Source organism: Pholis gunnellus (genome assembly GCF_910591455.1).
Source record: "Pholis gunnellus genome assembly, chromosome: 4".
NCBI lineage: Eukaryota > Metazoa > Chordata > Actinopteri > Perciformes > Pholidae > Pholis > Pholis gunnellus.
The window spans coordinates 15,719,987-15,771,522 of record NC_136530.1 but is presented as its reverse complement, the minus strand read 5'-3'; the positions used below and the strand labels follow the sequence as shown (position 1 = coordinate 15,771,522).

Genomic DNA, 51,536 nt, shown 5'->3' with positions numbered 1-51,536 from the left:
TTTTTGTAATTGATTTGTTCCCTCATCGGGCTGTTATTGCACTACAGCTGTCAGAGGGGGGCTGATCTCTCTTTGAATTATCTCTCCAACGGTCTCTCGTGTGCTGAGGCTTTGTGGAGTTTTTCCTTGTCTTGTTAGAGAACTTGCACTTGATAGGGAACCACTTTTGATATGGGCCTGTAAAGCCCATCGAAAACGCTTCACAACCTCTCCTGTTTGCTCCACTGGTTTATTATAATGCAAGTTTACCCTCTAGTGGAAGAGTTTGGATTTGTATGCAAAAGCGTTCTGAAACAAAAAATGTGCTTATCATGTTTGTCTGGTTTCCCAATGTAGTATTGTGTGACTAGCTGGATAATGAGGAATCACAGTCAATGTTTACTTTTGTTGAATTGTTTGCAGAGTATCTGCATATCTCCTTTAGGTGTCAACATGTTCTGTTAACAGCTCATTATACAGCTGCATGTTTTTCTGTTTCGATTAGGTTAAACTCTATAGTCATTGCATGCAAGTACTGAGACAACAAAATGCATTTTAGCATCTAACCAGAATTGTAAAAAGCAGTAAAGTGCAGGTTAATACTTGGCCTATGTATAGTGGTAATGAATAGAAAAAATAAGGGGTAGTTACAAATATGTTAAGATATATGTTTATATAATATTTACATAACAGTGTGAAGAATATGAACAGCTGCAGCAGTTATTTGAAATAACTCATTTTTATGAATTATATCAAAGGTCATTTATAGTAGTAAAATGAAGTTTCATTGAGTTTCCTTGTGTGCTGCCTCAGTCACACCGATCCTGACGGTTCACATTCTTCAGTTGCCTACAGCTGAGGGGGCTAACTGAAACATTCTTCAAAACGAGACTTCAAAACCATTTTTAAATAACTCAAGACATGAATAATATCATCCTGTCAGAATAAACTCCAAGGAATGTCAGTTGGTGCTTCTGTTAAAGAGCCAAATAAAAAAAAAACGGACAAATAGCAAGACCGAGTTATGTAATCTCCTTTTTGAAAAAGAAAAACAAATAGAGATGATGATTGAGATTTGTTTATTGTTGGATTAGAGTCAAAAGGGGCAGTTGAAGTGTGAAGAAAAAAAGATGTTGTATGCATGTCTATTTCCCCATACACTAGCTATTCCACCCCCTAGTCACTCCCAAGCCTAACCCGTTCAACCTGTCTGTACCGGGGTGTCAAGAGTTGTTGGCTGAATTCTGTCGCAGTACGTTCAACTGTAGGCTGAGGAGGACGAGGTAGTTTCTTGTACAGGATTTTGGGTCAAAATACTCGAAATCAGTGTTTTTATTGTATCTCGTGTCTTTTTTAAATAGCAGATAGAGAAGGAGGAGAGCAGGAGGCCATGGGGGCAGACAGTACAGTGGACATCGAGTCTCTCATGGAGGACATGGACTACATACCCGGCCACTTTCACCTGCACCTCAACCTCAACTGTGAACCTGTTGGGCCTGTGAAGCTAAGATTCAGAGACACTTACCTAAAACAAGAGAGCCTGCGAGGCGAGCTTGAGGCTGAAGTGGGATATCTACAGTACGCTGTCCGAAATCTGCTGGGTTTGCTGGCTTTTCACCTGGAACACTTGGACACAGCTGAGGAAATATTCAGGTGATGACTGAAATCCTTTTTTAAGGCAGAGTACTCCAAATATTCACTAAGCAAGAGGCCTTGTTTTGAGACATTGTTGATGATTTCACAAAAACTCTCGACTAGTAATGTGTTTTTTACAACAGAAACACCACTTAGGTTAAAGTGTGTCTTAGTAGCTATACTTAAATTCTGTGAGCTAACCACAAACCAGCACACTGGACTGAATGTCTTCACAGCACTAGAAAAGGCAGCACAAAAGCACAACTGACCTTTCAACAGCTACAGTCAAACATCAACCAACGTCAAGGCCACCCTGTAATGAATTCACTGTACTGTTATGCACTACTTGACAGAATAAGAATGGCTAGGCCACAAACACGCATGCTGCACGGGATGCTGCATAACAAACGTAATGTTAACATGACCGCACACAAATGTGGCTTGTTTGTCTTAGACAAGTAAAATTAACAAGCATCAACAAAAGTATGAGTGGCTCCAATAAGATTAACACATTAATGTCCTCATTTCATGTTGCTACTCTGCAGATATAAGACTTAACGTACTACCCACTTACACTCATAATAAAGTACAATGTTGCAGTAATTACTGTAATGTAATTGCTATCTAATTTACCATTACACTTTCTGATTAACTGTTTGTAGCTGGTGTATATAGTATTTATTATATATAGATGCTCATAAAGTCTGTGTGATACTATTTCAGTTGTATCTTCATTATTTCATCTAAACTTTGCATCTTATGTTCTCCTCTTAGCTACCGTGACACAGTTTAATTTTATTACACCAATACTGCTCTAAGATACCACATAACAAGAGTCTTCAGCCACGCTAGCAGCTCTGTGAGGCTGTACTTAGGCACAGCAGTGCTTTTAGTAAAATGCTATTACACGGCTTTGTGGAATACTAAATACTGATTCCCTTTTCAAAATGTCACGTCAAGCCAATCTTATTTTTGCCAAATAAGAATAAAATATCATGGAATATTTTAAATTGTCTTCCAGTGTTTAAGACTGGAGGGATCTTTTTCAAACTGTACTCTCTCTATGTATCTTGACCTTTCAGAAGCATTTGTAAAGAAGACCCATGTAACCTTAATGCTTGGGCCAACCTTGGCTATGTGTACGACAAGCTGGGGAGAGAGCTGGATGCAGGGGAGTGTGTGGACAAAGTGTCCGACCTTATGGGGTTAGACGCTGGAGAGGCCTTTCAGGATGAGGCCAGGCTTCTGGCTGCTCGCTGCCTGGTTGAGCAAGCTTACGTTCATCCTTACGACGTGGAGCTGGCCAATGAGGAGGTCCTCAGAGACAGACTGACGGCCACATTGACACTTTACAACCGAGCCCTGGACTATGGGGGTCAGCTGGTGAGATGCACAAACAGTGATACTAAAGCTGTACATGTCTGTTAAACAGTTTAGCATTGGAAATAGAAAAAACATAACAATTCACCTACTATAGAAAAACTTAAATATGCGAAGGAATACAATCACCAACAGGTGATTATTCACAACTGCCGTACACAAAGACAGACTTAGGCGACCATTACAAAGTGTTGCACCTCATTGCAACCCTTGGTGTGCGTTACTTTTCTAGTATTATATAACAGTTTAGGATTAACATGTATAGTGAGAATGTAAAGAGGAGCACTGACACACAACAATGACTGGTTATGCCATGAGACCACATGCATCATTCTGTGATACAGCATTTCATTGGTGGGTTTTTCAACCATGCAGTGGTGGTCATTCTTGATATCTTTGAATTAATTGTTCTTCTATATCTAATTTCACCAACAAATGTTTACTGAAGTTAGAGTATATGGTGGTACTCAGAAGAGTTATAAATATGAAACTAAGCTCATAGTGACATAGATATACAACTAATATTCCCCCAAAATCAAGTCAAGCCAATTTTATCCTTCAAATCTTAAATCTGGCACAGCACAGACACCTTTTTTTATTCAAGACGAGTGCAAAGCTGTGTTTATTTTGGAGGAATAGCAACTCAACAATGGCTGCAGGGCATGCACCTGAAGACATGTATATTAATTCCTGCACAATAAATGTCATTTTATGCATACTAAAGACCACTCGTAAAGCATATTGTTGTTTTTCAGATACCAATAGAGGAAAAACGAAGCTGGTATTTTAAAATGGCGACCATCTATATAAGGTACAGCACTAAATCATCAAAAGATAACCACTACACCACTTACTGTGTCATTTCTATTAAGTAATGTTCTCTCTGCAGACTGGACGACATAGTAAAGACCAAAGCAGACTCTGAATACTCCAGACTTTCTCACTACAATAAGGGGCTGAAGCTTCTCAAAGAAGCACTAGAATTGGAGAAAACACAACAAAAATGTAAACATGGTACAGTATATTTCTCAATGAATACATCGGCTCTGTTGTACATTTAGAGTTATTATGTTGAATGTGAAGTGCAACTCTGCTGGTGATATTTGGATTAAGTGCTGTAGCCTTTTGGGCGTTCTGTAGTTCATACCGTTCATTGCACCATTGACCATTGTAGAGAACTTTGTTTTAGTAATAACATCGGCAATTTGATTTAATCAAGAGGGAGACAAACAACAAATGCTTTAAGTAGAACATCTCTCCCCTCAGCTCTTACCTGGTGTTACATCGGTATCATGTTGGAGAGGAAGGAAGAGTTCACCACCGTGCCCATGTCTATACATGACTGTGGCTACTCGGCTACTGATCCTCTATCCTGCTATGGAACTGTAAGTCAACACATTAAGATCTTTTACCAAATATTAGGCAAGAAAAAAGTGAGGAAGAAGTTGTAAAATCAGATAATGTCAGTGTTCTGCTACCGGCAGTTCATTCTTAATTAGGTTGCTAGTAGCAAACTCTGCTGACACAGTTACATTGCAGTTTAACTAACGTCCACATTCTGACAAAAGATTGACCATTTTGTCAGATCTGTGACTAAATATCAACAAACGCCTTTCACTGCAATCTCTGCAACCCCTACCAACCAAGCTAGCCATTATACTAGCTGTTAGCTGTCTTAAATGTGTTGCTAATATAACATTCTAGCTTGGTAACTGTTCGGCTAATTACTGTTGTGCTAGCTAGCAGTTCTTAGTTTTTCTAGATTAATTAATGTGTTGTTCCTCTTAATGCTGTTCTTCCACAGGTGATAACTTCTTCCTATTGATAACTGGCTCACCTATACCTTTGTAAATCTGGCTCTATTGTAATGTTAATTACTTTCTTCTTCTGATTTGTAGTCACTATTCAAGTTGGGAGATTGTTTCTATTTTCATATCGCGCAATCATGGTTACTTGATCAAAGCACGCCAGTGAAATGTCGGCATGGACGTCTTGGTGTCAAGGAGTAACGTACCTTCTCCTATTGAGGGATGTTATGGGTTTTTACCTCGATGCCAAACGTGAGCCCAAGGATATTAAACAACCCGTCTGCAAGCGTTGTAAAAGACGTGTGCCAGTGAAGGACATGCAGAACACGGAAGTGTGGGTTCACTCTTCTATAACAGTGGCTCCTTTTTAAAAGTGTGTGTGTCTGTGCAATATCACGGCATCATGTTCCATTTAACATTATCATCTTACCTTTTAATGTCACAATCCAAATCATATCCATAAGATGAACTGCTCTTATGGAGTGCAGTGCAAAGTTTTGTTGAGCAGGCATATGGAGAACAGAGATGTGGGGTCTTGCTTGTTGCTGTTTTGGGTTTATACATTGTAGAAGTTAGGTATTTGTTATGAACATAATATCGTGTCATCAATTCTTGTGCAGATGCAGGCATTTGGCACAAAGTTGTTGTAAAAGACATTTCCTACAATCTTGCCAAAAACTAAATTTAATTCACCAAGCTGTTTGCCTGCGTAGCTGCCTGCTGAGTGGCAGCAATGTAACATTACTCAGCAGTGTGTGTACTGTTAGTTCTGTTAGCTGTTAGCCAAATACACCATCAAAAACAATAAAAGTGCACAAACTGTTTTCCTCTCTCGTCTCTGGACCCAGAGTAGCGGCTGGGGGTCGGCGATGCACTCAGCTGTGGTTAAGAATAGTGAGCGAGGAATCAGGAGGCAATCAATGGCACTATAAAACAGGCAATAAAAAGTGTTTTTAGAAATTGTGAGTCACCACAACAACAAGAGGTCCTTGAGCATGCAGCCATAACTGGGCACCTTTAACTATTTATATTTAACACACAATATCCTTGTCTGTTCCTCAGGCCATAAACTTGGCCAGTGATGATGCATTCACCCTGAACCTTTTGGCAAAGGTCTTCTTTCTGTTGGGCAAACATGAGATGGCAACAGGGATGTGCAACATGGCCCTAAACGTGCTCCCAGACCCAGAGCTCAACTGGCAGGCCTACTGCACCCGTGCCAAGGTACTGCAGCCGATCAAGCCAATGCAAAAGCCAAGGTGGCAAAACTCAGACAATTACTATGTGAAATCTTGCATTAATTGACAAAATTCAGATATACGTACAAATGAATCAAATAGTAGAGCTGGTGTGAACCATGCGTAAATGGTTATTTGTACACTCTGTATATCAAGTTTATGTTATACTCCAAACACCTACATAATGTGATGATTTACATACATTTAATAAAATAAGATGTTAATAAAAAGATGCATAGTACAACTATTTATATGTTTTTCCTTTTAGATCAATATGATGCTCTACGTCAGGGATTTGGAGAAGGTAAAACATGGGCAAGGTGGAATTCCAGACCGACAGAAACTAACTGAGGCCAGAAAAGACTTGGACAAGGTGCTGACTGTACGCCAATGTCTGCGGACTCACCTGGAGATGGCACAGGTAAAGAGACAAACTACTAATGAGCAATGTAAATGGATTTTTTGACAGCAACGGGATATTCAGATTCAGTCTTTCCCTTTAGGTGTACTACTACATGGGCGTAGATGCACTCCAGGAGAGTCTTTTGGTGGACGAGGGGGCAGTGAACAGTGCATTGGTGAGTCTGTCCCATGCCCTACAGTTTGAGCTGGGTGACAGCCTGCCGGACCTCCACGTGCTTAGAGGACGCTGCCTCCTGCTGAAGGGTGAGGAGCAGAACGCTGCAGACTGCTTCAAACAGGCAGTGGAGTTGGAGAGACCAAGGAGCACAGACACCACAGCGCTGCACTGCCTCCTACAGGCCCTCTTGACGTTGTTCATGCAGGAAGGCCCTGACCCAAGCCTCGCAATCACCCAACTGGAGCTGTGGATGCAAAAGGCAGAGGAGAGGTACCCTGAGGACATTGTGAAGTCCGTGCTGAGGTGCCTTTACAGGACTCGCACAGCAGAGGTCACAGAGTTATCCAGGGCTCTGATCAGGACAGGCAGACTGGACCTAGTGAGGAGGCTACTGGATACAGTGGTGCCTAAACAACTGGTGAAGAACAGACCAATGGCTAGGTCTTTCTCTTTTGCATGAAGCAAATATGTGACTTTAATATACTTTCAGGCACATGACCTGACCAGATTAGACATGCAGTAATTAATAAACTTCTTAACAGCATTTCACAGATACGGCAGATACGACAGCAGCGGTGCACTGTAATTAAACTGTCTTTACTATAAGTGTGTATGTTTTTAAGCTGATTCTTCTATTATTAAGTTTCGGAACGGTTGGATCGGCAGAGTAACCAACAGTTACAGTGTTAAAGCACAGGGGGTATTCCTTTTAAGCTTGCTTTACAATGGAAAAGATGTTAAAACCTTTGAGTTTTCTTACAAAATGCCCCGTTTTCCCTTCCACAGTGACTGTATTAATGACAAATGAGTTGTTTCCAACACAAGTAGTCCTAATGCTGCTTAATATGTAAATCACGTCACACTACCTCTTATTGAGTGGGATATTTCAATGCTCTATCACTAATGACCAGCAGATGGAAGTGTAATCCATTAAGATGTTGCCTGGTTAATAAAAGGTTCTGTTTGTGACTATGAATAAAAGTGTTTGAACATTTCATTATGTAATCTATGGTCTTGATCTACAAACAAATGACAAATTAGATTATATACTGAAACTATTAAATACTGGGCACTCGGGCTCACTAAATGGTATGAGTATGGATATGTTTTGGCACTCGCAGTCGCCAGATCTCAGCCACGACTGCAGAGGTAACAACAAGGCTTCAAGCTTAATGATGCTTTATGACGCTTTAATGATGAGTTACCTGGGCTCTCTATTTATTCGCTATAGACTCACAATTTATAGTAAAGAAAGATAGCCGCAAGATGAAAGTAAACTCATTGTATCAAAGTCACATTCTGGCCAATTTTCCTCAAACCATCTTAAAATGATGTTAGGTGATTAGTGCAGAGATTTTCTTGTGGAAGAACCAACATTGTTAAAGACTGTATTGTCAGCTAGTTAGTGGTCTACATTGTTTATGATACATTTTTGCCATTGTTTAAGTTCTGATTCAGGTAATTATAGGTGTCTTCAGTTAATTATACTATATGCCAAATGTCTTCACTCTTTTTCAGCGTATTAGAGTTAAAATCTTAATATTTTGTTTTGGAAAACCGCACCAATGGAGAAAAACTGTAATGTCAAACGGGTGGAAAGGAAACTGCTGCGGATGTTTGGTTCAATTAAAAAAAAAAACTCCCTTGTAAAGGGATGTATTGTTATACAACCAGAAGCTAATGTCTGACTGGTTTGCCACACCTGTTACAAGTGACCTGTAATAACATGAATAACAATGAACACACTAGTCTTAATGTGCACTGCTGTTTTCTTTGAGACTATTTACACGGAGGTTCAGGTTAAGCAGCATTGTTGGAGTTCCACTGCTCATACGCATCAGGTGCCACTCCTCATACAGAGTATTCTTTCACAGATTTCCGTGGTGAGAACAAGGCTCTCAGTCTTATCAGGTAAGATTTTTAAATTGCTGATGAGAGATATCTTTATTTTAAACCAAAAATGTAAACTTAATCTTACATGTTGAATGCTCACAAGAACAGAAAAGTGGTAGTAGTTGGTTTTCATTTTGTTGTCTAACATGGCGACACTTTTTTACAAAGCTAGGCATTTGGTTATTTCTGAAGACGATCACTTGCTGTTGGATTAGTTGGCATCATATACTGTGTGAATTCACAGCCACCTAATGGTAATAAGTAGCTGTATATTTCGTTCACTACTGAAATATAAAATCAAAGAAAGGTGTCTGCTTGTATTATATAACAAAAATGTTAAAGAAATCTGTGTTTTTATCATGGCGGCTCCTTCTGTGTCTATTGCTGTGAAAAAAGGGTAAAGTGGGGTCACTTACTCACTAGGTAGCAATTGGTGTACAGCCGCTCTGCTCTGAGACACAAGTTCACACAGGAGCATTGTGCACACCAGCGGAGCTGAAGCAACTGTAGCAAGTGAAGAGAGTTCACTAACTGCAGCGTCCTCTGTTGCCAATGTTTACATTGTGATTGACTATGGATATAGATTATGTTCTCCATATGCAATACTATTTGCAACAATTAACATATTCAAATAACGCATTGATTGTACTGCTTTGGTTCTGATATTTATGCACATTTCTTACTGGTGAAAGAAAGCTTGTTTGCACAGGGAACAAAAGATGTGTGGAGGCACTCTCATAAAGTCACTCTGATTTATACATGAACAGAAAAGTAGCAATTCATTTGAAACAACTGTCAAACTAATTCTCTTTACATTGTACATGAAGTTATAGGAAGTCTAATAAGATTATCAACTCTTCAGTATGAAATATGTGTTGTAAAAAATTACATTTCTGTTCAGTGTAACTCAAAATTACTTTACCCAGGATTTCTTGATTTCTGTGTGTTCGCAGGTTAATTGTTCTCCACCTAAGGTAAAATTCAAGAGGCAATGGCATATCCCTTGACAGACTGGAACTCGGGCCTCTTTGACTGTTTCGAGGACTCAAGTTCTTGTAAGAATCAACACCACAACTTTCAATCATATTTATTCACAATTCTGTCATATATTTGTGGATAACTTGTAAAAAACATCCATGTGTCCTTCAATCATATAAAGCCTTTAAGACTATACTATACATGTATATATGTTTTTTAGGTTGTTATGGTTTCTTTTGCTGCCCATGCCTTGCCTGCACGGTTTCAGGAACATTTGGAGAGAATCGTTGTCTCCCGCTATGTGACATGTGCAGCCCGGCCATAACGTCAGCCGTTGGAATACCTCTGTGTGTGCCTCCTGCTGCCTTGGCTCTACGGGTTGGCATTCGACACAAATATGGTATCAAGGTACAAAACGTATAAAACTGATGATGTTTGAATGAAAGCCTCATATAAATCTACATAAATTAAGCAATCTTACAAAAATACATTTTAATTTAGAGCTTTAGACACTTGAATTCAAAGAATGTACTTTGACAGACATTCACATGTTTGTCATTTTCTCTGTGGACTTATTAAAACTAAACACCATTGGACTTAATACTGAGGAATACATTAAAAATATCATAATCCATATGTTTGATCTCCGCAGGGCTCTCTCTGTAACGACATAGCGAGTTCCTGTTTCTGTGAGTGGTGCTCCTATTGTCAGATGCACCGGGAGTTAAAATATCGCAAGAAAAACAAGGCCGTCATCGTCACCATGCAGCCATGATGATGGCTCCTGCTCCAGTTATGGTTAATTCATACTGAACCTTGTGGCTTCTAATTGGTGTCTCTGTCTTTGACAAGACAATTTGATTTAGCTCAGATCTATAATCTATGGTGTGATGATGTTGTGGACGTTCATTGTAAAAGCTGATTATTTTTGCTTAGGTGTGGGAGACAGGGATAGACACAATTGTAATCATTTTGAATTGTGTCTCCATGGAATCTGAGCTTGCTGGGTAAATGTCTACATTGTAGACATAATGCTACAATATTGATAATCAAGAGATTCTATGGTGGGTAGATTTGATAAGTGAATCACTCTTTTTAAAGACCAAGGACTTATCTTACTTAATAAAAGTGAACTACTGTTGTAAAGGTCTCAAGATGAGGGATCAGGAATAAGCTTTTAAACATGAAAGAGCCTGAGAGCAGAGGTCTGCATCTGTTACCACATTACCAAAAGACTAACATGTCTGTTGCTGCTTCAGGTTCACGTGTGAATACATTCTGTATAATTCAAACATACAGCATAGTGGGATGTTGTGTACCCGAACGGCTTTCTGGAGGATTTTAAAACCCAAGAAAATGTGGGAATTTTAATTGGAAGCAATAATTTTATCTGCAGCAATAATCACGGATTCATCCCTATATAAATTATTTGATTTTGAAAACAACATACATTTTGTGGAATCTTCATGTTATTATGGGAGTTATTCTGATGGGATATGTTTCTGTTTGTATAAAAATGAGACAATCTCAGTGAAGTAGGTGTCTTCATCAGTCAACATATATTAATGTGTTGACTGAGTGTCTGGTAATGATTGATAGCAGGCCATTTTGTTCATGTGTTTTGTGTAACCTCTGCTGCACTCGCGCTCCTCCCCTGAGAAAAACTGGTTGTTGAATGTGTGTTGATGTCAGTGAAATCACAATCAAATGAAACATGTAGAAAAAAATGTAAAAACAATCTTTTTTTTAAATGAGTCAGTAACACAGTACTTTGCCAAACACAAGAGTCACTCTTTCATCAGTGACGAGTAACGAGAGGTCCTAAGATATTCATGTAGAGGCTCATGTTACTGTGGCTTGGCAGCAGAAATGTTTTGTGTTTACAAGGCATCAAATGTCAGAAACCGGATCAAAACCTCCCTTGCTTAACCTGTTGATGTCTTCGGTTAGGTTCTTGTCATCAATAGAAAACATCCTTCAGCCACTTCTGACCTGCCGGTTCAGCATCGTTTCCTATAAATTTGGATTTTTGACCACAATCTTAGTAATAAGTATTGACTACTATTAGTAACACATTGACAATGAATAAGATTAATATGTACAAAAGAAAGGATTCATAGAAATAAACCTTGACAAAACAAAGTATAAACATGTTATGAAAACAACTTGCAGCACCAGCATATAAATCAAAACAACATACATTGCTTTGTGCGTACCTGCAGTGTACCGTGTCTTCACTGATGCTATCAGTAGAAAGAGCCGAATATCAGCTTTAAGAAATGTAACTTTGGATGACCTGTGTATTGTAATAAAACATGAATAACCTGATTGTTCTGCTCACATCTTCTGATTTTTGTCAGTCATATCTACTTTAAAGTACAAGACTTCAATGATGCTTCAGATTAAAATAATTAATATAATAAAAATGATTCTGCTTTGTCAATTTCTCTTCTTTAACTGAGCATTGGAGGAACAATTATTATCATATCTGCATGTATGTTTCTGTGTTTCAATGTCAATGGTTGTCTGTCTATGTCAGCCCTGCGATAGTCTGGCGACCTGTGCAGGGTGTGCCCTGACTTCGTCCAATGTCAGCTGGGACACGTCAATGTCAGCTCCAGACACCCGACAACCCTGAACAGGAAAAGCAGTTAAAGATAATGGATGAGTCCATCCTTAATGGAACAGGGAGGTACTTTATGTCCCATACTATATATACTTAATCTACAAATGAAGTACATATTATGATTTCTAATTTTACTAAAACATTTTACTTCTAGTTTTACTATCTCACTCCAAACTTAATTGAAAAGGCAAGGCCAATAGGCTTGTAGTTGTGCTACTTACTTTATCATCCATAAGGCTTGTAAGTACGTTCAGTACCGGATCCGAACCAGCTTCACTTTTGATCATGTTTGAAGCGTGAAATTAACTGGGTTAATTTTTGAAGTTGAGGAAGCTAGCGCCTGCAGGGGTTGTGAACAGGATTGTGTTTGTAAGGCCTTAACTGTCATCAAATGTCCAGAATTGGTATACACACAAAACCCTCCTAGCTTGATGGATGTTTTTATCCTGTTGACTTTTTAGTCAGGTTCTTGTCATCAGCACTTAAATCCTGGGAAAAAAACCCTGCAGTGTCTTTCTTGCTACTATCTGTTGGGAGAGCCAAAGCCAGAAGTCTTTATATTTCCCACATATCATCTTTAAATCTTCTCTATATTCAGATCCTTGATTTGCCAGATGGTTCAGCCATCGCCATGTTGAGAGCCGCAAAACATGCGCTCTTAATTTTTGATTTTAGCACTTTTAAGTAATCAAACCTTGGGTGACCTTAAGTCTGCCATCAACAAAAGTTGATTATTATTATTATTGTGCTGCTTTAGTCTGGGAGGCTAGGCTAACTAGCTTAACAGAAAAACAACAGCAGTAACACGCATTCTGCTACACACTCAAGGGCCATTCAGATATTAAATGTAAAAAAACTAACCAAATGCTGATCACATCCTCCTTTCTTTGTTGACAAAGAGTTTAATCCCACAGTTAAATCCCAACTCACAAATCCTTTTCTCTTCCAATTTCAACCATTGAGTGTTAAAAAACACCAAGCAAAATGCAAAAAAATCATAATTTCTTCCATATGTTTCAATTTGAACTCTTACTACTCCGACTAAGCCTCTGCTGTAAGTTTCGTTTCACAATAGTCACGTGCTCAGAAGTACAAGTCTTCTGGGGCGCCGAGGTAGCTCGAGGTATGCGACATACACCAAGGCTGAGCTTCGAATCAGACCCGGGGCCATTTGTTGCATGTCATTCCATCTCTCGCTCCCCTTTCCAGTCCATGTAACCTGTCAGACTAATAAAGTCAAAATGGCCAAAAAATATTCTCAAAAAAAGTACAAGACTTCTAAAATGCTTTCCATTCAAAAATAAAGACTATGAAATTGAAAAAACAAAAAGTATTTTTCCTACTGACCAGTAGAATAACAAATTAAATGATATTAACTGTCCTGTTGTCAAACAAACAAAACCGTTTTGGGACGTCTCCACAACATAGCCTCTTTTTCTTTGTTTAAATGGAACAACTTAACAGGTGTAATAGATGGTAATCAAAATAAGATGGACAGCCTGTTCTTAGAATGTGGTTTCGTTTTCATTTGTTCATAGATTCCAGTTTTGCAGCTTTGTTAGTGCTCCAACATCCACAAGAAGCCACTCCTAACCCACGACATATTCTTTCAGTCATTCACAGCTTCACAGTCGACAAGAAGGTGTCTAGCTCCATCAGGTAAAACATGTTACATCTGTTTATATCTAGCGGTTAAATGAAAGCTTAGTGACATACTGTAAAAGTCATTTTACTAGATGAAGAGAAGTGTGATGTCTGCATCACAAAATTATTGATTTTTCAAAACAAGTGCATCCTAAGTCATTCTAAATGTCATACTGGAGCATACGTGTGACATCAGTATGATATACTGTTGGATTATAAAAGATACCTGTATGGGAATATAATGGTGATCGATTGATGAAAAAACATTGTTAGTGAATGTAGTTATTAAAATATGATGGGCATACTCTTCTCAGCATGTACTGTGGTTTTCTTCTTAGATTCAGGTTTCACAGGATTGTTCATGTTTAGCTATCCGACACACGTAACATGCCACTGCTAATCCAGACATATCCTTTCAGTCATTCACAGCTTCAGATTCGTCAAATAAGGTGTCCAGTTCCATCAGGTAAGAACTTTAAAGTTTGCAAATAAGACATGTACATCATTATCCTAACAGTTAAGATAAAGTTTAGTCTGACATTCTTTGAAATAGGTTATATATACATATATATATATATATATATATGATATTAATTTATCATCTCAATTACATTTTTCAACATACTGTACAAAGACCTTTTCATGTCTTGATTAGACAATACTATAATCCTTTTCATGACAAATGTTGAACACACTTAAGTATGATAATTTTCTGACTTTTATTACATACTATACTATGACTCTTTTTCCTTTTTCTGACAAACTATACAATTACTTTTTTTTCGATATTCTACACTATGATTTTCTGACGTACTATACTATGACTTTTCCCGTTTTCTGACATACTATACAACTACTTACTATGACTTTTCTCACTTTTTACGTCAAACTATGACTTTTTTCTCACTTTGTTTTCGACACACTATGACTTTTTTCAAAAACTATACTATGTTTAACATACTATAATATTACTTTTTCATGACTCCTTTTAGAATACTATACTGTCACTTTTTTGACAGACTATACTTTGACTTTTCTCTGACTTGTTTACGTCATGCTATACCATAACTTTTTCTACACACTATAGTATGACTTTTTTCAAAATACTATACTATTACTTTTTCTGACTTTTTATACATACTATACTATGACTATTGTCTCACCACTCTTTTTGAAATATTATACTGACTTTTCTCTGACTTTTTTATGCTTTTTACATACTATACTAAGACTTTTGTCTCACTATTTTTACATACTATACTTTGACTTTTCCAGAACTTTTTTTGACAATCTACTGTATTGTGTGACTTTTTTCTGCATACTATACTATGACTTTTCTCTGACTTTTTTTAAATACTATGACTTTTTTTAAATACTATGACTTTTTTTGCCATACAAAAGTCATAGTGTATTATGTCAAGAAAATGTCATGACAAAGTAATGTTATAGTAGGCTATGAAACTGGCTTTAGAAAGTCATAGTTACTATAGTAAGCCATTAAAAAAGGCATTACAAAATTCATAATAAAGTACACCAGGAAAAGTTATTTGAAAAGTATAATATTATCGTATGCCATATATAATGTCATAAAACGTCATAGAGTAGAATGTCATAAAAAATAAAACCAGTTCATCCAAGAATATAAAAGTGGTGCAAGCATGACATTTTCAGATATGTGCTCCAATTACAATTAAGATATACAATATAAGGTGTCAGCGATTTGTAATTTTTGGGGTTAGGTTTTTTGCTGAGCTCTTATTTCTTTGCGTTAACAGGTTCATTGTTTACTGTCACTAAAGTTTTCCAACAACAAATGGCAGCACGACCCGTGGCCCACTGGAAAAGTGGGCTCTTTGATTGCTTTGAGGAAGCAAGTACTTGTAAGACTCAATACCCCAACTTTGACACATTTGTATTGTGTTTGTATTGAAGGCCTTATGTCTCATGTGTTGGGCCTTCTTTAGCAAGTCACTTTAGAGTTTCTACCACTTGGTGTATCTTGTGTTTTTTTAGGTTGCTATGGTTTCTGGTGCTGTCCATGCCTTGCCTGCACGGTTTCAGGAAGATTTGGAGAGAGTCGTTTTCTCCCATTATGTGACGTATGCGGGCCGGCCATAACGGCATTCCTTGGCATACCTCTGTGTGTGCCTCCTGCAGTCCTGTCTCTAAGGGCTTCCATGCGAAACAGATATGGTATCAAGGTATGATGCATGTAAAGTTAATGTGCATGGGATTTTACACGGCAAGTTTAATATAAGTGAAGCAATGTTGATTTACAACTTTACACATTTTTTTCTTGGTTCTCTGCAGGGTTCTATCTGTAAGGACATTGCCGTTTCCTGTTGCTGCTCCTGGTGCTCCTGGTGTCAGATGCATCGTGAGTTAAAACATCGCGAAGAAACTCCTACCGTCATCAATGTGCAGCATCAAAACGTAATACAAATGCAGCCTGCTCCAGTAATGATGGCTCCTGTATACCCAGCCCAAACTGCTTTTGTGAGCTATCCAGAAGTGATGACCATGTCAAAGTGAGCTTTGTGGCGTCTCATTGGTCTGTTGTGTCTTGTGAAGGACATATCATTCAGCTCAGATCATGCTGCCGTTTGTTTTGTTAAACCAAAATCCTAAATTGTTTACCAGTGAAGATTAAAGATAATTTAGAATTGTGTCCCTTTTGGTATCTCAATGACATACATAACATATTGCACAATCACTTTGACGGGAACCTTTTATTTTCCCGCAGAAAACCTCTGCCCACACTTAGCAGGAGAGGGGCAAAACATACAAAATGGTTGCTTGGGAGTTCTACCAACATTACACTCTGCAGATACATACAACACAGCAGCTTACTGTAGGACAACATGAGCAACAGAAACAAAAGGATGACAGCCCCGGAGGCTCTGGAGCACATCCTTGATCACAACAGTGAAATAGAGGAGGATGTGTCTGAACATGAAGACCATCTTGAGGTCAATTCAGATTATAATGGTGCTGATTATGAGCCTTCAGATGAGGAAACTGATATACCTGTTCCTCTGTGGAGAATTTAAGAATTAAAAGCATTATTTGGTAGAATTTATAGCACCCCTAGTGGTGAATAAAATTGTCACAATGATGAGAATGTAAATTATGTTAAGAGTCACAATATATTTACTTATGGAATGTAATATAGGTTTACAGGATGTTTACTTATAGAAGATATATGTTTGCAATAAGTTTACTTGTAGGAGTCTTTTAACATAATCATTGGAAGTGTTGAACCGAAGTACAGTCACAAAGTTAGGGAATTCAAGGCAAGGCTTTTCAGAGACATCAAAGGGGACACAGAGGTGCTGGACAAATGGCCAAGGAAGGAGGAGGAGAACCGGAGACAACTGATGAGGAAGCAGACGGCCATAAAATAACAGAGAGGACTCCTGGGTAAACACCATGCGGCCGCAGGACAGAGGGCAGGTCAGAGGTGATGTCAGAGGTGATGTCACAAGGGGTCCAGCCATTGAGATGAGCAGTGGATCGATGAAGGAGGCGTCAGAGCGATTGGAAGCCAATCACTGACCCCAGAAGACGGCCTTTGTGTTTTACGACAGATTTCGGACACTTTACGACCATCAAAGGACATAAAAGGACTGTTTGCGAGGACGTGCGCCAGGCCATGGTAGTTCGCTTTGCAGGATCCGACTTGGTCGGGCCTGTGAGGGGAGTTGCACGTGGTCTCTGCTCTCGAGATGCATACTATCGATAGTGTATTATAGATTATAATTGTCATCATCAGTTTACAGTCGTCATTGTTTAATTAAATACTGTTTTGAATTTGGACCGGTTCGAGTTACTTTATGATGCGCCTGCGCAGAAAGAAGTAAACACAGCAGCGGCCTTGCGCTTCCTCCACCAGTTTCAGCCTCAACACCTCCAAGCGAGACATTCATGTCAAAAAATTGTGAAATACAGTGTTCATCCTCACCCAATACAGGTCAGCCAAGACTGTCTGCCGAAAATATTATAAAGATAGTGGCAAAATGTATTTGCACAAAGCACGCCGTGACGACATGTCACTCGTGTGCTGTGTGGAGACAGATACACAGACAAACGCATACAAACACACACACACACACACACACACACACACACACCTCGTTCATTGTGCTCATCTCTTGTTAATTTTTGTAAATGTTTCTTAACACTATAAATAAACATAAGTAAAGTTTACTCATTTAGCTTGATTTTGAGTGAGCGGGTCAATATGACCGTGAACAGCAGAGGTGTCTCATCTCCATTTAGCTACATCACCCCATGAAAAAAAGAAAGTTTCAAAATGTAAAAAGAAATTTGAAAAAAATACATGTTATGGTAGACTAATGCAATTTATATCTAGCTTTTTCCAATGTACCTAAAAAATAGTTTGAACATGTATTTTTCATGAAAACGAGTGAGTTACCCTCATTGAACTATGATCTATGGAGGGGGGAATTACTCCATTCCACTAAATACTGATTGAATTGTTAGTAAAGGTGTTGGTGATGAGGTACAAACTATATTTATTAGGATTTTTTGGTTTCTGACAACTTTTGTACGATTAAACATGCACCGGTTTTACACTGACCCGGGAACATCATTGCTGTACCTAAGAAACGAACATAACAGGAGGGTTAATTCAAGATGAATTAGTTAAATGAATCATAAACAAACAAAAGTATCAAACAATTGAACAAAACACTGATTTGATTTGTGATATTGGACAATACAAATATATTGAACTAAATCGAACAGGTAATGTAAATGCTTGTAAGTAAGTAAGAATGTTGCTGCAAGTCTCAATGCGAGTCAACAACAAAAGCAATATAATCTCAAATTCTATTTTATTATCCACTAAGGAAATTCATTTGGACGTCATTAGAAAACGTTCTCATTCTTCAAAGAAGTATATAAAGTCTAAGTGAGAAGTGAAAGCCAAAGACGTGAACAAGTTTGTGACATTTTGCCAAGTTAGGTGTTCAATGCAGCTGTCGGTGTGAATGAACCAGCTTTTCTTCATTTACCAAGCGTCTCTGCTACAGTGCATTACAGACAACTCGGGGTGAGTGACAGTCACATCCTCTTGACCGCCTCATATTTGACTGCATTGCTTTATAAAGACGGTTTTTAGCATCTAACGGCATGTCCCAGACCATCCACTCTACTGTTATACTTGTATCATAATTCTAGGTGCGTATGACAAATTTGTGAATAAAACTTTGGGGCTTTCGTTCTATCTGTGAAAAAGATTTGAGGCGTTGGGGCTTTAAACACAGCAAAAACAGTGACACCTGGTGGCATGCAAAACTTATAGCAGCCCTTTCAAGACAGACCAAAGCACTAAAATTAATGTAGATGATATTGTAAACGTCACATAGGATGCCATTTAAAGGTCTAAGTATAGTATGCCATAACAAATATCATAAAAGGTGAGAGAATAGTATGCCATTAAAATGTCCATACTTAAAACCTCTTAAACTCGAGCCCTATTTTTAGGCCTCTGCTCGAAAATGTCATACCCATACAAAAGAGAGTGTCTAACTACAAGGGGTCTTTTTGAATAATTTTGATGTTCTAATAACATAAACACTTGTGAGATTTGATCAGATGTGTAAATATCAGTGTATATGTTACTGGTTAATACTAAATGAAGATGGCACACAGCTCAAATTGAAAATGTTCAGGTTCGCCTGAAAAAAAAGCACTTTTATTGATATACTTATTTTAAATAATGCAGCTGAAAGCCTAACACTCCCAAATCATAGCACAACATGTCAGTAGTCTCACAAAAAAGATTTGGCTTTGATAAAGTGAAGCAAGCCAACGATATAGAGGTTTTAAGTACGGAGAGGTCAAGCCAAATTCTCATTTTGGAACCAGCTGTTGAAGCTGTTCTATTCTAATTTATACACTATATAACTATATATTTCACTTGTTTTATCACTAATAGTGTTCAATCTAACCTAACACAGCAGTTTGGCATCAATTTGAGAGCCAGAATCCTCTCTAAGGCTGTAAACCATGGATGATTCTCGTCTGAGCTCCAGTCTTCATGTGTGTGTTGGAAGCTCAGGAAGCCTTATGATTGGTCAATTTTGGAAAATGACACCATTTTAGAGAGACAGCGAGATCCTCCTTGTGGCACTGGCACCCCAGTGGCAGGTCTGTGGCAGGTGTCGGGACTGTGGGACCTCAGTGACTACTCAGTGGCACTTCAGCGGCAAGTGTCAGTCAGGTGCCACAACTGTGGCAGGCGAGCGACACTGTTAGGCACCTGAGCGGCACTAGTTCGGCAGCTGCTGAGCTGAGCGGGCGGAGTGGGCAGAGCCACAATTCCTGAGAACACCCATTGTTGTTACGACAGGTCAGCTGCCATAAATCAGCTGTGGCACTCTGCAGGACCCTCCACCCTGCGGGACCCTCCGACACCCCTCTGACTGCTGGCGGGACTCCTCTGACAACTATTGGCACTGGCAGCTTGCTACCTACTGACACCTACATATAAGCAGAGGAAGAGCGAAGATATTTTCAGACATGTATTTTTGGATTGGAGATTTTATGGGTTTTAATTTTAAAACGTTTTTATACTTTTAAATGATAATAAAACGGATGATTTATTTTCATTATTTTAGCCGATTGTTGTAAATGACTATAAAAGTAATGATTTGGAAAGAGTGTATTATGTTCCCTTTTGTTGCAAAACCAGCAAAATCATACTTAAATAAAATGAATGAGAAACAAAAAAGTACAACTAAAATCATAAAACTGATTTATGGCAGCTGACCTGTCGTAACAACAATGGGTATTCTCAGGAAATGTGGCTCCGCCCACTCCGCCCGTTCAGCTCAGCAGCTGCCGAACGAGTGCCTCTCAGGTGCCGAACAGTGCCTGCCTGCCACAGTTGTGGTACCTGACTGCCACAGTTCCGACACCTGCCACAGACTTGCCACTGGGGTGCCAGTGCCACAAGGAGGATCTCGGCCGCCACAAGGAGGATCTCGGCCCTATTGCCATTTTAGACACGTCAGAGTCATACGAATGCGGTAGTAGAAGCCTGGGTATGCACCTATTCAAGTTGATTGCGATCAATGCCAATCAAATTTAAAGAAGAAGAAGAAGAAGAAGTAGAAGCCTGGTGTTGATTGACAGAGTCTTTAGCCAGTAAAAATCCCAAAACAGCCGCTCACCCCCAAGCCTAAAATTCCATTCGCCAAAAGTCTGACCCCTTCCCCCCGGGTCCCACAGGTTAGGTTGACCCCCCTTTCACCAGGAAACAGAGGGGAGAGACACACAGGACATACGTAGCAGCAGTGTTCAGCCAGAAACGGGGAATTATGCCGGTCTTTTCGTGATTCTTCATACAGGTAAGGTGCTTGGATTTTTTTGGGGATAAGTGGTTTATTGTTCTGGCGTTTGTTTTCTCACAGCGTTGTACTGGTTTCACGGAGAGACATTTTGAAGATATCTCTGGCTTCTGTGTTGAATTCTCATGTTATGCGATGCTGCAGAGCTAACGACCGTTAGCTCTGTAATGTATTGCTCGGCCGTGTAGCCGTTAGCTCTGTGATGTATTGCTCGGCCGTGTAGCCGTTAGCTTCGTGATGGAAAATGGAAGTGGAGTGCATCGCTCGCCGACAAAATACGTGATATTGTGGTACATCGTCTCGTTGCTTGTAATAGTTGTGTATAGTTGTGTTTGGAGTGTGTAAAAAGTGACTTACATGATAGTTTTGCTCAGATGTTGCTGTTTCATTTGATATATAACATGTATTTTTTTTAGCTCTCGATATGTACATTTTTTCGACGGTATATGCGACCCCCTCTGAGCCAGAGAGCTCCCAAATTCGGGGGCGTCGTGTGCAGGAGGTTCATATAGCATAGAATTCATGAATAGATTAAATGTCATAACAAAGCCATAGTATAGTAGTAGTAGTAGTAGTAGTATTAGAAAGTCATAGTATAGTAAGCCATTAAAAAAATGTATATGTAGTACACCAGGAAAAGTTATTTAAAAATGTAATTTTCATAATATTATAGTATGCCATATATAATGTCTAAGAACGTCAAAGTATAGGATGCCATTTAAAGGTCTAAGTATAGTATGCCATTACAAATGTCATAAAAAGTGAAAGAATAGTGTCAATAAAATGACCATACTTCAATTATAGCTTAGAATTCATGAATTAATTAAATGTTGTAAAAAAGCCATAGTATAGTAATAGTAGTAGTATTATTATTGTATGCCATTAAAATGTCATAAAACGTCATAGTGTAGAACAGGGGTCACCAATAGGCGGACCGCGGTCCGGATCCGGACCCAGACGCTGTCCTATCCGGACCAGGACGAATAACTGATGGGTAATTGAGAATTATACATTTTGGCGGAGCGCTTCTATTTTAACCTGCACAGCTTTTCCAGCCTTTACGGTACTCCTTCAGCAGTCCTGGAAATACACCGACCAATCACATACGTTGTAAATCATCTCACGTGACGCTACTCAGCCAATCGAATATCTGTATTCGGAAACGCATCGTGAGCCGAGTTAGATTTGCGCACAGACACGGGAGACGGAGAGAAGGCAAGAAGTAAGTCGGATAATTTTACATGACGTGCTCTAAAAAGATATGTGGACCACGAAAACAGAGCTTTTAACAAAGAATGGACGAACTCTTATTTGTTCATTCTTCCTGCTGGCGCTACTAAACGACTCGTATGTTCAGATACTGTGGAGAATTACAGTATTAAGAAGTATTAGTAGTAGAATTTATAGCACCCCTAGTGGTGAATAAAATTGTCACAATGATAAGAATGTAAATTATGTTAAGAGTCACAATATATTTACTTATGGAATGTAATATAGGTTTACAGGATGTTTACTTATAGAAGATATTATATGTTTGCAATAAGTTTACTTGTAGGAGTCTTAATCATAATCATTGGAAGTATTGAACCAAAGTACAGTCACATAGGTTAGGGGGTTCTGAGCCATGAGGCAGAGAGATCAGGGGAGATAGGGTCAGTGAGGAATGCAGAGGACAGGCTCTTCACGACCATATAAGGGAATAAGTCGAGGACCAGAGACATCAAAGGGGACATCAAAGGAGACACAGAGGAGCTGGACAGATGACCAACAGAGGGGGAGGAGAACCGGAGACAACTGATGAGGAGCAGACTGCCATAAAACAACAGAGAGGACTCCTGGGTAGGACCATGTGGCCCCAGGTCAGAGGTGATGTCAGAGGTGATGTCACAAGGAGCCCAGCCACTGAGATGAGCAGCGGATCAATGAAGGTGGGGTCAGAGCGATTGGAAGCCAATCACTGACCCCAGAAGACGGCCTTTGTGTTTTACGACAGATTTCGGACACTTTACGACCATCAAAGGACATAAAAGGAATGTTTGCGAGGGCGTGCGGGAGGCCATGGCACTTCGTTTTTCAGAACCCGACTAGGTCGGACCTGTGAGTGGAGTTGCACGTGGTCTCTGCTCTCGAGATGCATACTATCGATAGTGTATTTTAGATTGTAATTGTCATCATCAGTTTACAGTTTTCATCGTTTAATTAAATACCGTTTTGAATTTGGACCGGATCGAGTTACTTTATGATGCGCCTGCGCAGAAAGAAGTAAACACAGCAGCGGCCTTGCGAATCCTCCAGTAGCTTCAGCCTCAACAATACCGTGGGCATTATTAAATGCGCCGATGTGAAACGCCACTACGAGACCAAACACACATCTTTAGACCAAACACTCCAGTCTGAACTGAGGGCAAGATGTTGAAATGTGTAGAGATTGTTTATTATAAAGTTCACTGAGACAGTTATGACGTGAAATGGATTTAACAAAAGAGAAAAAAGTTCACTCCAGCCACACTTTCCTTTTTTCCTTTTCATACATTTTTCTAAAATCAAGCAATTTCTGATGCAAGCTTTTCAAAGATTCATTTTTGTGTATTTTATTTTTAGATGGAGCCCTTATTTTACTTGAAATGAGAGAACAACATTTATTTATGTATTTCTATGTATTATTTATAATCCATCCAGTTAAATTTGAAAACGGAATTACATATTAGATTTTAAAATGTAATTGATGTGTACTTTCTTTATTTGATTTGACAGTTGTTGACTACACAGATACTTTGTTACAACTACTAGGTTTCTTGAATATATATATGACACTAAATAGCGCAAGTTTGATATTATTGTAATGTTCCGGACCTTTGCATGAGGAGATCAATCTGGACCTTTTGGAATTTTAATTGAATACCGCTGGTGTAGAATGTCATACAAAATTAAACCAGATCATCCAAGAATATAAAAGTGTTGCAAGAATGACATTTTCAGATATGTGCTCCAATTACAAGTAGTGGTTAAACATTAAGATAGATAATATAAGGTGTCAGAGATTTGTAATTTTTGGGGTTACGTTTTTTGCTGAGCTCTTATTTATTTGCGTTAACAGGTTCATTGTTTACTGTCACTAAAGTTTTCCAACAACAAATGGCAGCACGACCCGTGGCCCACTGGAAAAGTGGGCTCTTGGATTGCTTTGAGGACGCAAGTACTTGTAAGACTCAATACCCCAACTTTGACACATTTGTATTGTGTTTGGATTGAAGGCCTTATGTCTCATGTGTTGGGCCTTCTTTAGCAAGTCACTTTAGAGTTTCTACCACTTGGTGTATCTTGTGTTTTTTTTAGGTTGCTATGGTTTCTGGTGCTGCCCATGCCTTGCCGGCACGGTTTCAGGAAGACTTGGAGAGAGTCGTTGGCTCCCATTATGTGACGTATGCAGCACGGCCATATCAGCAATCTATCGCATACCTCTGTGTGTGCCTCCTGCAGTCCTGTCTCTAAGGGCTGCCATGCGAAACAGATATGGTATCAAGGTATGATGCATGTAAAGTTAATGTGCATGGGATTTTACACGATAAGTTTAATAGAACTGAAGCAATGTTGATTTACAACTTTACGTATTTTTTTCTTGGTTCTCTGCAGGGTTCTATCTGTAAGGACATTGCCGTTTCCTGTTGCTGCTGCTGGTGCTCCTGGTGTCAGATGCATCGTGAGTTAAAACATCGCGCAGAACCTCCCACCGTCTTCACTGTGCAGCATCAAAACGTAATACAAATGCAGCCTGCTCCAGTAGTGATGGCTCCTGTATACCCAGCCCAAACTGCTTTTGTGAGCTATCCAGGAGTGATGGCTATTTCATAGTGAGCTTTGTGGCCTCTCATTGCTCTGTTGTGTCTTGTGAAGGACATATCATTCAGCTCAGATCATGCTGCCGTTTGTTTTGTGAAACCAAAATCCTAAATTGTTTACCAGTGAAGATTAAAGATAATTTTGAATTGTGTCCTTTTGGTATTTCAATGACATACATAACATATTGCACAATATCATCTACATTAATTTTAGTGCTTTGGTCTGTCTTGAAGGGCTGCTATAAGTTTTGCATGCCACCAGGTGTCACTGTTTTTGCTGTGTTTGAAGCCCCAACGCCTCCAATCTTTTTCACAGATAGAACGAAAGCTCCAAAGTTTTATTCACAAACTTGTCATACGCACCTAGAATTATGATACAAGGCTGCTGTCTGTATAACAGTAGAGTGGATGGTCTGGGACATGCCGTTAGATGCTACAAGCTGTCTTTATACAGCAATGCAGTCAAATATGAGGCGGTCAAGAGGATGTGACTGTCACTCACCCCGAGTTGTCTGTAATGCACTGTAGCAGAGACGCTTGGTAAATGAAGAAAAGCTGGTTCATTCACACCGACAGCTGCATTGAACACCTAACTTGGCAAAATGTCACAAACTTGTTCACATCCTTTGCTTTCACTTCTCACTTAGACTTTATATACTTCTTTGAAGAATGAGAACATTTCCTAATGACGTCCAAATGAATTTCCTTAGTGGATAATAAAATAGAATTTGAGATTATATTGCTTTTGTTGTTGACTCGCACTGAGACTTGCAGCAACATTTTTTTCATGTTTACTTACAAGCATTTACATTACCTGTTCAAATTAGTTCAATATATTTGTATTGTCCAATATCACAAATCAAAATAAAATCAAAAATTTGCTTCAGGTGGCTTTATGATCCGTGTTCTGATCAATTGTTTGATAATTGTGTTTGTTTGTGTTTCATTTATCTAATTAATCTTGAATTGATTGATTTTGGCTGTCAATCTACAGTTTATCATTTTACAGACAGAAGCTCAAAGAATCCACATGGATTAGTTTTGGAGATTTCATTTGTTTTATAATCATTTATTACTGATATTTGATGTCAAACAATGTGTCCTACTCTTGCACATGCATATCTTCCATTGTCTGCTTCGAGGGCAAACTTAGTCCGCTGGAGTTGAATAGCTTCAAGTCTCAAGATTTGAAGACCAATGTTTTTACAATCCTCGTATTTTCTTTCCTGTTAAAAACTGCTTCCAGAGTGATGAGCTCCGAACCAGAACGATGAAGCTGGGACTGCCGGACTTGACAAAAAACCTGTTAAGAGAACATAGAAGAAAGGGAGTCAGGAAATGAGTGTGAACGGTTAATGTCAAGGAAGTTACTCTGAAGAATCCATGGTACAAATACATTCCTCAACAGATAATATCGTCCAAGATGAACATTCCTCAGTATTGGTTTACAGAAGCAAAGGATCTCATGTGAGTCATGTGTAATAATGACTCGCATGAGATCCTTTGCTTAAGGAAGAAACACCAACGAGTTGACAGCAGGATTGTTTTCGAGCAACTTGTGTGGTTCATTTAGTCAAATGAGATGGAGAAAGGTTGACATATGGAGAATCCCACAGAAATGCACCACATCAAGATATATTAAGGACTAGACAAAAAAGGACAAGAGGAGCTTACCAGTTTTTCTCGGAGAAAGCCGAGATGAAATCAGTCTGCTGGTGTTCAGGGTAGAGGAAGAGAACAGGCCAGTGCAGAGAGCGCTGCTCGTCCAGGAACACCTGAGCCCCCGTGGCCTCCTGAGAGCTGAGGCAGTCCAGGTTCAGCTGTGACATCGCTGCTGAGGAGCCTTCATCCTCATCCTCTCTGTCTGAACCGCTCTGACGAGGCTTCACAGAATGGAGGAGCTTGATGCCTCGATCCTGCACAAAGCACACAAAATAATGTCTGATAATCATTTTCAAAACAGGTTTTTATTGAATATAGAATTACTGTCAGATTTGATTGTTTGACAATATTCTGAAAAATATTATAAATTTCATTCCCACAGGTTTGACGCATAGCTAAGAGCACGTTGGGAGATTAATTTCAGTTTTAAACAGCATGTTTACCTTTATAGCAGCCAGAAGAGCTTCTTTCTCAGCATGCAGCTTTTTTTCTTTGATCTTGGCCTTCCTGGCATCTCTCTCTGTTGCTCTCTGGCACAAAAAAAAATGAACAGGGCTTTGTGTTTAACTGGAATTACTTTCAGAATAATACAGACAAAATATCACAAATGCAATCCAGTCTTCCTTTAAAACCTCCCCCACAAAATCCCTTCAACTCATTTATTATTAACTCTGTCAGCACTGTTGCCGTTCTTTGCACTGTTGGCACAGTTAGCTCTTAGTTGCTGCCATGTTGAGAGCCGCGTAGAGGCAAAACATACACTCTTATTTGCATTTAGCACTTTTAAGGAATCAAACCTTGGGTGACCTCAAGTCTGCCATCAACAAAAGTCGAATAACTTTATTGTGCTGCTTTAATCTGAAGGCTACTTTTTGACAGTCACATGTTTGTCAAAGTACAAGTCTTCTGGTGCGCCGAGGTAGCTCTCCTGACAGAGCAGACCCCCATACACCAAGGCTGAGTTTCGAATCATTCCATCTCTCTCTACCCTTTCCAGTCGATGTAACCTGTCAGTCTAATTAAGTCAAAATGGCCAAAAGATATTTAAAAACAGTACAAGACTTCTAAAATGCTTTCCGTTAAGAAATAATGACAGTAAAGATAATTCTGGTTGGCACCTATGAAATTTAAAAAACAAAACACCTCTTTCCTCTGTGACTTATGCTTCATCAATATCTCTTATTTAACTGACCAGTAGAAAAACAAATGACATTATATTAACTGTCCTGTAGTAAAAAACAAACAAAACCTTTTTGGGACATCTCCACAATATAACCTCTTTTTGATTCCTCTTGGAACAACTTAACAGGTGTAATAGATGGTAATCAAAATAAGATGGACATCCTGTTCTTAGCATCCTATTTGTTCATAGATTCCGGTTTTGCAGCTTTGTTAGTGTATAAACATGCACAAGAAGCCACTCCTAACCCATGACATATTCTTTCAGTCATTCACAGCTTCACAGTCGTCAAGAAGGTGTCTAGCTCCATCAGGTAAAACATGTTACATCTGTTTACATCTAGCGATTAAATGAAAGCTTAATGACATACTGTAAAAGTAATTTTATTAGATGAAGAGAAGTGTGGTGTCTGCATAACAAAATTATTGATTTTTCAAAACAACTGCATCCTAAGTCATTCTAAATGTCATACTGGAGCATACGTGTGACATCATAGTATGATATACTGTGGGATTATAGAAGATACTTGTATGGGAATATAATGGTGATCAAGTGATTGATGAAAAAACATTGTTAGTGAATATAGTTATTAAAATATGATGGGCATACTCTTCTCAGCATGTAGTTTGGTTTTCCTCATAGATTCAGGTTTCACAGCATTGTTCATGTTTAGCTGTGGAGAACCATATCTGCAAATTTGGAGCAATGCATTATTTAGTTTGTCATGTCAATCCTTGCATAATAATTCTCATGACTTTTACATTCTTAAGTCACTAAAATTAAAAAAATATATATAATAAGCCATTAATAAAATAAATAGCACAGTACACCATGAAAAGGAATTAAAAAAGTATAATATTCTAGTATGTCATATAAAATGTCTTAAAACGTCACATAGGATGACATTTAAAGGTCTATAAGGGGTCGGCAACCGGCGGCTCCGGAGCCACATACGGGCTCTTCAGCCCCTCTGTTGCGGCTCCCTGATAACGTCGCTGGACACGCCGCCAAAAATAAAAAATGTTTTAATAGTTTGTCAAATAAAATGTGCGCCACATCCTATTACGTCGCTGTCAAGCGCCTTTCCCTGCAGGTGGCCAATCATATATGATTTGCAGACCTCCGCCCTCGGTAAACTATTGTAAGCTATTATGTTGAGCACGTTAAGAGCTCTCTGGGAAGCAGTGTTCCTGTGTATGTGTTTGGGGCTTTTATTGTGGAGGATGAGACGGAAAAAGAAAAATAGGTACTGGTGAAGTGTGGGAGAAGTGAATAGAATTGCTGCCGTCTTGGCGCAGATTACGGAGCCCCGTGTTTATTATTTTACTATTATCATAAAGTATTGGTGCAACATTAACCCTCGGCTACAATATCAATAGATAAATCCAAAACAGGTAGCAATAAAATGTCAAGAATTGTCTTTATTCTTGTTCTATAATTTCACAAATACAACAAACTATAGTTTTTGTATATATAATATAACTATATACAAAACTTTATGAGCCGTGATATCAAATAGCTTCTGCGGCTCCAGACACATTTTATTTGGTGCAAAATGGCTCTTTGGATGGTAAAGGTTACCGACCCCTGGTCTAAGTGTAGTATGCCTTAACAAATGTCATAAAAGGTGAGAGAATAGTAAACCATTAAAATGACCACACTTAACATATAGCATAGAATTCATGAATAGATTAAATGTCATAACAAATCCATAGTATAGTAGTAGTAGTAGTATTATCGTATGCCATATATAATGTCATAAAACGTCATAGTGTAGAATGTCATAAAAAATGAAACCAGATCATCCAAGAATATAAAAGTGGTGCAAGAATGACATTTTCAGATATGTGCTCCAATTACAATTAAGATATACAATATAAGGTGTCAGCGATTTGTGATTTTTGGGGTTACGTTTTTTGCTGAGCTCTTATTTCTGTGCGTTAACAGGTTCATTGTTTACTGTCACTAAAGTTTTCCAACAACAAATGGCAGCACGACCCGTGGCCCACTGGAAAAGTGGGCTCTGTGATTGCTTTGAGGACGCAAGTACTTGTAAGACTCAATACCCCAACTTTGACACATTTGTATTGTGTTTGTATTGAAGGCCTTATGTCTCATGTGTTGGGCCTTCTTTAGCAAGTCACTTTAGAGTTTCTACCACTTGGTGTATCTTGTGCTTTTTTAGGTTGCTATGGTTTCTGGTGCTGTCCATGCCTTGCTGGCACGGTTTCAGGAAGATTTGGAGAGAGTCGTTTGCTCCCATTATATGACATATGCAGCCCGGCCATAACAGGAATCATTGGCATACCTCTGTGTGTGCCTCCTGCAGTCCTGTCTCTAAGGGCTGCCATGCGAAACAGATATGGTATCAAGGTATGATGCATGTAAAGTTAATGTGCATGGGATTTCACACGATAAGTTTAATAGAAGTGAAGCAATGTTGATTTACTTACAAATACTTTTTTCTTGGTTCTCTGCAGGGTTCTATCTGTAAGGACATTGCCGTTTCCTGTTTCTGCTCCTGGTGCTCCTGGTGTCAGATGCATCGTGAGTTAAAACATCGCGCAGAACCTCCCGCCGTCGTCACTGTGCTGCATCAAAACGTAATGCAAATGCAGCCTGCTCCAGTAGTGATGGCTCCTGTATACCCAGCCCAAACTGCTTTTGTGAACTATCCAGGAGTGATGGCTATTTCATAGTGAGCTTTGTAGCCTCTCATTAGTCTGTTGTGTCTTGTGAAGTCATGGTAATGCAAGTTTATTTGTATAGCACATTTCAACAACAAGGTAATTCAAAGTGCTTCACATAAAACCATTAAAAGCATCAAAACATAAGGCCAAAGAAAAGGAGATTTAAAAACAATTAAGAACTGGGACTTTGTTCCAGATATGTGGAGCAGAAAGACTGAACGCTGCTTCTCCATGTTTAGTTCTGACTCTCGCAACAGAAAGTAGACCGGTCCCAGTGGACACGTTTTTCCAAATCCTGTTGAGGCATAAGTCCTCTAATCCTTGATATATTCTTCAGGTGATAGTAGGCTGATTTAGTAATTGTCTTGATATGGCTGTTCAGGTTGAGGTCTGAAGCCATAACTACACCTAGATTTCTGGCTTGGTTTGTGGTTTTTAACATCAGTGATTGAAGCTGAGCGCTGACTTTCAATCGTTCATCCTTGGTACCAAAAACAATTACTTCTGTTTTATCTTTGTTTAATTGAAGACAGTTCTGGCACATCCAGTTGTTGATTTGTTCAATGCATTCACCCAGCCTTTGTATGGGATTATAGTCTCCTGGTGATATAGTTACGTAGATTTGTGTGTCGTCTGCACAATTATGATAACACACTTTGTTGTTTTCCATAATCTGAGCTAGTGGAAGCATGTAGATGTTGAACAGAAGAGGCCCCAGTATTGAACCTTGGGGAACACCACATGTCATTTTAGTCAGCTCTGATGTGTAATTAGCTACAGACACAAAGTATTCTCTGTCCTTCAAGTAGGATTCAAACCAGTTAAGTGCTGGGCCAGAGAGTCCCACCCAAATGTTTTTGTCTTTCTAGTAGTATGTCAAGGACATATCATTCAGCTCAGATCATGCTGCTGTTTGTTTTGTTAAACCAAAATCCTAAATTGATTTACCAGTGAAGATTAAAGATTATTTTGAATTGTGTCCCTTTGGTATCTCAAACATATTGCACAATATCATCTACATTAATTTTAGTGCTTTGGTCTGTCTTGAAGGGCTGCTATAAGTTTTGCATGCCACCAGGTGTCGCGGTTTTTGCTGTTTAAAGCCCCAACGCCTCAAATCTTTTTCACAAACGGAACGAAAGCCCCAAAGTTTTTAATTGTCCATCACTAAAAGTACTTGTCGTACGCAACTATAATTATGATACAAGGCTGCTGTCTGTATAACAGTAGAGTGGATGGTCTGGGACATGCCGTTAGATGCTACAAACTGTCTTTATACAGCAATGCAGTCAAATATGAGGCGGTCAAGAGGATGTGACTGTCACTCACCCCGAGTTGTCTGTAATGCACTGTAGCAGAGACGCTTGGTAAATGAAGAAAAGCTGGTTCATTCACACCGGCAGCTGCATTGAACACCTAACTTGGCAAAATGTCACAAACTTGTTCACATCCTTTGCTTTCACTTCTCACTTAGACTTTATATACTTCTTTGAAGAATGAGAACGTTTTCTAATGACGTCCAAATGAATTTCCTTAGTGGATAATAAAATACAATTTGAGATTATATTGCTTTTGTTGTTGACTCGCACTGAGACTTGCAGCAACATTTTTTCATGTTTACTTACAAGCATTTACATTACCTGTTCAAATTAGTTCAATATATTTGTATTGTCCAATATCACAAATCAAAATAAAATCAAAAATTTGCTACAGATGGCTTCATGATCCGTGTTCTGATCAATTGTTTGATAATTGTGTTTGTTTGTGTTTCATTTATCTAATTAATCTTGAATTGATTGATTTTGGCTGTCAATCTACAGTTCATCATTTTACAGACAGAAGCTCAAAGAATCCACTTGGATTAGTTTTGGAGATTTCATTTGTTTTATAATCATTTATTACTGATATTTGATGTCAAACAATGTGTCCTACTCTTGCACATGCATATCTTCCATTGTCTGCTTCGAGGGCAAACTTAGTCCGCTGGAGTTGAATAGCTTCAAGTCTCAAGATTTGAAGACCAATGTTTTTACAATCCTCGTATTTTCTTTCCTGTTAAAAACTGCTTCCAGAATGATGAGCTCCGAACCAGAACGATGAAGCTGGGACTGCCGGACTTGACAAAAAACCTGTTAAGAGAACATAGAAGAAAGGGAGTCAGGAAATGAGTGTGAACGGTAAATGTCAAGGAAGTTACTCTGAAGAATCCATGGTACAAATACATTCCTCAACCGATAATATCTTTAAGATGAACATTCAAGTACAGGTTGAAATATAAATTACAAGAAAGTCATAAACACCCGGCAGTTAATCAAAATGGAAAACTCTTGGTGGTATAAATCAAAATGAAATCACACTTAAAAACACTTTATCTCGGTGGATGTACCTTTTATGCTGCAAGACTTTTAAAAGTGACGTCTCTGGGTTTACTTGGTAGAGTGTCTCCTTCTCCTCATCTTCAAAGTACAGCTGGAAAGTGAAGAGGGATCAAATGTAATCGGGATCAACAATTGATTATTGTCATTTCTGTTGATATAACCACACTATTTTTGGTAATGAAATGTAACTCTTGTTTGACAGTTGTACTCTGGACTACTGATCAGAAGACGGGTATTCTTAAATACATATTATAAAATATCACTGTAGCAATATAGCAATATGGCCAAAATCTTTTATCTATTCAATTTTAATTCATTAAATAACTAACTAAAACACTAAATTAAACACTTGACAAATGATAATGTATTTAAGGACTTACGTGCAAAATGAACAAAGCTATACACTGACTATGTTTACATGCTTGCACACAAACAGAGTAATCCCATTAGGGAAATACTTTGACTTCATTGAGTTTGATCAGACCTTGTGAAAACTGTACGTTAGTATGTGCCTGTTATTATCAATTTAGACAAGTTAATTGTGTATCGTCTATATACAGTATATATCTCGATGTATGATTTCATCACAATAAGATTCCAGTGACAGAGGATACATGATCATATTGAATTATCGCCCAGCTTTATGTAACAGACATCGGTGAATGTAGTCCTGCTTAAGTTTGTAAGAAAAATACAATTTCACAACTTTAAGGCTGCAGAACAGAAGCACAGATCTACTGTATGTGTCCTAAATGACCAATAACATTTAGCTAAAACACACAAACCTGCAAATCTTTTGGGTGGTATTTTCTGTCCACGTCCCACGGTGGAAGTTCTTCTCCAAACATAACTGCCAGGTGATCTATAAAACTGAACCAGACAAATTGCAGCTGTGTTTCTAACTACAGTCACTTAAAATGTGGAACTCAATTTAGTCAAATGAGATGGGGAAAGGTTGACATATGGAGAATCCCACAGAAATGCACCACATCAAGATATATTAAGGACTAGACAAAAAAGGACAAGAGGAGCTTACCAGTTTTTCTCGGAGAAAGCCGAGATGAAATCAGTCTGCTGGTGTTCAGGGTAGAGGAAGAGAACAGGCCAGTGCAGAGAGCGCTGCTCGTCCAGGAACACCTGAGCCCCCGTGGCCTCCTGAGAGCTGAGGCAGTCCAGGTTCAGCTGTGACATCGCTGCTGAGGAGCCTTCATCCTCATCCTCTCTGTCTGAACCGCTCTGACGAGGCTTCACAGAATGGAGGAGCTTGATGCCTCGATCCTGCGTAAAGCACACAAAAAAATACGTCCGATAATTATTTTTAAAACAGGATTTTATTGAATATAGAATTAGTGATGTGATTGCTTATAGTATTATAATGAATATTAATTTCATTCCCACAGGTTTGACGCATAGCTAAGAGCACGTTGGGAGATTAATTTCAGTTTTAAACAGCATGTTTACCTTTATAGCAGCCAGAAGAGCTTCTTTCTCAGCATGCAGCTTTTTTTCCTTGATCTTGGCCTTCCTGGCATCTCTCTCTGTTGCTCTCTGTGGCACAGAAAAAATGAACAGGGCTTTGTGTTTAACTGGAATTACTTTCAGAATACTACAGACAAAATATCACAAATGCAATCCAGTCTTTCTTTTCCCCCCCCCCCCACAAAATCCCTTTAACTCATCTATTATTATACCTTGTGTTTATCTGCTGCTGCTCTCAGCTCCTGCAGCGTCTTGTCAGTAGGATGAGCCTTGAGCCCCTCGTCACACCACTGGACAGCCTCTGCAAAGTTACGCAGCTCGATACAACTCTGAGCACCTGCAGAAACGCATGTAAGGCACACGGGAGTGTTTTGGTCCTTATTCTATGTAGTGTTTTGCTTTGTTATGATTACTATATACTGTTAAGCTGTGACATTATCATAGAATTTCTAACCATATTCACGGTGATATTCTTGGACTAGACAGGCTAATGTTACATACCTCTGATCAAGGCTTTGAGGTGGTCTGGTTTAATCTTCTTTGCAGCTCCAGCATCGTTCAACGCAGAGCGCATGTTACCTGAGTGATATAAACCAGAAAACATGAGGATGAAACACATGCAGATGTTTTTATGTGTAAAAGTATTCTGTGAAATAAGCACATGGCTGCTCATCACCTGTGAACAACAGCGTACTTTATTTTATAATCCCGTATTTTAACTGCTGCACTATTCTATGTCTTCAGTTTCACTTATGTGAATACATATTCTATGAGCACTGTTGGAGGAACTAAGAAATGCATTGACTGCTTCACTGTAATTGTTGTGCATATGACAATATAGAGCTTGAACATATTCTTTGTAAACCATCTTATTGGGTTCATGCACAACAACCCATATCCGTATGCATCTGTACGACATGTGAATAAGAGATCCTTGCCCAGGTGAAAGTGTGCTGCAGCCCGGTTGGTGAGCAGGACTGTGTCGAGCTCCTGGTTTCCACATTTCTTCTTCAGACCTGCCGTGTAGGACAGTATGGCCTTCTCGTAGTTCTTCTCCTTGAAAAACGCATTCCCCTCGTCTTTCAGGCTCGTTGCTTGCTCTGGGAACGAATAAGAGGATATGAACCGAATCGTTAACATGTAACTAAGTCTACAAGATCTGTTTTGACTGAAGCTTGAGGGACCCACCTACCTTCTGGGGGTCTATCTTCATCGTGTACAATGGCCTGCAGACAAGCTAGTTCCGGGTATTTTAGTGGGTCTATCTCGTCAGGGGCTTTTTTCATGAACATAGGTATTCTATCAAACTCCTGAATGAGACAAAAACAGAGAAATCTCTATAGACGGACAGGAAATGCAACGTTACCTCTATGAAGTTAGCGTTTAACGTTAGCTTGCTGGCTTACAACAACAAAACGCCCATTTACGTAGCGATATCGCTCTTCTTCTAGTGTTATTAACCGATAGCTTCTACATGTTAACGTTACCTCCTCCCAGTTGTCTTTACTGAAGGCATTTTTATAATTGTGATTCTTGAATTTGTCCATGAACTCGTCCATGCCATCGTCGCTGTCATGTTGTGCCTCCGATGACGCCATTTTGGATCAAAATATATGTCTGAAGCGCTATTTTGTTGTTTATAAATCTTATATAAACTGTGACATTGGATTGCCAGCAGCAGCACATCGGCTGTTAACGTTAACTTTTCTAGACGTTACCCGACTTCTTGTTTACACATATGCTTGGGCGGTACTACGGGAATAAAGATCCGTGCGGAAACACAGTACCAACCGGTTTGGTCCGCCACCGCCTGACCAAGAAATTATGAATAATGTATCTATCTAATCTATGATTAAACAGTCGGAGATGGTAAAGTACTATATACATTTACTCAAATGCAAATTAAAGGTAATTGGTCTTTGCGATGGAATTTATAGGGAAATAATTTGTACATCACCCATAACAGCTAAATTTACTAATTACTTTCAGGTAGTATTTTTGCTACAAAACACAAAATTATATATAATAGCCAATTATGAATTTTCATAATAAATGATAATTATAGACCACTACTCTATTAAATACAATTTGAAGTTGGTTCAAAATAACTGACAATAATACAAATATGTCTCTTAAACTTGTCAAATCTACATTTTGTGATCATTTAACTTGGTTGTACGTTTTCGACACACAGCGTTTTGAAAGCAAGACTTGTACATGTAATGTAGTAATTTCATATTGGGGCATGATGATAAAGTGGTGGAAAGTCAGTAAGTTCATTTTAAGATAATAGTACTTTTCTGTATTTTCACCTGTAATGGAGTATTTACAATATCTATATACTGTGGTATTTTACTAATGTAAAGAACTGAGTACTTATTTCACCACTATAATTGCCAGCATTGAGTTGTACTAAGAGGTCAGTTGTATGTTACAGATGCAAAACCCGACAGCAAATTGTGATTATTTCTCTTCACCTCTTATGTTTTTATTTACATGGAAACACAAAAGACTGTAAAAAAGGAAATTGAATCATTCTTGTGTATTACAACATGAACCAAATGCAATTTAATATCCCCAAATGTTCATTATCAAGCTATTATTGTGACAGTTACTTTATCAGCAGGTACATTTTAAGTTTTTATAAATAAACTCCTCTTAGACAAAAACATATAAGCCTTTTCTGTTCTTCCCCCACCACCTCACTAATTGCATCATACACAGAAACATAAAATAAAACATGTATTTCCACATTCAGAGTTGTTATTCACACAGTTTTCACTCTTCCCAAAAGATCTAACAGTTCATCTTTACTGAGAAACATTGTCTCACACGTCTCCTGACAAATCACCTCAAACCTGGGTGTTTCCTCCAGAGCTCCCTGTCCTACTACAACAACATACGGGTAGCCCAGTCTGTTGGCATCCTTCAGCCTCTTTCCAATGGTCATCTGAGTACGATCGTCTAGAACAACTTCACCTCTCAAATGAGGCCCGGTCTCTCCCAAAGTGTGAACCAATTCCTCAGCTAAAACTGCAGCGTCATCCACCTTACTGCCCTTCTTTGGGGGTAAAACACACACCTGGTAAGGGGCGAGAAGGCCGGGCCAGCGAATCCCCTCTTCTGTTGACAGAACCTCAATGGCTGCGGCGAGAATACGGGTTACCCCAAGACCATAGCAGCCCATCTCTGCAATACTAGGCTTGTTCTGTGCATTGCTGAAGGTGGCATTGAATATATGAGAGTACTTTTTACCCAGGTAAAAGGTGTGGCCGACCTCGATACCCTTTGACTCCACCAGCGTGCCAGTTTTGCACTGTGGGCAGTCAGTTCTGTCCGATGACATGGTCTCTACATTAGCAGAAAAGGAGCAGTTTCCACAGACCAGAAGCCGATCCTCACCTATGTCTGCTGGCAGCTGGAACTCATGGGAGAGTTTACCGCCGATGTTGCCCGTGTCCGCCTGCACCTGAACGCACCGCAGACCCAGCCGGGCAAAGAGCCTGGCGTATGCCTGGCACACAGATTCATAGGTCTCGTAAGCCGCTTCTTCACTCGCATCAAACGAGTACATGTCCTTCATGTAGAACTCCCTCCCTCGAAGCAGACCATACTTCGGCTTTGGTTCATCTCGGAATTTGCGGGTGATCTGTCGTTTGTTTTAATAAATCATGATTAAAAAAAATGGCAGCTTATTATAATAAATACACTAGTGGCAAGAGGATTAAAGGCTACCTGATAGAGAAGCAAAGGGAGCTGTCTGTAGGAGAGAGTCGTCTGGTGAGCGACCAGAGTCGTCACTGCCTCCTCATGCGTGGGACCCAAGCAGTAGTCGGCCCCGTGGCGGTCTTTCAGACGGAACAGCTCCTTTCCCATCAAGTCCCAGCGCTCACTGGTCTTCCAGAGATCAGCAGCGCACAAACTGGGCATGTCCAGCTTCTGCCCACCGATCCCGTGCATCTCTTGGTCAATTACTCTTACCTGTGGATTTAAGACTGCAGTTATTACATGTATATACATTAATACTCAACCTTACCTCCCCAATAGACTTTGCTCTAATATTTTCTTTTTTGTTATGAATAATAAACACTTCCATCTGTTCAGGCCTCTAAAATAATATTTAAATAAACCAATCTGAAAATGAAAACATTAATTATATATTCACTTTGTTTTACTGAAAAATGTGCGAACTATAAACCAGAAACCAAAATAACCATATGCACATGATTTATCTTTTAGTCTTTTGGGGTGGTTGCTTGTTTTCAAAATGTATATAAATAAAGAAGTATTGATGAAAAGAGGAAGACAGCAAATTCAAAAAATTAACCATCAACAATGATATACACTTGTATGGGTCACAGATTCATGTCAGAAAAATCAAAGTTTGTGGACATGACACAGCCAGATTCACCAGGACTACTTGGCGTGTATAATCATACTTTAATATGCGTTTGATTGTATAACAAAAACTAGTCTCACCAGCTTCTCCATGGAGCGGACGAGGGCAGGAAGGTAGTAGTAACAACCGGGATTGGACGGATGGATGAGGCCGGCCTGCTGCATCAGCCGTTGACTCTTACAAGTCACCTCTCCTTGCAGCCGGCTGTCCTGCCCCACATCACGCAGGTTTGAGGGCTGGTAGAGGCGGGACACCAGGAGTGTGGGTTTGATACGTTTGGAGTTGGTGGAGGCAGGAACAGTGGTCTGCTCAGCACATCCTGAATGGTTCCTCCCGGGAAGTACTGAGGTTCTGTAGAGCCGCTGGAAGACTCTCGGCCAAATGTGATTCATTACCGGCTCCATGGTAGATCCAGACCTACGAGACGAGACAAATCCTTAAGCGCTGGAACTATTACTCAGTTCATAGAGAAAAATTTGCTTTTCTAAAAGTAATTGTTTGAGTAATTTTTCAAGTGAAAATGCCAAATATTCTCTGGTTCCAGCTTCTCAGAAGTGAGTTGCTCAACAAAACAAGACATTTTGGGCTCAGATAAATTGTAATGAGCATTTTCTCTATTTTCTGGAATTTTATTTTAAGAAAATAATTGACAAACTAGTCAATAATGAAAATAATAATGGAGAACTACATAAACAAACTTACTCAAGTGTTTAAATACAAATCTGAGGTACATCTACTTTATCCATATTATTCTACTTTACAGTTTCAGTGGGAAATACTCTACACAGTGTGGACAAAATGTATTTATACCCAAATACATTTAGCTAATAATACTAATGTTCTTTTACATAAGTAGTATTTTTAATGCGTTTGCTTTACTTATGCCATATTTAATATTGTAGAACTACAAATTAAACTTAAAAGGTAAAGGATCCGAGTACTTCTTCCACCAATGTTGCACATAACCTAGGTTTTAATTTCATTTTAAGAGGTGGAAAGTAACTAATTAAATGGACTCAAGTACTGTACTTAAGTAGTTTTAAAGTAGTTGCATTTCACTTGAGTATTTACATTTTATGCAACTTTACACTATTACTTCAATACATTTTGGAGGCAAATATTGTACTTTTTACTCCACTACCCACAGTTATTTTGTAGGTCCAGATTGATAATCAAAAATATAACAAATATGATGTATCATCATGGATAAAGATAAAGACTTTATTGATCTCTTGGTGGAATCCACACGCTGCTCAGAAGTATAGATAGTAAGACATAAGTCCCACCTTTATTAGCTGCAACATTAAGTAATGTACATAATAATGCATGAAATATTAAAACTACTCAATCAAATGTTTCTGAAATGCCATTCTGCATAACGATAACAGACTTCAGTAACTTTTTAAATGCAGGACTTTTACTAGTAACGAAGTATTTCCACCCTGTGGTATTGCTAATATTACTTACGTTAAATATCTGAGTACTTCTTCCACCACTAACACAAACACACGTGATCTAAATGATAGTCGCTGCTGCATAAAAAGGTAAACAGGTGAAGTCAAGGTCGTCAAGACTACATGTCCATGCAGCTATCCATTTAACGTTAGTCCTTAAATGCAGAGGATTGGTTGTAGATGTAGATGCCAGATGTCTAAAGTGTCCACAACAGGTAACAGTTAACGTTACATATCAATAAATCCTGCTCAGGTGGACAGTTTCACGTTAGCAGTTTAGCTCGCTGAACTTAGCTTCCTCAGTTAGCACATAACGACGGAGCTACGCAACAAGTAAAGAAGACTCTTGGGACCGACAACTACTGTCTGGGTGTTCCGAGCAGATTATCTCAGTAGATGAGCAAATAGGGACATTTCTATAAAGTTGACATACTGCAAAACATTGAGGTCCCTGCAACATGCTGTTTTCTTCAGCTAGTTACATATCCGGAGACTCGTCTCTTTAATGCTACATCGCCCCCTGTAGGTGTGGAGGGGTAACGCGGTGGAGTCTGTCTGGTTTTCAAACTTATCCGTTTTCGGTGCTCTGAAACTCTGGCCTAGTGTTGACGCTCAGTGTAAATGTAGCACAAGATATGTGTTTTAAAATGCACACGTAGTAGTGTGGACATTGCCTCAGTCGAAGGTGGCGTTATAAAGGACTACAGGAGGTGTTTATAATAAATACCTCTGAGTATAATGCAGTTCAGAAAATATAATTTAATATAATAAACACCTGAAAAAAATATGATTATAGAAATCATAAAAATACATTTTATGACACAATAGTTGTATTGGATGTTATTATTGTACAGGTGTAAATCATCATATAACTAGAAAATGCATTTCCTGCTGAAAATGCGTTGGAATGCTGAAAGCTGAAATGAATTGCAAAAACATTGCTGAAAATGGATATCCAATTAAAAAAAAAAAATTGAAAAAAGCTTAAATCAAACTAACAGTACGTTTGATTTCCCCTCAGTGCATCTCAGCACTGTGGTTGTTTAACCGAAACATTAAAGTCATAAATAGACTTTAGAATAGAAATTTGATCTAGTCTGAAGCCACATTTCTACGATAATCTTTAAATTCTTGGTGGTTTTTAACTCTTTTTAACCAGATTTAGGATCTTAAAGCTTTGTAACCTCTTCAATGTCAAGGAGGAATTATAATCAAATCATATATAATAAAAAAAGTCCAAGCACAAGTTGTTCTTTGATCATTTGATCGACTGTGAATTTGCACCACTGAAGCAAAAATATCAAGCGGTTTCTTGCATATTATGTGATTAATAGGATTAATTACTTTAGTGTTACGTTGTGTTGAGTCAAATTACCAGAAATACAAGCCTGATTTATACATTTCATTCCTAAACACGTGGAAAACATTATTTATTGTGGCTGTTAACCGTATTTTCTGATTTATGGAGCGATGGAGAGATTTCCATAATTCTCTCCAAAAACAAACCTGTTGACTAATATGCCAACAAAATTAATCAGTTTAACTGGCTTTATCCAATATTCACATTTTTGTTGTGTGTTGACATATATGGATATATATATACTTTATTAATCCCACAAGGGGAAACGTGTTCGCTACAGCAGCATTAAACTGTAGTGCAAAGATTTAACCAAAAAACAGTTTAACGGTGTTATAGTTTGTGAATGATTTGGCCAGAGGAGATTGTTATGCTATAATAGTTACGTAATTGCTAGCTGCTAAGCTAACGTACGATAGATAACGTTAGCTTAGCAGAACTGAACAATTTGGATTGAGCGAGGAGTCGCTAAAAAATGGAGCGAACTACGAGTGTTTACATGTTAAGTGTTTACATGTTAAGATGTACAGCAGCTAATGAGCCGCTTGTACTGAATAATAAACACACAGTTAGCTTAGTTTAGCTGGCGCGATCAACAGCGAGACAGGCTGAGACCGGAAGTGAGAGGGTACGCTTAGCGTAACACGTCATCGCGTCAACAACGTCACAAAGTAAATTACGTCATGGCAAATTGCTTTCAAGTTGAAAGGCTTTGATATCTAAACCCAGCATGTCCCGTCAGTTACAGTTGGTTACAATAATAGTTATAATATACAATGGCTGCATCACAGACACGAGAGATGGACGAAATAGTGAACGTCAGATCAACCATTGAACCACTGATCAAATCCTTCTTTAAAAAGATGACAGCTGAACAGAAGGAACAGCTTAAATCATGCACCACAGAGAACGCCACCCGAGTCCTGGTGCACACCACCCGATTCCTGGTGCTAGAGCTGATTTGGGATGTCATAAAGGCATTAATTAAAGCCCTCCTGACAACTGTTAGGAACACGAACCTGGAGGTGACAAAAGAATGCATCAAGTCCAGTCTGAGAGACGCAGTGACCAACAGCTTTAAAGCTGCTCTGTGCATCAGAAACATCACAGACCTCGATCAGTTGACGGACATGATCATAAAAGAGGTCATGGTCAGAGTCCAAAAGTCCGTCTTGCCTCTTCAAGACAATCTGATGGAGACCATCACTCCCGACAGTCGCACGATGCTTCCACTCACTTCCAACATGATCACGGTGTTTGCAAGCGAACACCTTAAGAGCGATGACCCGGATTCTTCCAGCTCTATAGTGAAAGACGATTGTCTGCCTGCTGAGGGATCAGAGTCATCTTCAGTATCTGGGAGTTGTGACCCGGATTCTCACAGACGTAAGGGGAAAGGCAAGAGGCCGGCCGTTAAGGGATCAGAGTCAACATCAGTGCCTGAGAGCGATTACTCGGATTCCCACAGCAAGAGGAAAGGCAAGAGGCCGGCCGTTAAGGGATCAGAGTCAACATCAGTGCCTGAGAGCGATTACTCGGATTCCCACAGCAAGAGGAAAGGCAAGAGGTCGGCCGTTAAGGGATCAGAGTCAACATCAGTGCCTGAGAGCGATTACTCGGATTCCCACAGCCCTATGGTGATACAGGTGTTGCCGGCCGCAAGCGAACACCTTAAGAGCGATGACCCGGATTCTTCCAGCTCTATAGTGAAAGACGATTGTCTGCCTGCTGAGGGATCAGAGTCATCTTCAGTATCTGGGAGTTGTGACCCGGATTCTCACAGACGTAAGAGGAAAGGCAAGAGGCCGGCCGTTAAGGGATCAGAGTCAACATCAGTGCCTGAGAGCGATTACTCGGATTCCCACAGCAAGAGGAAAGGCAAGAGGCCGGCCGTTAAGGGATCAGAGTCAACATCAGTGCCTGAGAGCGATTACTCGGATTCCCACAGCAAGAGGAAAGGCAAGAGGCCGGCCGTTAAGGAATCAGAGTCAACATCAGTGCCTGAGAGCGATTACTCGGATTCCCACAGCCCTATGGTGATACAGGTGTTGCCGGCCGCAAGCGAACACCTTAAGAGCGATGACCCGGATTCTTCCAGCTCTATAGTGAAAGACGATTGTCTGCCTGCTGAGGGATCAGAGTCATCTTCAGTATCTGGGAGTTGTGACCCGGATTCTCACAGACGTAAGAGGAAAGGCAAGAGGCCGGCCGTTAAGGGATCAGAGTCAACATCAGTGCCTGAGAGCGATTACTCGGATTCCCACAGCAAGAGGAAAGGCAAGAGGCCGGCCGTTAAGGGATCAGAGTCAACATCAGTGCCTGAGAGCGATTACTCGGATTCCCACAGCCCTATGGTGATACAGGTGTTGCCGGCCGCAAGCGAACACCTTAAGAGCGATGACCCGGATTCTTCCAGCTCTATAGTGAAAGACGATTGTCTGCCTGCTGAGGGATCAGAGTCATCTTCAGTATCTGGGAGTTGTGACCCGGATTCTCACAGACGTAAGAGGAAAGGCAAGAGGCCGGCCGTTAAGGGATCAGAGTCAACATCAGTGCCTGAGAGCAATTACTCGGATTCCCACAGCAAGAGGAAAGGCAAGAGGCCGGCCGTTAAGGGATCAGAGTCAACATCAGTGCCTGAGAGCGATTACTCGGATTCCCACAGCCCTATGGTGATACAGGTGTTGCCGGCCGTTGAGGAAGGATCAGAGTCAGGTGAGGGTGATTCGGCGACTCGTCTTAGTTTCCAGACGCAGGAACCTAAGAGGAAAATGGCCGTGAACATCTTCTTGGAGGTTCTGGTCACGCGAATATTGAGGAAGTCCAAGGTGACCTTGAAAAACGTGCACACCACTGACCTCGCCAAACGTCTGTTCGTGAGGACGTGGGCCGCGGTCAATCGAGTCGACTTCGATTTGTCCCCGCAAACCTTCAAGAACCTCGACAAGATCATTTTCAAAGATTTGTGCAAGACGTGTGGCTCCACAGAAATGGTGCTGATGGCCATGGACAAAGGGGATCTGGCACTTGAGAACTACATCGCCTCCGCCGTCAAAGATCACCTCGTTACACCACCAAAGAAGAGCATTGGCATCCACCAGTTCTTCTCTTCCGTGGGCCAAGCCATCACTAACATTTACAAGTGGAGGAATAGGGTCCACGTCAAATAGTCTACTTGTCATCATTCAATGTAAATAGAATGAATAGTCTGATGGTAGGTGTCTGCCATCAGTGTGAATGTTAATAGTTAGACTAACATTTACAAGTGGAGGAATAGGGTCCACGTCGAATAGTCTACTTGTCATCATTCAATGTAAATAGAATGAATAGTCTGATGGTAGGTGTCTGCCATCAGTGTGTGAATGTTAATAGTCTGATGGTAGGTGCAACTCGTCCCGACGCAGTAAACATGGGGCTGAGAGAGTGATTCTCACAGCCCCATGGCTCCTTTAGCGACTCGTCCCGACGCAGTAAATGTCTGAATGTGAATAGTCTGATGGCAGGTGTCTGCCATCAGTGTGTGAATGTTAATAGTCTGATGGTAGGTGTCTGCCATCAGTGTGTGAATGTTAATAGTCTGATGGTAGGTGTCTGCCATCAGTGTGTGAATGTTAATAGTCTGATGGTAGGTGTCTGCCATCAGTGTGTGAATGTTAATAGTCTGATGGTAGGTGTCTGCCATCAGTGTGTGAATGTTAATAGTCTGATGGTAGGTGTCTGCCATCAGTGTGTGAATGTTAATAGTCTGGTGGTAGGTGTCTGCCATCAGTGTGTGAATGTTAATAGTCTGGTGGTAGGTGTCTGCCATCAGTGTGTGAATGTTAATAGTCTGGTGGTAGGTGTCTGCCATCAGTGTGTGAATGTTAATAGTCTGATGGTAGGTGTCTGCCATCAGTGTGTGAATGTTAATAGTCTGATGGTAGGTGTCTGCCATCAGTGTGTGAATGTTAATAGTCTGATGGTAGGTGTCTGCCATCAGTGTGTGAATGTTAATAGTCTGATCTAGTCTTTCCGACCACTCAAAGCATTTTCACACTACTTGTCATCATTCAATGTAAATAGAATGAATAGTCTGATGGTAGGTGTCTGCCATCAGTGTGTCAATGGGTGCATGATGACAAGTAGTGTGAAAATGCTTTGAGTGGTCGGAAAGACTAGAAAATACAGTACAATACATAACCCCCCCCCCCCATGTTTTTTCTCCTGGTTTGCAGGAATACTTTCCACCAAATACTCCTACATCCAGTTCCTATTAAACAGATTTGATTTTGGGAAGTATTTGTTCCATAATGTTGTATATTATGAGTTTGTTGTTGCAAAAGGATTTTCTAAAATGTAGAACCTGATGGTGAAATTTAGAGAGCTTAAGAGGCAATTTGGTGACATTGTTATTGCATTTATAGACAAATCCAATTCCCATCTAGTCAAACATAGTTTAAAGGAACATGAGATTCTGCCACAGGATTTAAAACGATGCGTCAACCAGTTCAGTTCTAAAGTTGCATTCTTTTAAAGTCCGTCGTCTGATAAGTCCACCTTCTGACGAGGCTTTGTGAGAAAGTGAGTGATATAGTGAGTTTGATTCCTCCAAATTAAAGTCGAGTTGGTTTCTAGACTTAACAAGGTCTATAAGGGATTGTGAAGATGCAGGGTGAACACCTCTAGAGATGCTTCTCCATTTTGGTGAAACACGTTCTACTTGGTTTGATTAAGCAGCTCACAACCTTATAAATATATAAGTAAATAAATACATAAATGCCAATGTAACATGTGCGATCTTCTTTTAGAGTAAAAAGGAATTTAAGGACCAGTTGTAATGGTTTTAGATACTAGGCTCATCTACGGAGCCCAATTTAGTAAAGGAACCACTGAGAGTCACAGGTTATAAGTTTAACCAAGCATTGTATTGTGATTACTTTCCAAACAAAAATGTATTACATACAAAAATAATTAAAGTTCATAAGTCTCAGTTCAGTTCATTCCTCATAAAGTTCATTGAGGTCTTTGCGTTTCATCCTACCACATCTCTTGTGGGAAGGAGGGGGAATTGGGGTCCAAGGAAAACTCCATCTTGTAGCTCGTCCATGAATCGAGATACACGGAAGCCAAGTATCGATCTTTTATTCTATAAGCTATAAACTTTTTGGTACTAGAAAAATAAAATCAATTGCTTTTTCAGTCCACTAGATGGTGCTGAGTTGTTTTCTAGTGAGGTCAGAAGAGGTCCCGCGTCAGTGTGATTGGTAGGAAGTTGGTCACAAAGGAGAAAGAAATCAGAAATGCTCCGTCCACGTTTGAATCAGACATCTGGACTGATTTGGATTTTTTGTTAACAAGGAAGGCCGTCGCGGTGCTTTTTCACGGACACAGCTGTGTCCAAGCTCTACAAAGAAGTGAAGCTTAAAGTGGAGGAATCTTTGAGTACAGCAGTAAGAGTTGCATTAACTTGCGATGCGTTGACGTCAAGCGCAGTGGATTCCTATGTGACTATATGTGTGGTATTTCTTATAAATGTACGTTGGTACATAGAGGGTGATAATGTACATGGAGGGACTTAGGACCCAGGGGAATGTAGGTTAAGGAAACAGGAAGAGACTGAAGAGACACCACACAAACAGCTGTTCACCGCTCGCTGCTGGCCGGTTCTGATGTTAAAAATGTCCGCTTTAAGTTACAAGAATATTATTAACTATTGAGTCCGTTTTATCACGTATAACGCGGAATGTTCTCTTTATCTTCATGTTTACGTCCTCTTACTCTGAAATAAACTCACCTTCAGATTCAAGTGAGAGACAAACGATGAAAGTAACTCAGTCACAGTTGTTAAATAACGTTAAATATTACATTTTCGCAGACGTCTTTGTAGCAGCAAAATGACTGCTACTTCCGGAATACGGAAGCTCGGTTGGTAAAAACTAAACCAGCTGCGACTTTTACACTTTGAGGGATCGTGCAGTTATTAAAATGACTTAAACTACTACGAATAACAATAATAATAATAATTTGTATTATTATGATTATTATCAATAGTCACACGAATAATAATAATAATAATTGTATTATTATATTGTTGTTATTATTGTTTTCATATTGTTTAAGGTATGTTTATTTTTCGTAATATTGTTAAGGTTATATATATATATATATTATATATACATTTTCTCAACATTGTTTGATTAACTGGAAAGAGACAAAATTACAGTTTTTTTCCGTTTCCTGTCTAATGAAAACTGTGTATTTCAAAGTGGTTATTTTGAATGTTTGTGATAAACTAAATGATGAAGTGAGGGAACATTTGAATGCAGAATGAATCATTTTACTCCTACTTATTTTGCAGATAATTAACTAAAGCTTTGAATGCATAACCTTTACTTGCTAAAGCACATTTTTATATCGTAGTATAGGTACTTTTAGCCTACATAAACAGTATCCACTACTCCACTAACATGGTGTTGTAATATAAAATAAATAAAGGTATGGGTAATAATTAATCTATGGAACTTTTACAAGATCAGAGAAAAGTTTTACCATCAAATATATTCATACATGCATGTTTATAATTGGGGTTTGTTGAAGCCATTAACTAAACAAAGTACTTGAAAACCATATAGGCTTTAACCTCTCATCTTACACCTTGAAGAACATGCGAATCAATTATTGTTATTTGTAACAAATGTGATTTCATCCAGCTGTAGTTACATAAACTCTCCAGTAGGTGTCAGTGTGTTCTTGTTGAGGTCTGCATGTACAAGAGAAGAAGCATTGATCAGTGAGAACACTTTTTTTTTAAATGAATGTATTAGGCAACAATCCTTAAAAATCAAGTGAAAGACGCCAAATCAAATTATTAAAATAAGACGTTATATAATGATATTATAGAATATCATGCATTGCTGTAGATTAAACTAACCAACAGGATATAAAGGAGTTAACATGCAACATACAAACTGTCATACTGTGTGGTAGTATTTTATACTGCTGTAAAGGAACTGAATACTTCTCATGATATGAAATACAGTTTTTGGTGAAATTAACTAATAAAATACAACATGACAGTAAAATGCTAATTAATGAGCAGACTCTGCTGTTTCTTGTGTTTTCTGAGAGAAGGCACCAGTTTGTACTGTACATGTGGACTCAGTATTCTCTCAGGTGAGTGCAAACCTGCTGCAGGTTATGATTATAAAGTGTGTGGATGGTCTCTGCAGGTCTCTCTGGATTCTCAGCAGCAGCACAAATCTGAACTAGAACATTTCACAAGAAATTTTGACAGTGTGGCTTCTACTGCCCGAAGACGTCACAATATAAATACACGCCGATGTTACCGGTAGTGTCGTTCAGGTTTGATTGAGATAGCGCTTCTCTCTTTTCTGCATTTTAGATTCATACTCTTGGATTGAATCTTGTACTCGTGATGGACAGTCCACAAATGGCTCCCGTCATTTATGTACTGGACATCTTGTACATCTTGCTTAAAAGCATTCCAACAATAAAGAAAACAGGATAACAATACTTGGAATGCTTAAAAGCATTCCAACAATGAGTATTCCTTAATAATCCACATTTTCACTTCACTGAGATTACTTCTCTGGCTGGACCACCTGGCAGTGGGCTTCGGGACCATTTGCTTTTGGGTGTGCAGGCTTTAAGTTAAGTTGTGTATTTTCTCTGTTATGAATCATATCAAGAAAATCAATCCTACAGCAATAACATACAACTAAGGAGGGGTGTAATATACTTGTTGGGCATAGAAATAATTGCATTTCTTCAGATAGAGGTAAAAATAAAGTGGAATATAGCGAAACATTGAAAAACAAATAGGAGTATATACGTATACAATTGGAGACAAAGAGAAGAATACAATGTTTACTTGCCTCTGATTTTATTGTTTGAAGAAAAGTGCCTTATAAAGAAAAAATGAAGTTCATTTTGTGAAAATCAAACACAGTGGGGTGTAGGGTTTGGTACAATTGATGAGTTTTTATTGAACACACTGTAGTATTACTTGTAATCTTTGCTTTTTGTTGACATTATACTGTACTGCAGTCTGTGTTAGTGCACTTTTGCTGGCTTTATAGCATTTTATGTCAGCAATTTGCAACCATTACTCCCTCAGTGAGTCAATGTAACATGGACACATGATGGTCAGCTCACACTGCAAACAGAGTGTCCCTCTGGCTCTTGTCTCTCAGGTGGACACTGTGGGGGACATCGTTCAGTCTGCTGTTACACAAACACACACACACACACACACTGATGTATTCCTGAGCCGATTAGGTTTGTGCCTGTTTCATCCATTTATCTAGAGGCTCCTGTTGTAAGATTTGGTTTTCAGAGACTGAATGTCTCCTGAAGATATGAACAATCCCATTAGAACAGATCTTATCTGCAAACCTCACATTTGCTTATTTGCATTATAGAAAAAGGGCAGTATATATACTGTATGTATATAATACCACAGGGTACCTGGCATTTTGAATATACTCCAACACTTGGGTGTAAGTTTGGTTTATGTAGTGAAAGGGACACAATTAAGTTTTCAAACAAAAAAAAGAATTCTACTTCATTTGAATTAATCTGGAAAATGATTTAATATGGTGTAATCAGTAATGATGCTATAGTCTTGATAGAATTTAAAAAAAAATGAAATGCTTCATAAACACTTCTTAAAATCAACTAGTCCCGTTTTTAGATTATGTACCATAGTTCAAAATAATAATACTTGTATTCTCTGTCACAAAGCAACAGAACATCTCCTTTGACAGGGCTCAACATCAAGCAAACAATGCACATTTAAAAACTCACACACACACATATGTAAAATAGGACTCCTGCTGTCCTTGAGCGAGTAGCTGAACCCCAAGTTGCTCCCCGGGTGCTGTACAGCAGCCCACTGCTCCAAAAAGCTTAGGGTGAGTTAAATGCAGAGTTCAAATGTACATGACGATTGAAAGTTGTTGTTTTTTTAGTTTGGATTATGGCAGCTATGAATATCCATTCCCCGTCTTTGTACATTTAACTTCAATCAGACTTCAATTCAATTTATTGTCATTAAACGTGTCTACATTGACACACAGTCTTCTGTTTCGTTCATTGATATACAAATAATCATCTCTTACAATCCCCTTTAAATCTTCACGTTTCAGTGCATATACATTCTCAAATTCAGTCACGACGTTATGGCCGAATACTGAACACATGTATCAGCCTTGTAATTTGATTACAGCTAACAACTTCCCACCATAATGCGGGGGAGCCTTCTCTGCTTCATTGCAGCTGCTGCTCAGTTAGCTAGAAACAAATTTCTGTGAAGTTTGTAATGTTTATATTAACAAAGACTGCAGTGCACTCTCTTCAAGGTTTGCAGAGATAACTCAAAGAAAACTAGGAGCAAGAGCAGCATCATAAAGGTAGAAAACATGTTAGCCAGCATAGTCAGGATAAATTAATAAACCTGTGTCTGCTGATACTGCATGATAACTTCACCTGAAAAGAATGAGCTCATGAACATGTTTAGTCTAACAAAACATTTCCAACCTAAGGTCCACTTTCTGGCTTTTTGCAGAGCTTTCAAACACATCGCACAGTAATCAGCTCAGATACAGTGATGGAGATGAAGCTCAGCTGCTCTGATTTCCTCCACAGCACTTCTAGGACTTGAGGAATGTCAGAAGTTGTGAATTTGCACAGCTAATGTTACTGTACATGCAATATTACAACATAATGTTAACTGACTCAGTGCTAAATATTTGCCTGAGGTTTCGTCAATCTGTCCGATAACGTCAACCTGAAACGAGCTGCTGACAACACCAAGTCCCTCAATAAGCAGACATATTTGAAAAATCGGTAGGTTGTTAAGGTCTGCAACTAAGCTAATACTATTTGTGCAAAGAGTCATTCAATTATTACTAATTTCACCTTTTAGTAACCCATTGTCTAAGGAGATAAAATGGCCCAATTG

The 51,536-nt window shown here is 39.2% G+C and overlaps 5 protein-coding genes and 1 long non-coding RNA gene across 11 annotated transcripts; 3 read left to right on the top strand and 3 right to left on the bottom strand.

Moving 5' to 3' along the window:
* Positions 1 to 1,178: 1,178 nt before the first annotated feature.
* ttc22 (tetratricopeptide repeat domain 22) lies at positions 1,179 to 7,548 on the top strand. 3 transcript variants are annotated; one of them, XM_079157423.1, is made up of 9 exons: positions 1,179 to 1,262; positions 1,341 to 1,632; positions 2,697 to 2,997; positions 3,750 to 3,805; positions 3,884 to 4,008; positions 4,261 to 4,379; positions 5,865 to 6,026; positions 6,309 to 6,461; positions 6,544 to 7,548. In XM_079157423.1, exons 2-9 carry the CDS (start codon positions 1,370 to 1,372, stop codon positions 7,078 to 7,080), a joined length of 1,716 nt encoding a protein of 571 aa, XP_079013549.1. In that variant the 5' UTR covers positions 1,179 to 1,262; positions 1,341 to 1,369; the 3' UTR covers positions 7,081 to 7,548. The 3 variants fall into 3 exon arrangements, with proteins under 3 accessions (XP_079013549.1, XP_079013550.1, XP_079013548.1); XM_079157424.1 differs by having other exon boundaries at positions 1,235 to 1,632; positions 3,884 to 3,999; XM_079157422.1 differs by having other exon boundaries at positions 1,235 to 1,632.
* Positions 7,549 to 8,493: 945 nt separating this feature from the next.
* LOC306695220 lies at positions 8,494 to 9,899 on the top strand. The gene is made up of 3 exons (XR_013767065.1): positions 8,494 to 8,531; positions 9,467 to 9,568; positions 9,760 to 9,899. It is a non-coding gene; the product is annotated as an uncharacterized lncRNA (long non-coding RNA).
* A 3,846-nt stretch (positions 9,900 to 13,745) lies between these two features.
* Positions 13,746 to 17,777, top strand: LOC306695219 (placenta-specific gene 8 protein-like). Its single transcript, XM_079158412.1, has 5 exons — positions 13,746 to 13,776; positions 14,181 to 14,227; positions 15,537 to 15,641; positions 15,775 to 15,962; positions 16,072 to 17,777. Exons 3-5 carry the CDS (start codon positions 15,575 to 15,577, stop codon positions 16,291 to 16,293), a joined length of 477 nt encoding a protein of 158 aa, XP_079014538.1. The 5' UTR covers positions 13,746 to 13,776; positions 14,181 to 14,227; positions 15,537 to 15,574; the 3' UTR covers positions 16,294 to 17,777.
* Positions 17,778 to 26,179: 8,402 nt separating this feature from the next.
* On the bottom strand, positions 26,180 to 27,611 carry LOC306694878 (tetratricopeptide repeat protein 4-like; the record flags this gene model as incomplete). The annotated part of the gene is made up of 4 exons (XM_079157922.1): positions 26,180 to 26,279; positions 26,651 to 26,892; positions 27,082 to 27,168; positions 27,522 to 27,611. The coding sequence occupies 4 exons, from the start codon at positions 27,609 to 27,611 to the stop codon at positions 26,180 to 26,182; spliced, it is 519 nt and encodes a 172-aa protein (XP_079014048.1).
* Positions 27,612 to 30,531: 2,920 nt separating this feature from the next.
* ttc4 (tetratricopeptide repeat domain 4) lies at positions 30,532 to 36,104 on the bottom strand. Of its 2 annotated transcripts, none has more exons than XM_079157742.1 (10): positions 35,853 to 36,104; positions 35,558 to 35,675; positions 35,304 to 35,465; positions 34,867 to 34,944; positions 34,578 to 34,702; positions 34,348 to 34,434; positions 33,923 to 34,164; positions 33,672 to 33,756; positions 32,895 to 32,977; positions 30,532 to 32,637 (listed from the first exon to the last, which is right to left on the bottom strand). In XM_079157742.1, the coding sequence occupies exons 1-10, from the start codon at positions 35,961 to 35,963 to the stop codon at positions 32,538 to 32,540; spliced, it is 1,191 nt and encodes a 396-aa protein (XP_079013868.1). In that variant the 5' UTR covers positions 35,964 to 36,104; the 3' UTR covers positions 30,532 to 32,537. The 2 variants fall into 2 exon arrangements, with proteins under 2 accessions (XP_079013868.1, XP_079013869.1); XM_079157743.1 differs by having other exon boundaries at positions 35,554 to 35,675; positions 35,853 to 35,969.
* Positions 36,105 to 36,822: 718 nt separating this feature from the next.
* Positions 36,823 to 47,372, bottom strand: pars2 (prolyl-tRNA synthetase 2, mitochondrial). Of its 3 annotated transcripts, none has more exons than XM_079157543.1 (4): positions 47,349 to 47,372; positions 38,845 to 39,181; positions 38,101 to 38,346; positions 36,823 to 38,014 (listed from the first exon to the last, which is right to left on the bottom strand). In XM_079157543.1, exons 2-4 carry the CDS (start codon positions 39,166 to 39,168, stop codon positions 37,133 to 37,135), a joined length of 1,452 nt encoding a protein of 483 aa, XP_079013669.1. In that variant the 5' UTR covers positions 39,169 to 39,181; positions 47,349 to 47,372; the 3' UTR covers positions 36,823 to 37,132. The 3 variants fall into 3 exon arrangements, with proteins under 3 accessions (XP_079013669.1, XP_079013668.1, XP_079013667.1); XM_079157542.1 differs by lacking the exon at positions 47,349 to 47,372 and adding an exon at positions 40,652 to 40,708; XM_079157541.1 differs by lacking the exon at positions 47,349 to 47,372 and adding an exon at positions 40,232 to 40,692.
* Positions 47,373 to 51,536: the final 4,164 nt, after the last annotated feature.

Excerpts from the sequence above, each read along its gene's own strand:
- ttc22 (XM_079157423.1), top strand. The coding sequence starts at position 1,370 with ATGGGGGCAGACAGTACAGTGGACATCGAGTCTCTCATGGAGGACATG. Across the intron at positions 4,380-5,864 it reads CTCTATCCTGCTATGGAACT|GCCATAAACTTGGCCAGTGA; the intron begins GTAAGTCAACAC and ends TCTGTTCCTCAG. Across the intron at positions 6,462-6,543 it reads CTCACCTGGAGATGGCACAG|GTGTACTACTACATGGGCGT; the intron begins GTAAAGAGACAA and ends CTTTCCCTTTAG.
- LOC306695219 (XM_079158412.1), top strand. The coding sequence starts at position 15,575 with ATGGCAGCACGACCCGTGGCCCACTGGAAAAGTGGGCTCTTTGATTGC. Across the intron at positions 15,642-15,774 it reads CTTTGAGGAAGCAAGTACTT|GTTGCTATGGTTTCTGGTGC; the intron begins GTAAGACTCAAT and ends GTGTTTTTTTAG. Across the intron at positions 15,963-16,071 it reads GAAACAGATATGGTATCAAG|GGTTCTATCTGTAAGGACAT; the intron begins GTATGATGCATG and ends GGTTCTCTGCAG.
- ttc4 (XM_079157742.1), bottom strand. The coding sequence starts at position 35,963 with ATGGCGTCATCGGAGGCACAACATGACAGCGACGATGGCATGGACGAG. Across the intron at positions 34,165-34,347 it reads CTCTTCTGGCTGCTATAAAG|GATCGAGGCATCAAGCTCCT; the intron begins GTAAACATGCTG and ends TGCTTTACGCAG. Across the intron at positions 33,757-33,922 it reads GCTTTCTCCGAGAAAAACTG|TTTTATAGATCACCTGGCAG; the intron begins GTAAGCTCCTCT and ends TGTCTGGTTCAG.
- pars2 (XM_079157541.1), bottom strand. The coding sequence starts at position 40,302 with ATGCAGCAGCGACTATCATTTAGATCACGTGTGTTTGTGTTAGTGGTG. Across the intron at positions 39,182-40,231 it reads GAAGTACTCAGATATTTAAC|GTCTGGATCTACCATGGAGC; the intron begins GTAAGTAATATT and ends CTCGTCTCGTAG. Across the intron at positions 38,347-38,844 it reads TCCGCTCCATGGAGAAGCTG|GTAAGAGTAATTGACCAAGA; the intron begins GTGAGACTAGTT and ends TTAAATCCACAG.